This window comes from Camellia sinensis, chromosome 9, assembly GCF_055761805.1.
Source record: "Camellia sinensis isolate YWXY chromosome 9, ASM5576180v1, whole genome shotgun sequence".
NCBI lineage: Eukaryota > Viridiplantae > Streptophyta > Magnoliopsida > Ericales > Theaceae > Camellia > Camellia sinensis.
In genome coordinates, this window is record NC_138969.1 from 123,358,139 (window position 1) to 123,430,227 (window position 72,089).

The window sequence follows — 72,089 nt, forward strand, 5'->3', positions numbered from 1 at the left end:
TGTGAACTAGTCTAAAGTCTTTGCTTTCTTTTGTTTTGGATTGGACAACTTTTTGTATGATGGAGTAGGGCTAAATCCCCTTTTGATTATTTTTATTGATGACGCAAGTTGACATCATAATATACATATATAAAATTTTAAAATTTTTCTGTCTCATAGAAGTCTGCACAGCTCTATGGACTATTATATTTTTATATTTGCTTTCGCTAGCCTCTTAATTTTGCTAATCAATTTCTGAGGCCTTCGGTAATCTTAGGATTATTGGCCTATTATGATAATAAACCAATAGGTGTGGGTTTGGGTTGTAAAAGAGTGGTATCGGAGCATGAATTATATTGCAAACACGAGTCCATGAACTATAGGATGTGGTAGAAAAGAATTAGGGACATTACATTAGCATGTGTGAGTGTGTGTATAATTATATGATAGATCCGAAATAATATGAATTGAAATGAAACTGAACACTATGAAATGAAATTGAACATTGTGACACCTGTAAAATAACTATTTGGTTATGTTTATTATTGCTCTGTGTACCTATAGTAAATGGAAAGAACAAGAAGTGATGATATGACTGAGTTTTGATGCCCGAATGGAAAGAATGTTAAAAGCTTTAACTGAGTCCATGAGACAACAACAGAGACAATAACTATCTCTTCTGCCTTCTCTAGTGCAAGTGGAACCAGTAAACCATGACATTATTGGGTTGACTCAGAAGTTGAACAAGATGAAACCTCCGACCTTTTTGGGTGGTATTGAGCCACTGAAAGCTGAAACGTGGATGCTAGAAATTGAAAAATTATTTGAAGTGTTTCCATATTCTGAATCTCAGAAGGTTTTGCTGGCAACCTAGACTCTAAAGGAGGAATCTAGGCATTGGTGGATGTTAATCTGAGATAATAATGGGGCTATGACATGGAATCAATTCAAAGAGATTTTTTATGAAAAATGTTTCTTTCAATGCTTTAGAGATTTTAAGGTCTCCGAATTTGAACGGTTGAAACAAGGCAACATGTTAGTAGCAAAGTATGAAGCCAAATTTACTGAATTAGCTCGGTTTGCTCCACATATGGTAGACACGGACTACAAAAAGGCCAAGAAATTCGAAAGAGGCCTTAATCTGGATGTGTTTGATCGAGTTGGTGTCTTAAAACTAACCAAGTATATGGATGTCTTGGATAGAGCTCTTATGACTAAGACCAATGTAGCAGCCATGAAACAAACTAAAGCTCCAACAAATAAATGGAGAGGTAAAAGAACTGGGTTTAATTTCAGAAATGGGTGGTCACTCTCAAAGAAGCAAAATACAGGATCGTCGAGTAGTTCAAGTCAAAGTAGTAGAACTGCACCTACTTGCTTTGAATATGGAAGGAAACACAAGGGCATTTACTACTGGTCAACAGGTGCTTGCTTTCGATGTGGCAAGGCTGGCCACATGATAAAAGACTATTCTCTCCTGTCCCAAAATCCCAACCATCCCGCGGCAAGTTTGGCAGGGTTTGCCACCAAGAACGAATGTGAGAACTAATGTTGGAAAGGAAAATTTGAGGCAGGGTAGAGTTTTTTCACTTGTGCCTGGGGACATCTAGAATACTAAATCAGTGGTGTCAGGTATTATCCCTATCTATACTCAGAATGCTTATGTCTTAATAGATTATGCATCTACTCACTCATTTGTGTCGCCTGTTTTCTCCCGAAAATTGACTAAACCTCTAGAGCCTATGAAATATCTATTGTCTGTATCTACACAATCTGGGGGTTCTATGTTATGTTCATATATATATATATATATATATCATGCATGTGATGCTATGATTGGAGAAGTACTTCTATATGTTGATTTGCTGCCGTTGGATATAGATCATTTTGATTGCATATTGGGTATGGATTGGTTGACAAAGTACCATGCGGCCATTGATTGTGTTTCTAAGTCTGTGATGTTTCGACCACTGGAGTTACCTAAATTTGTATTTGCCGGGAATGGTGTAGTTCCTCCCCCGTATTTGATCTTTGCTATGAAAGCAAACAAACTGCTTAAGAAGGGATATAGGAGTTATTTGTGTTGTGTTTTGACTGTACCAACTGATAATGTTAATGTGGAACCTATCCCTATAGTCAAAGAATTTCTTGACATGTTTCCTATTGAATTACCTGGAGATTTGACAGATAGGGAAATTGAATTTACTATTAAAGTAGTACTTTGAACACAACCGATTTCTAAGACCCCAAACAGAATGTCAACCTCTGAATTGAAAGTATTGAAAATTCAACTTCACAAAATGTTAGACAAGAAGTTTATCCGACCGAGTACTTCACCTTGGAGTGCTCCAGTTTTATTTGTTAAAAAAAAATACGAAACTTTGAGGTTGTGTATAGACTATCGGGAATTGAATAAAGTGACCATGAAAAACAAATACCCACTAACCCGAATAGATGATTTGTTTGACCAACTTCATGGAGCCCAAGTATTTTCAAAGATAGATCTTAGATTCGGGTACCACTAATTAAAAGTTAAAGCAGAGGACATTGAGAAACAACCTTTCGAACTAGATATGGACACTATGAGTTTTTGGTAATGCAGTTTGGGGTAACTAATGCACCCGCCGCCTTCATGGACCTAATGAATAGGGTTTTCAAACAATTTCTTGATGAGTTTGTTGTTGTGTTTATTGATGATATTTTGATTTACTCTTAAAGCATGGAAGAACATGAAAATCATTTGAGAATTGTGCTACAGACTTTGAGAGAAACGAAATTGTATGCAAAACTATCTAAATGTGAATTATGGCTTAACATTGTGACTTTTTTGGGACATGTGATCAACAAAGATGGCATATCTATTGACCTGTAGAAAATTGAGGCCATTGTAAATTGGCCAAGACCAACTACAGTGATAGAAGTTAGAATTTTTTTGGGGCTTGTTGGTTATTACTGCAGATTTGTGAAAGATTTCTCAAAACTTGCCTTGCCACTCACTCAGTTGACCCAGAAAGGTACACTATTTGACTGGAATCATCAAAGAGAATCAGCTTTTCATGAATTGAAAACCAGATTAGTGACTATACTAATTCTAACTTGCCCACCGATTTAGATGGGTTTCAAATTTACAGTGATGCTTCTTACAAAGGCTTCGGGTATGTATTAATGCAAAATGGATGGGTAATTGCTTATGTTTCTTGACAACTCCGACCACATGAGAAAAATTATCTGACCCATGACCTGGAACTTGTAGTCGTGGTGTTTGCTTTGACAATCTGGCATTATTATCTATATGGTTCAAGCTGTGAAACGTACATAGACCACAAAAGTTTAAAAAAAAAATTCACCTAAAAAGAACTGAGCATGAGACAAAGAAGGTGGCTAGAACTGATAAAAGATTATGACCTGCAAATTTTATATCATCCGGGAAAGGCAAATACTATACCAGATGCTTTGAGCAGGAAATCTATGGGCAATTTGGAATGTTTGCTCACTAGATAGAAAGAACTATTGTATGATTTGGAAAGAAATGAAATTAAAATCATTTTACGTGAACAGAGTGGAATCTTAGCTGCTATTTCTGCCCAACCAGCAATCATTGAAGAGGTGAAAAAAAATGGCTAGAAGACGAAATCCTGAAAAAGGTTGTTGATGAGATTGAATCAAAACCGAGGCCGGGATTTTTATTTGAAAACAATGTATTGAAATTTCAAGGTAGACTTTGTGTACCAGATTGTTCAGAACTGAGAAAGCGTGTTATAATAGATGCCCACAATTCCAAATTTGCTATGCATCCAGAAATACAAAGATGTACAAAGATTTGAAACAAAATTTCTGGTAGCTTGGAATAAAGAAAAGCATTGTTGATTTTGTAGCCGAGTTTGTGTACAACAACAGTTATAATTCGAGTATCGGTATGGCTTTTTATGGAGCTCTTTATGGAAGAAAATGCCGATCACTAATTTGTTGGGCCGAAGTAAGTGATAGGCCACTATTGGGACCCGAACTTGTGCAAGAAATGATTGAGAAAGTGAAACTGATTCAGCAATGATCGAAAACTGCACAGAGTCATCGGAAAAGTTATGCCGGTGTAATCAGAAAAGCTATAGAATATGAAGTGGGTGATAACGTGTTCATTAAAGTGACTCCAGTGAAGGGTCATACACCGTTTGAAGTCAAGGGTAAGTTGTCACCGCTGTACATTGTTCCGTATGAAATCATTGAAAAAATCAATCAGGTGACGTATCAAGTAGCCTTATCTCCAGTTATGGAAAATATGCATAATTTCTTTCATGTTTCGATGCTTAGGGACTATTTGCAGGATCCGTTACATGTAATTGAGCCGATACATGTACTTTTGAAAGATGACTTCATTTATGAAGAACGACCAATACAGGTTGTGAATCACTGAATCAAATGATTAAGAAATAAAGAAATCCCATTGGTAAAAGTTGATTGGCAACAACATGGAGGGACATATGCAACTTAGGAAACTGAGGAAGATATGATGAGAAGATATCCAAACTTGTTTCCATTAGACCCCATATTTGTCCAAAATGAAGGTACTTAAAGTTTGGAGGACCAAACCTTTAAGGGGGGAAGACTGTAATAACCCCGACTCGTAATTAGCTCCTAATCTATGATTAAGAATGTTAATTAAGTTTTAAGCATGAGATTATGGATTAATGGTGCATTTTGTATGTGTTTTGCATTACTATCTGTTAGTCGTCTGTAGGAAAATCTATGTAGAAATCTGCTTTGTTCTGTTAATTAAAGGCCATATCGGCATCCGAACATGAAATTGACTACGTCAATGTGTTAATTTGAATTTTTAGAATATTATAGAATTCGGCTCGGAATCAAATAATTAGAATAAATTAATTAGTTAGTTGAATTACCTTAGCTTTGATCACAATTAATTAGCCTAAGATAATTGAGCCTATATAAGGCCAATATACCTTCAAGAACACAATCCTATCACCATTTTCAGCTCAAAAATGTGTAGAAGAAGGGAGAGTGAGGGAGAGAGTTCAATTCAAGAGAGAAATATGGAGATTGACGGGAAAGATCAAGGAATTTGCCACATAGAGTTCAATTGAGGAGATTAGGCAAGAATTTAACTCATAAACTATATATTTAAGACATCAAATGTAAGAAATTCAAGTGAAGTAAGAGACTAGCATGAGAAATAAGTTAACAATGAAGAATTTGAGATTATCATAAGCTTGCATCGATAATTCATGAAGTTTGAGTTTCAATTCCACCTCATATCTCACAAGCATGGAGTTATTTGTGTTAAATTTTGAGAAATCAACATGATTTTGGGCAAAACATCTTATTTGTTCATGATTCAAAGAGTTTGAACTCAAAACATTGCATGCATGTGTTATACATTAAGTCTGAGGTTTGGTTTTGAAGAATTGTCTTGCTTTTGGGCCTTGATTTTGTGAATTGGTTTTCATGTCATGTTTTATTACAAGTTTTCAAGTATTTCTTCAAGTTTTTGGCCTAAATAAACAAGATTGAAGATCTGAAAATTGAGTTTTCAACCTTAAAGAGCAATCTGGAAATTCCAGAATTCGGACAGTTCATTTGAGCGATGGAAGTGTCGCTCGAGCGTATAGTTCAAGCTCTCAGTAGTTTTGCAGACAATTGCACGATGGCTCAAGCGACCGATTTTGTGCTCGAGCGAGCATCCGTTTTCTCAGTACTTGGCTTGAGCGACTGTTGAGCATGAAAATCGAGCATCTAATACTTTTGCAAACTTTGCAGACCGCTAAAGAGAACAAAGTTACGCTTGAGTGAATTTCCCTATTCTCTGAAATTTTACAAGTGTTTTCAAAATGCATAATTGCATCCTCATTCCATGTTAGGCGCTCCTAAGTCATGGTTTAGGCCATATTATGAGGATATGAATTAAGAACACTAAAAAGGAAATGAAATAAGTTAAGTGTTTTCGGAGTGTTTGTTTCAATATGTATTTGTCATGTGTTTGTGTGTAGGTCACATGCCATTATCTGACTGATCTGTCTAAGTTATCTATTTAGCTTTTGGAGTTATCTGTGAGTAATAACTCTGTAAAGTTATGTTTGACCATAAGTATTTTAGGAATGAAATGATATGATAAGCTCTGTTTTCTGAAATAATATTTTTTGTATAGATGAATGATTGTCCTATTTCTGAAATGAATCGTGGCATTCTTAGCATCATGTGATATGTTATATGTTACCTGGTGCCAGGGTTTCAAGTGGGTTCCATTCATGGAACTGGTTATGCATAATCCACTATATGATTTGTAAGTGGGTCTTTAGACCATCTCATATGTATTAGGGTCTTTATGACCATCTCATGTGTATATGGGTCTTTATGACCAAGCTGATCTGTTAACGCTAATGAATGTACTACATATGATTGTTTGCAAGTCTGAATAAGTATATGAATCTGTTTCTAATCTGATCTAATCTGAATTCTGATTTATGAATCTGTTATGGACATCATTCATAAAACATTTACTCTGTTGTTATTCACTGGACTTCAGCTCATTATTTATATTATGTATGTAGGTGACCAGGCACGCGACCAAGCTTGAGACTTCTGGTCTGGATCAGTTCTGTCAGCTAGCCACTGTGCCTTACGAGGAGGTTCTCGATAAATGGTTGTGGTCAAATTTGTGAACCAGTCTGAAGTCTTTGATTTCTTTTGTTTTGGTTTGGACAACTTTTTGTATGATGTAGCAGGGCTAAATCCCCTATTGATTATTTGTACTGATGACGCAAGTTGACATCATAATATATATATATAAAGTTTTGAAATTTGTTTGTCTCATATTAGCCTGCACAGCTCTATGGACTATTATATTTTTGATATTTGCTTCCGTTAGCCCCTTAATTTTCTAATTAGTTTCTATGGCCTTTGGTAATCTTAGGATTACTGGCTGGTTATGAGACTAAACCCATAGAGACGGGTTTGGGTCGTGACAACTTATTAAAATGATGAGAGAGAGAGAGAGAGAGAGAGAGAGAGAGAGAGAGAATGCCTCAATCAGATGATGAACTCCTATATATATATATATGCTTGCATTCTTCTCTGATCGGAGAAAACAAAAATAAAAAAATTATGTGAGCAAGCTAAGTAGGAAGAAAAAGATTAAAAGATCAAGGAAGTTTATAATTTTTCCTACCATTTCATCACCCCATTTCAATCCTACTATTAAGTAAGAAAACCCTCTCAACCCTTTCATTTTTTATTTTTTTTGGTTGAAATTTTCAAATTTGTGTTCATATGATTGTAGATAGAATTTTATTTATAATTGTATGTAAATTTTGTAATTTGTATGTCAAATATTTAAAGGTTAGTAGTAGCCTTAAAATCATGGTGAAATTTTGGAATTAAACTTGCATGTGTAGTTTGTGCCATTGAAGAGATGATTAAAGATTTATTTGATTTGGTTATATGACTCTTAAATCTGCAAGAAACTTGTTCGAATTGTTAGACAAATTTTATACTCAAAATTTTGAGATGATGTCTTCTAGAAAATTGTTAAGAATGATGTCTACTTAATTCAGAAATTTTTGTAACAATTATTCTAGTGTTGTACAAATTTGTATAAAATTTTAATTAAATCTAAAACTGTAGACAGATTTTACTACATGTTTGAAAAATCATTAAAAATCATATATTAAACCAAATCTTTTAATTTATAAATAAAAAATGAAGTTTAAGAAGTCTAACTTCATAATAAATTTTTAGATTATGGAATTGATTATAAATTTAAGTGTGGAATTATTTTAAGAAAATGTGACGAATCTGTGTCATGGAATTTCTTGAAATTTTACAGAATTATTTATAATTTATTTTTGGGAATTTATTTCTGGAAAATGACCATAACATGTTGCTGAATATTCCATGTAATTCCATGAATTTTAGAATTGTATAAATAATTTATTTATAATTTTAATTACGAAAAGGGCAGATTAAGAAAGAACAAAGAGTATTACTTCAATTATTTATTAGGACTAAAAATAAATATTGTGCTAGTCTAATTAATTAAATCATGTAAATTAGTAGTCCATGCATGTGTGTGGTTGTGGTTTACTTTTAAGTATCTAAAATTATCATTTCATACCATGGTTTAATTTACTGTTTATTATAATTTTGTACATTGATTGATTATTGTATACCATATGTGTAATATTTTCTGTTGAGAATTTTAATGAAATGGTATAACACTTATAGTGATTGAAATTTGTAATTATATGTGATTAGTATAAAAACTAACTAAAATGATTAATGGCATGTACCAAATTAACGATTGAGGGTTAATACCGATAGTTCAAGATGAGCCCTGATTTTTGATAATCTTTACATAATTGTGTCGTGAAACCCTAAGATAACACGAGACTTATTTGAACCCTTATCGGTATTTGGTTTTAGGATAAGGGTGGATGTGCGAGTGATACGCAGGGAGATTACGTACTCCTGGCAGACCATTCCCTTAGGGTAGACAACGGATGCCACGGCTTAGGTATATAACTCTGGGTATGGACATCCTTGGTAGTTGCAGTTAATAACACTTGAAGATTTGACCAATGACGGGTTTTTAAATTAACCGTGGCCTTGACTTAGTAGTTTATAAGAAAATCTTTTTGGTGAAATTTTGAGTGTCGCATAAATTATTAAAATTATTTTAATGGTTATTATATTGTTATTCTATTAATTTAGTTATTTTCTCTTAATTGTCATGATTATTAATCTGATTATTTTCTCTTAAAAATAATGGTAGATTTGTTATGTTTTTTTACTGTATTACAAAACTCATAGCATATGTTTTGTTACTCTGGCGTTTTATGTCAGATTTTGACGAGGAAGAAGTGGAAGTTCAAATTAGAGTCGCTGCTAATAAAGAGCCTTGGCTATTTTGAAGCCATGATTTTAGCAAAATAAAAGTTTACTATTTTATGTTTTAATGATTAAGGATGTTATAATGTTGCTTAATGTTGTATTTGGACTTTAAATTTTTTATTTTATTTTATTTAAATTTAGTGTTAAACTTTTGGTTGTGTGAGAATTGAAATTTTCCTATTAACATGTTAAATTTTCAATTTAATAAGTTATTTTGTTATTTAATTTCTTATGATGTTCCAAAAAAAAAAAAAAAAAATCTTTTAGAGTGTCACAATCGGGTTTTATCTCGAGTCGCTATAATTGATTAAATGTGAAAATTTTATGCATGTTGTTGAAACTTGATGTGGGTTTTATTTAGATATATATATATATATATATATTTGTTAGAAGCGAAATAAGGTAATATCTGGCTTATAGAATCAATTAATTAATGGATTTTCAGACTGATTTCTTAAAACATAGATACGTTTGAATTCAACTTGACATAGAATGAGGATTTAAGGGAGGAACTGATAAAAGAGATGATGTAGGAGGAATGCTTTGCTTTCAGTTTACAGAGGCCTTTGAAAAATAAATCTTATCACTAGTTAGAGGGAGAGTGAGAGAGAAATAATGATTGAGAAACAAGGAGAAACAGTGTTGGAGAGATGTCAAGAGTCAAGTTGAAAATTGGAGACAGACATTTTCTTTCCATCAAATTTACGTGGCAACACAGAAACGTGGCATAGGCTGAATGGAGACAGCATTGCAACCGTAGCGGACCGCAACTTTCACAACTACAGCAAAAATGCTCCCTCGATAGATGCATTCGGAAATGTTCAGCTTGTTTGTTTTTATTTTTCAGAAAATGCTTTTCAAAAAATTCTACATTTTTATTTTCTGTATTTTTTTATTTTTATTGAATTTTTTTAATATTTTAAATATTTTTTTTACTTTTTAGAGACACCTAACATAAATACACCTAAAAAGTAAAAAAATTGCAAAAAAAATCTTTTAAAAATTCACTAAATACCAAAAATACAAGAATTCAGTACATTTTTTATATTTTTATGTATTTATTAATTTTTTAAAATATTTTTTATAAATTTTTTATTTTTTAAATATATCTAACTAAGGTGCAACTAAAAAAAGTAAAAAAAAATGTTTAAAATTTAAAAAATATTCACTAAAAACGAAAGAATACGAAAACAAAAAACTCAATTTTCAAAAAACTTAATCCAGAAAACTCAAACCAAACACATTGGTTGTTACCCACGGGTTAAAACTTGAGACCCTCCAACAATCTCTTGAAACTGTTGGAAGGGGCATGGTAATTGGTGATCGAAGAATATGAAGGACATAATGAATGGTGATTTGTAAGGGAGTATGGCTAATTGTTACTTTAGGACTATTGTATAATTTTCCTTGTTAGAAGTATTAAACAAGTAAATAAGTAATTTTCTTATTTTAATAAGGGCATTTGTGAAGAATGAAAATGTGCAAAACACTCATAATTCTTCCACCAAGGATCCTCTAGAGTATTTTTTTCCTAAAGTTTCCTAGAGTGGTGCATTGTGTGGTTGAGATTTAATGTTAAAAAATTGATGTGACTTGTCATTAAATCTCAACCACATAATGCACCACTCTAGGAAACTTTAGGAAAAAAATACTCTAGAGGATCCTTGCTCTAATTCTTCAGCTTTTTTTTCAGTAGTGGTAGATAGATTCCAAAAAAAATAAATAAATAACATATAGATTTTTTTTTTTTTAAAAAAAGAAAAAAAAAAAAGCAAAACAAAAAATCAACAGATAAAGTTCAAAACAATTGAACAGATAATTTTTTTTTTTAACATATAGTCAAAAAAATTTAAATAGATAGATTAAAAGATAAAATTAGAAATAAAATATCCTATAAAATAATAAAAAAGAGTTTTGAGCAAACTATTTCACAAAAAATGGACCTCTTATTAACGATCTAATGCCTTAGACAATTATTAGATTGGACTTTTTAATAATTATTTTTTTTTCTTTTTTTTTTTTCAAAGTAGGGAACTTTTTACTTTTCTAGTTTTGAAAATGGAGTGCCTCAAGTCCTTCATTAGACTAGACAGTCCAGTCCGATCTAATGGGTCAGTTTTTGGGTCTCACTTTGATAACTCAAATCATTTATATTTTAGAATTCCTCAAGTATATTATTCCTGTAAAAAATCAAATTGGTTGAATAATGAAAATTGTGCGTTTGGATCAATTTTGTATGAACTGTTTATTTTCTTACTATTTATTTTTTGATACAAAATTAATCTGAATACGTAATTTTTATTATCCAATTGCCTTTAATTTTTTCAAAAATAATATGTTTAACAGATTTTAAAATATAAATAATTCAATTATCGAAACGGATCTCGAAAATAAATCCAGAAACCCAATAATACCTCTCTAGTTTGATTGGAGACTGGAGGGCCAATTAGTTTTCTAGGCTCTGCTCCAAAAAAATAAAAAAAAAAAATAATAATAATCCTAGGCTTTATCCCGAAAACAATACATTCATTTTTGGCACGCACGCCTAGGCTAACTGAACCATTTTTCTGAATTTAACCTGATTCCATTAATGAATATGTAGGCAACTTTTATGCCCGATCAAACTTTTATTTTCTTTTAAAATTACAAAATGGTTTTAAGCTTTAACATTTAACAATAATATTTGGCCTGAACTCATGGCGTTATGGCAATTTAGTAAGATTATGGGACATAAATTCTGAGATCTCAAGTTTAACATTTTTCAGAATCAATTTCTAAGGATTTGATGCAGTTCTTAGGATAAGTGCTGGACGGACTATATCTAGGAGTTGGCTATGTGGTTGAATCCTAGCAGCTATACTCTCTCACTTAAACGGTGTATGTGCTGTGGAGTCAATGCACACACCTAAGGTTTGTTTCTCTTCCTACTCTAATTAAACTGACATTAAGTAGTTGATTCCAAAGTCACCCGAGGTTTACCCCTCGTCCTACTCCAGTTAAATTGACATTAGCTAGTTCATTCTGAAATTGGTGGAGGATAAGTTTAGGGAGTTTATTCATTAACCAAAATAGTATTTGGGCTGCTTGTGGACTTAAAATTGGAAAACATGATAATACTCATAATTAATTTTTGAACATCGTTAACTCACGTAATAGTATTTGGATTGCTTTTAGACTTAAATTGGAAAACATGATAATATTCATAACTAATTTTCAATTTTTGTGGGAACATATTTCATGAATGGCAGCACGTGGCCAATGTGACGCTAACGTGTCAGCCGAGGTACCACATGATTTGGTCATGAGCCGAGATGATCTCAGCTAGGCCTAGGTTATCTATAGAGACATCAAAATCCGAGATGAACGGATAAGAGATAGGAGTCCTAGAATTGGGGAGGACCTCAGTCTGGATAAAGATAAAGCTCTTATGGAGTTTATCTCTATCTAGTTGAGGGTCCAAGATGAGTATTCAGCCAAAGTCTATTAAAGCTAGGCTTCTACAGGGATTAGGTTAGTGTTGGCTATAAAAATAAGGCAGTCTCGTGAGTCTAAGGTATGCTTTTTATGCTCTATCTAGTGAGTTAAGCCCTATTGGCTATCTTTGGGAGATAATTACTGACTTGATCATCGGAGTGCCCATGGGTGGGCAAACCACTGTCGGATTCTTATCTTTCTGTAACAGGTTGTTCGGGCTTAATCTATTATGTTGGTGCTCTCCTACTGAGTTTCCTTGTTTGGCTGTGTGGTCAAAAATCAACACTCACAATTTAACGCCGTCTGTGGGAACGTAAGGAGAATAAATGGCCAACGACGAGTAGAAAGAGAAGATTGGGGACGACATCCCTAGTGGGAGCGGTAAGCACGTTGATTCTAACATGGAGGAGAAGAATTGTAATGAAGAACCTTGGGATCAGAATCCCAAGGAAAAGGACGTCGGTCGAGAGGGAAACCCACCAAAGAAAGCAAGCTGAGACGAGTACTATAACGAAAGGGACCTCCAAGTATGGAAAGATAGATGCTTGAGGAGGGACGGCAAGATGAAGAGAATGGAAAATAAATTGGCAGACCTATAATCGGTTGTCAACTTCATGAACCTTGGGATCAGAATCCCAATGTCATATAACCACCATTTCCACTAAAAGACATGTCGATTCCAGCGGCGAAAAGCGACACCCAGAAAGGGGGTAGAAAACAGTCCCAGCAGTCCCTTAGCATAACAAAATGAAGGAACACTCACATCGGCCTTCCTGGGACACCGGGCGAGCAAAATAAATGAAATGAGAGTCTTAGAGGACTCCTCGTACCAAAGGAACGTATATCAAGGAACATCAGCATGTTCAAGGGAAGGAACTTTGTTTTGATACAGTGAATTAAGAGAAGTCCAAGAGGACTCACAACGACGCCGAGAGCAGTGCACCAAAAAGGCTGAAATCCGTTGACAGCTGAGCTCTTGGTCGGACTAAGGAGGATTTAAAGGATTACCTCCAGAGGAAGCGGCAAAATGCCGAGGTCACATCCCCGGTCAAGCCGAGGACACCATTCTCAGTGGAGTTGGACAAGTTCGAGGCTTCAAAAAGGTTCCACATGCCGAGATTCCAGATATATGACGGTAAGTCCGATCCAAACTTTTACGTTGGCTTATATTTGAATTCAATGACACTATATATCGGGAACGAACCATTGCTCTGCAAGGTGTTTCCCTTGTCATTTAGGGGAATTGCATCAGATTGGTTTCACAAGTTGCCATAAGGAGCTGTGAAGAGTTGGGAAGGCCTGGCCGAGATGTTTGTAGCCAAGTTTGTTACAAACAAATTGCAACCATTGATGGTAGACTCTCTAATGGCTTTAAAAATTGGCGAGGGTGAAAGCCTCAGGGCTTATGCTAAAAGTTATTACGAAGTATTCAACTGAATACCAGGATGCAACCAGGAGTTAGCAGTCGTGTCTTTTAAGAACGGTCTGGAGGATGACTGCATGCTGCGAAAGTCACTGGCAAAAATACTGCCAAAGAGTATGGAGGAGCTCATGGCAAGGATAGAGAAATATGCCAGAGCAGAGGAGGATACACCGGGAGCAAAGGCACCAAAGCATGCAAAGAGAAACGGCTCGCTGAAACGAGGTCAAGGTAATACTGGATTTAATAGACAAGAAACAAGACTAAGAGCTGCACAGACAGTCACCACTGTGTTCCGGATCCCGGTTTATAAAGTTCTAGAGAAGATCAGGAACCAGCCGTATTACAGAGCACAGGAGAGGATCCTTAGCGAATTTATGGGGAGAAGTTTGGAAAAGCACTGTGCATACCACAATGAAGATGGACACTTGACACAGGGTTGTAGAGCCCTAAAAGTGCATTTGGAAGATCTGGTAAGACAAGGTCACTTAAGGGACCTAGTAGATGAGGCCAGAACGAGGGAAGAGTAAGCAAGGCTGCCCTAGGCACCGGCAACACCACCTTTACCAACACCACAACCGCAAGTAAACGGACCTCGAGTAATCAATGTGATTCACTCAAGGGTCAATGAGAACGAGGTACATGGGGAAACTCAGAGCATGAAGCACTTACAGAATGTGTATCAGGTCCAGCAAAAGAGGCCTAGGACAAACGAGTGTCAGGGACCAATAATGTCCTTTACTGAAGCGGATCTAGACATGGTGCAGTATTCACACAACGATGCTCTGGTAGTAACCCTCAAGATTGGAGAATGCCAGGTAAGACGCATTCTGATTAACCAAGGCAGCTCTTATGACATCATGTATGTCAGATGTTACAAGGAGCTCGGCCTTCACCAAGATGATTAGAAACAGTCCAACAGCCTAATGGTCGAGTTCAATGGAACACCGACATGGCCCCTGGGAGCAATAAATTTAGAGGTATAGACAGGCACCAAAAAGGTAAGTACAGAATTCACAGTAATTAACACCCCTTCTCCTTACAATGTTATCTTGGAAAGGCCATGGTTGCACGCAATGAAGGCTGTTCCCTCAACACTGCACCAGCTAGGGCTGTGCAAAATACCGCCCAATCCACTAAAATCGCACCGATCCGCATCAATCCGCACCGCTCTAACCGCTAACCGCGGCTTAAACTTTAAAATTTATAATCCGCCAACCAAACCGCTCCGCTCCGCTATAGTTAATACGTATATATTTTTTAACTTCCAATGAAATATCAATGTAAAAATGAGTGTGAGAGAGATTTAAGATATGAAATTTATTACAAATTAGTTGTTATATCTATGAAACATATTATGTAAAATTACTTTGTGTTATATATCTAAAAAATATTATACAAATTAGTGTTATATATTATGCAAATGTATGATAATTAGTTAGAATATTCTTCAATCCGCCGATCTATAAAAAACCGCCCAAACTGCAATTTGTCAATCCGCTAACCCACTAACCCGCCATTCGATTTGTAATTTTACTCTCAAACCGCCTGAACCGCACCGCGCACACCCCTAGCACCAGCTGTTACGGTTCCCAACGGAGCATGGAATTGAGGAGGTCAGAGGGGATCAGGTGCAGGCAAAGAATTGCTCCATGGCAGCGATAAAACTCGCCTGCAACGTGCGAGAAGTAGAAACAATAAAGATTGAGGACAAGGACATGGAGGTCCTCGAGGGCGTCGGCAAAGAGCCGGCTGACAAAAGTAAGGAAGCCTTGAAGAAAATTCTGGTCCAGCAAGAGGATGAAGATCGCTTCTTCCTTCTTGGCTCAGGCTTGGCCGAGGAGGAGGAAAGGGAGTTAGAAACATTCTTGCGAGCAAACATAGAGGTGTTTGCCTGGATGCCCTACGAGATACCTGGCATTGATCTCGAGGTCACATGCCATAGAGTAAACGTAGACAGGTCAGCTAAACCTGTCATTCAGCGAGCAAGAAGGCTGACGTTGGTTCATGTAGAGGCAGTAGATGAGAAAGTGGACAAATTGTTGGAGGCTAGAGCCATCCGGGAGGTAAACTACCCAACTTGGTTATCAAACACAATTGTTGTGAAAAATAAGAATGAAAAGTAGAGGGTCTGCGTGAACTTTACCAGTCTGAATAAGGCTTGTCCTAAAGACATGTTTCCACTTCCCAAGATTGATAATTAGTGGATGCCACTTTGGGACATGGAAGGATAAGCTTCCTAGATGCTTACAGGGGGTGCCATCATATAAGCTTCCTAGATGCTTACAGAGGGTACCACCAAGTGAGAAGACTCCATTTATCACCCCAAAAGGGTTATATTGCTATAGAGTGATGCCTTTAGGATTGAAAAATACAGAAGCAATCTACCAGAGGTTGGTGACCAAGATGTTCAGACATCTGATCGACAAAACAATGGAAGTATACATTGATGACATGGTTGTGAAGACCAAAGAACCTGAGAATCACCTGGCCAACTTGAAGGCAGTGTTCGATATTCTTAGAACATATTGGCTCTGACTCAATGCTTCGAAATGTGCTTTTGAAGTTGGGTCTAGTAAGTTCCTGGGGTATTTGGTTACTAGAAGAGGCATTGAAGCAAGCCCAGATCAAATCAAGGCCATCTTTGACTTGAAGAGCCCGACATCGGCAAAACAAGTACAGATGCTGATAGGAAAGGCCGTAGACCTGAATAAGTTTATAAGCAGAAGTTCAGATAAGTGTAAACCATTTTTCAATTTATTGAAAAAGGCCACAGACTTTCTGTGGACAGAGGAGTGCGAAGTCGCTTTGGCCGACTTCAAAAAATACCAAACTACAGCTCCAGTTCTCTCAAATCCAGTACCTAGAGAGGAACTGTTCTTATACTTGGCGGTTTCGGAGCATGCAGTGAGTGTAGTGGTAATCAGAGAAGAGAAGAGAGAACAAAGGGCAGTATACTATGTGAGTAAAACCCTAGCAGGCACAGAGACCAAGTACTTGCCCTGGACAAATTGACCCTGGCCTTAGTGATGGCTTCCAAAAAACTAAATCATTACTTCCAAGTCCACAAAATTGTGGTGTTGATTGAGCACCCCTTGAAATCCTTGCTGCAATAAGGAGATCTGATAGGCAGGGTAGCCAGATGGGCAGTAGTGTTGGGCCAATATGACTTAGAGTTTATACCCAGAACGACAATCAAAGGCCAAGTTCTAGCAGACTTTGTAGCCGAGTTCACACCTGGTGCCATCCCACGTCGGGCTCCGGTAAGCCGCGACTTAGGGTGTCCAGGGGAACAAGAGAAGACCGCCGAAGAAGCGACCCAACTGCGAATAAAAAATCCCACAGCAGAACAGAAGAAAGAAGAAAAACCCAAGCCCTACAATATTTACATCGGCAACTCCTTCCGCCTGTTTGTTGACGGCAGTTCAAACCATCAATGAGTGGGGGCAGGAGTGGTGTTGGTATCACCAGGTGGGCGAATGTTGGAACAGTCTATCTATTTAGGGTTCAAAGCCTCAAACAATGAAGTGGAATATGAGGCACTAATCGCAGGGTTGAAGTTAGCAGCAGCAATGGAAGTCGTCGAGGTGGTAGTCTTCTGTGACTCCCAACTTATTGTGAACCAGGCAACAGGCGAATATGCAGCCCGAGATGAAAGAATAATATCCTATCTCAAAGAAGTTGTTAGACTACTAGCCTTGTTTCAGGATTGCCGACTACAGCAGGTTAGCCGAGATGACAATAGCCATGCCTATGCCTTGGCTAACCTGGCTAGTGCAATGAAATCAGGGGAGGCAAGGACAATAATGGTCGATTATTTGTTAGACCCAAGTGTGGAACCACTAATCACAGAGTATGAAGCAATGTGTGTGGAGATGGGTCCAAGTTGGATGGATGCAATAGTGATATTTCTTAGAGACGACAAGCTACCAAATGATCGCAAAGAGGTGCATAAAACCAGACTAAAGTCGACAAGGTTTAGCTTAATAGCAGAAGGACATCTCCACAGAAGGTCTTTTACTAGTCCCCTTTTGAGATGTGTACATCCCTCCCAAGTTGAAGACTTCTTGTATGAAATACATGAAGGGGTATGTGGTAGCCATGCTGAGGGAAAATCACTTGCTCATAGGGCCATTACTCAGGGGTACTGGTGGCCCTACATGTAGAAAAATGCTGAAACCTACATTAGAAAGTGTAAGAAATGCCAGAGGTTTGCACTTTTGATACATCAACCAGTAGCAGATTTGAACCCAGTATCTAACCCTTGGCCATTTGTCCAATGGGACATGGATCTTGTTGGACAACTGTCCTAAGCAACTGGGCAAAGGAAGTTTCTACTAGTAGCAACTGATTACTTCACAAAATGGGTAAAAGCTGAACCCCTTGCAATGATTCGAGATATTGATGTGAAGAACTTCATATGGAAGAACATCATCACCAGGTTTGGGATTCCATAGGCAATAATAGCAGACAATGACACTCAGTTTGACAGTAAGTTAATCAAAAGCTTCTGTGCAAAGTACAAAATCAAGAACTATTACTCTACTCTAAGTTTCCCTACAAGTAATGGTCAAGCAGAAGCATCTAATAAGACTATCTTGGATGGTATCAAAAAGAGGCTGGAAACAGCAAAGGGAAGATAAGTGGAGGGGTTGCCCAATGTACTTTGGGCATATCTTACTATGCCTAGAAGATCAACTAGGGAGTCTCCATTTGCCATGGCTTATGGCACTAAAGCAGTTATCCTACTGGAAGTCGGCATTCCAGAGATCAAAACCCAGGGAGTGGAAAATGGTACTAATGAGGCATTTCTAGCCCGAGATCTAGACCTACGAGAGGAGAAAAGAGAAAGAGCAGCAATCCGGCTGGAGTCATACCAACAACAACTTGCTAGGGCTTACAACAAGAAGGTTAACCCAAGAAAGTTCAAAGTTGGGGACCTTGTGCCGATGAAAGTGGTCAACAACAAGAAGGATCCTAAGGAGGGCAAACTAGGCCCAAATTGGGTGGGGCCTTATAGAATCATCTCGGTCGCCGGCAACGGGGCATATCGGCTTGAGGACAGTGATGGCAAAGAGTTGCCAAGACCCTGGAACACTTGCAGCGTGAATTTTCTCTATCATTAGATGTTTGTTTTTTCGAAGTTTATGTCATAATTTTATTAGCCGAGGTAATAATAAAATTTTAGTTTGATGAATTTGAAATTTGTGTGAAAGGACTGATCAGTCCCATGGCAATGTTTTTGAATGAAACATGACGAATAACTTAGACTTATTATATGGCAGAGTTGAATTATACTTGCATATAATAGAGTTGAACTAAGTTGGCAATGTTTCTGAATGAAACATGACGAATAGATTAGACTTATTATATGACAGAGTTGAATTATACTTGTATATAATAGAGTTGAACTAAGTTGGCGATGTTTCTGAATGAAACATGGCGAATAGCTTAAACTTATTATATGGCAGAGTTGAATTATACTTGCATATAATAGAGTTGAACTAAGTTGAAGATATGTTTGAATGAAACATAACGAATAAGTTAGACTCATTATGTGGCAGAGTTGAATTATACTTGCATATAATGGAGTTGAACTAAGTTGAGATTAACCTGGACTTGCCATATCAGCAGAGTCAAACTCAGAAGAGAACTAAGTTCATTAATAGAGAAACCAAGGTTGAAACACCTCGGGAAATCTTTGTTTAAAACTGACTTCGGCAAAAGACCATTGACACACGCTTAATGTGAACTTAAGCGAAACTTAGGTTCATATTAGGGGGCAGAGAGTTGAAGAATGATGAATAAACTTAAAAGTTTAAAGTGCTTGGGGCTTGTTGAAATTTTATAGAAAAATTTACAAGCTAGAATTGGCTTAACACTTGTTGAAATTTCCGGAAAATTTACAGGTTGAAGTTAGCCGAGGTAATATTGCAAAAAGTATCCGAGATACATATTACCTGAGGTAACCAACTAGGTTGTCCAAGCTTGGAAAGGTTGAAGTCTTGAAAGAAGATAGCATATGAAAGTAAAAAAAAGCAATACTGAATAACACTTTTAAAATACTTTGGTATTTTTAAAGTGTTAGCCGAGGTATGTCAATGGTTGGCCGAGGAAAACATTTAAGGTTTATATCTGAGGTATTATATCCCGAAGTTATTATGTAATTAAGGCATATAAAAATATTCTAAGTATGAAAGCAGTAAACTTGCATAGAAGAGAAGAAGGCATACATTCAACACTTGGAAGAAAAAATAAGACTTGCATTGAGAAATGAAACTTGTTCAAATACAAAAAGGCACTTCGGCCTGGCATAAGAGATTACTTGTTCATCTATGAAGACAAAAGAAGGCACATCGGCCAAATAGAAACTTAAAATTGTTCAAGCAGAATGAAGGTACAACTTAAGGAAGAAAGAGTGCACAATAAAAAAACAATATCCTAAGCACTAGGATTGGTCTGAGATTGCTCAACCTCGGCTGTTGGAGTTGTATTAGTCTCGGTTGGCCTCAATGCATTCTTCTCTGCCACTATCTCGGCATCTATTTCAAGCAAAGTCTGATCCAAACTCTTTTCATCACATTGGACCTCGGCCTCAAAAGTGGATGGTTTGGGAGAGACTCCCTTGGAAGCCAAGTCATCCTCCTTATCTTGAGTCAAGTCTAGGACTTTCTCATTTAGGGTGGGGGACTTGGCATCAGTGCCAGCGTCCTCCTCCTCTTTATCAGCATCACCATCCTCGGCATCATCCTCGACAGCTTCTTCGCTAGAGTCCTTGGGCTCTGGAAAGAAAGGCACTTGAAGTTGATTGATGTCTTGGAGTTCAGAGTTCATTGGGACAGATAAATTGTTGAGCGTTGCCGTCTAACCAAGGTAAAAACCTTGGTTGCATGCTAGGTTGACTTGCTCTTTGTATTGGTCACGGATGGCGGCCTGCATCTCTTCGTAAGCCTTTTCATCGACCACCTTGACCTCGACCTCGTTTGAGTCAAGGGCCTCTTGAAGCTTAGCCTCTAAATCAGCTACCTTGGCCTTGGCAGCCTTAAGATCGGTTATGGCGACCTTGGCTTCAGCATCAGCCATTTTTGTTTTTTCCTCGGCTAAGTTCTGAGCAGCCTTGCAAGCTTTGGCTTGATCTAGCAGAGCATGATTGTTGGCTTCGACATGATTGAGAGAGGAAAGGAGCTTGGTAGCTTCTTTAGTCTTCTTTGCTAACTCATCCTTGTCGTCTCGATCTTAACTGCGTACGAATGCGCATGCTGGATAGCCTACAAAAAGTAACACATATTAGTAAAATTTGACTAAGTGTAGAAAGTCTGTAAAAGAGTAAATAAAGAGGATTACCAAGACTGAGTGTTGTATCATGAGGTCAAAGTTTTTATACACATGGACGTCGGCCATGTGATTCATGTCCTCGAGAAGGAGAACGACCGTTGACAAGGCGGTACCGACCTCCACGTCCTTGATTGCGCTATCACCGGCCATCAAGGGTCTGTCCCCTACTATGACCTCGTGCGCCCAGGTCATGTTGCAGGGAAAGCTGCTGCCTTCGGGATGGTCGGACCTCAACTTTTTGGCCAGTGGGGCGTCGGGCGATGGGGCCTTGGTTGGCCTTTTGTTGGCAAAATGAGTGCTCTTTTCAGCCTCAACCAGTTTGGAGATTGGTACAGTGTCCTCAGAATCAATCTGAGTCACTGTAGTCTTGGCCTTAGCCTTCTTGACCCTCTTTGGCTTAGGCTTGGATTGAGAAGGAGAAGAGGAGGATTACAGAGTCACTGCCCCTGGGATGTTGGCTAGAAAGTCCTCAACAATTGCTGGTTTGCGGCCCATTTCGTCGGCAGGGGAAGCAATTGTTACTTTTGTGCTGAAGTGTATTGCTGGAAGGGCGGTTGGGGGATTAGTTGGGTCGTAAGTCGATGCCTTTGAATCTCGACGTTTGTGGCTGCGAGTTCTGCCGGCAAGAACAGAAATTGGAGCTCGGCGTCAGCGTTGGCATTACGATGGAGGAATTAGTTGAGGGGCTGAAGTAGATGGTTGCTCAACTAGGTTAGAGGTGGAGACCTGATCTGGCCTTGGAGATGAAGTTGTTGGTGGAGTTGTGGTAGAAGGAGGGGTCTTACTTTGGCGTGGAACGTCAGGCAAGGCCGACTTGTATATTGGTATGTAATTCAGTAGAAGAGGGACCTTGCGTTTCTGCACAGGGAGATCTAAAACCTTCTTTAGATCTCGCCTGGGAACGAATGATTGCCGAAATCCCTTCGCTAGCTGAGGAAGAACTGCAGAAAACAAAGAGCAAACATTAGCAAAGATGAATAAACTGGCAAGCCTTAACCAAAATGGAATTTCAGTACGAATGACTAAGTCTTACCATTACCCTCTTTAAAAACTGTTCGGCTCAGAAGATAGAGGTGGAGGTCGTCATCAGGTGAAAACTCCTAGTTGCCCAAGATGATGAAGTAATCATCTCCAGCACCCTTGTTAGAATCTGGGAGGTCGGCTATTAGTTTGAAGGCGGTGGATTTGGGCTTAAGGTAGTATATGTAGCATTTTTCAGACTTAAGGCCACACATGGTATAGCAGAATTGGATGTCGGCTAGAGTGATCCTAGCTTTTTCTTAGAATGCTAGTTCAATTATGACATTTATGACCCTATATGAGTTTATGGTGAGTTGCATAGGGTTAAGTTTGTAATAAGGGAGGATTTCACGAAAGAGAGTGTCAAGGGGAAACCGAAGTCCACATTCGATGAAGGCAACCAATGAGAAAGGCATGGTGTCCCCATCCGGCATAATGGAGTCCTCCTCCCCAGCTTGCCTAAGCTGGATGTCGGCTGGGATGGAAAACTCTATCCTAAAGTATTCAAGTTTTTCTGGGGTATCTACCCTCCACTTTAATATACCCATTATCTCGACTTAGAGTGTTTTGGGATGAATGTCAGAAATAAGGAAATGGTAGGGATTGATAACCTTGGCTAAAACCAAAACTGGAATTGAGGCAAAGGTTTTTGAAGATCTAGGGGGAATTTATTTCAATTTTCCTAAAGAATGTGATTTCTACCAAATCCCAAACCTAAGTCTATACGGAAACAAGAATTAAGGGCAAGAATCTGGAAACAAGGCAAAGAAAAATAGGAAAAAAAACATGATTCAGAGTCAAGAAATCATTATTTTTTCAAAGAAACACTGAGTAGGTATGTGTGGATATGCAAAGGGCAAGAACAGTGGCAAAAATCATTAAAGCTTCAAACCTATGAGCATTATGTACGTATGTGCGAGAATCATGAACCGTATGAATAGACACAAGGACATATTGAATAGCATGAATCACAGGAAAATACGAGATTCAAAATACAACAGGGATTCAAGAACAAAAACTGATTTGCAATGGCGACAAATAGCATATAAACATATAATAGATTCAAAACATATCAAAGGAATAATGAAAGACTGAAAATGGAGGAAATCAGTGGCTTATTAAGGAAACAAACGCCGGGATGAGTATCGCCGGAGTCAGACGACGTGAATGGTGGCAAACAGATGATGAAAAGGTTGGTGGAGGAGGTAATCGGAGCAGTTGCAGAGCTTGAAAGCTTGAATAATGGCGGTTTGGGAGAGAGGCGTTAGAGAGAGAAAGTTTCAAGGCAAAATGAATACTCAAAAGTGAAGAGACCGAGAGAGAGGAAGAAGTTTTTTCAAAATTGTGAAAAGGTGGCAAACCATAATGATTTTCCTTGGACGACATGTCTGTCAGGCGGCGTACGCAGAAGTGACGCGATCTGATGGCGCGTATCAAGTACGAATCAATACGAGAAGGACGCGTGGCAGAAACGATTGAGAAAACTGTGCGTGACAGCTCATGCACAGACAAAACTCTTGGAGTTCGTGATTTAATGGGGCAACAACCTCGGCAAGAGAAATGATCTCACTTAAAGAACTTGGTTCTTGGTTCTTGATCCCTGATAAAAATGGACAATAGAATCCTGGGGTACGCGAAGCCGACGTAGTAAATGAACCAGTGATTTAGGTTCCATCACCTCAGGTTGCCGAGGTAATAGAACCTAGGGACAGTTGTGGGGGCATATTTTGTGAATGACAGCACATGGCCAAGGTGACGCCGACGTGTCAGTCGAGGTACCACGTGGTTTGTTTATGCACCGAGATGATCTCGGCTAGGCCGAGGTTATCTGTGGAGATATTAGAATCCGAGATGAATGGAAAAGGGATAGGAGTCCTAGAATTGGGGAGGACCTCAGTCTGGATAAATATAAAACTCTTAGGGATTTTTTCTCTATCTAGTTGAGGGTCCAAGACGAGCATTGAGCCAAAGTCCATTAAAGCTGGGCTTCTACAGGGATCAGGTTAGTGCTGGCTAGAAAAGGAAGGCATCCTATTGGGTCTAAGGTATGCTTTTTACGTTCTGTCTAGTGAGTTAAGCACTATTGGCTATCTTTAAGAGATAATTACTGACTTGATCGTCGGAGTGTCCCCTGGTGGGTGAACCACCGCCGGATTCTTATCTTTCTATAACAGGTTGTTTGGGCTTAATCTATTCTGCCGGTGCTCTCCTGCTGAGTTTCCCTATTTGGTTGTGTGGTCAAAAATTAGCACCCACAATTTTCATTAGACTCACCAATAGTATTTAGATTGCTTTTGAACAAAAAACAGTAAAACATGACAATATTCGTATCAATGTTAATTGGATCGGTCTCTGAATCTTTGGGCTTGATCTATTGCACTTGGAAAACTAGTAACATTATCTCTTGATCTTTTAATAGAGTTGTTTGTTCTTAGTTCTGCTTTCGGTCATAGGAATGATTATAAGTCTTTCAAAATTAGAGATATTTGTAAACTTTCAATTAAATTTAATTTTAATATGACTTCACAAAGCAAGAAAATTTGCATTTGAAGTGTTAGTTACAAAACTAGGAGACTGATATCCATAAACATCTTAAGTTTTAAAAGTTGTAAACAATTTTTGAGTTGTGCAAGTGTTTGTGAAAACAAGAAAGCCAACAATTTATACTTTTGTTCATAGATTGATTCAATTTGTTTTAACTTTGTTTGTTTCTACAATAGCAACAAAATGCGTATTTTCGGCACTAAAAGTTCTCAGACACTAAATTGTGCAATAGTGAATTTTTTTTGTCCATTAACATTGCCCCCCTTGAGGTTAGAATCCTGTGTTTGTCCCTGACCTACCCCATGTCCGACTCATTAATGGGAATGGAGTGAAGGACTCAAGCTGATGAGATACAAATGTATGATTTTATAGTTGAAGTTAAGTGACATTTAAGTGAGAATTAAGTAACTAAACAATATTGTTAACACTAAAACAATTGTTCATGGTACATAGCAATTGAATGATATATTTCCACTTATGAATTTGCATATGATTGGGGCCTCTACAAAAGCTCCTAAATTCTTCAGAATGCCACAAATTCATTAATGGAAACATGTACTAACTGTGTGTGCTATTTGACACATTACAACTTTAAATATTAATGTAAAAAAAAAAAACAAAGAATACAAATGTAACGAAATGAGCTTGTCAATTGGAACCACTGCGTCCTACGCTCTTGAGGAAAGAGCCACTCTTGGTAAGTTCACGTAAGGGCTTGTCGGTGAACCTGATGAGATTGTACACCCAAGCACCTGCTATAGCCCCAGATGTTGGTGCAAGTATGTATATCCATATACCCTTGTACTTGTTTGACACAATTGCTGGCCCCAAACTTCTTGCTGGATTCATTGAAGCTCCTGATATTTGCCTGTAACGAATAAAAACCAACGTTTCTAAGTGTTGCAGTGCTCAAAATGTGTACTCTCAGGCTGTGTTTGTTTGCCAGGATTAGGGGAGGATTGGAGTCTGGACTAAAAAATGTCGACTCTGTGTTCAACTTTATCCCCTATTCCATTTTGATGTTGTTGGCCAAATGGGGAAATAGTTGTTCGGCTGGATTATTAATCCCTATTCTCGAAGATAACTAGTATAGTCATCCCTCCAAATTATATTACTTGTTTCATTCAACGGTCAAAAATAAGTCTTCAAATCTAATTTAATGTTAATCACACTCTAATAAAACATTATATACAATAATCCTATGGTATACGAACCTATTCAAAGTTCATGGTATACAAAAAGTGGTTTTTTTTTTCAGTTAATCGAAGGTACAATCCAATTTTTTGTAATAGCAATATTACGTGACGAGAAAGAATACTCAAAAAATTATTCAAAATTTGAGTTGTGTGAGTAGATTCATGGTAGGTATGGCATACAACACATCAAGGATCAATCTACATCATAAACTAATTTTTGAGGTAGACATCGTGAGCAATGATTGAGACCCTTACAAAAACTATACTCCCACAACTCTCACATCATCCTATGAGAGAGAGAGAGGAAAAAAAAAACTCAAAAACACACATGGACCAATTACACACATTTGGGTGTCATAAAGGGTCCCCAAATTAGAGGTCCCAAGCTTTTTCCTAGACATCATAGTAAAAATTTTCGATTCGAATATCAGATGCCCAAATAAAAATACTCAAAAATTTATCCAGAATTTGAATTGTGTTGATCAAATTCATTGTTGATAGGACTCACAACACATTAAATTTTAATTTCTACCATACACTCACTTTTTGAGTAAATTTCATGGTAAATTTAAAGTTTATATATTTGCTTTCAGTGCTGCTACAGACCCCCACTGGGGGTCGACCCCCAGTGACGTGGCGGGCCTTCATTGGCCAGTTTTCTGTTTTTTTTTTTTTTTTTTCTTTCTCCCAATCCCGCAGTGCCACGTGGCACTGGGGGTCGGTGGGGGTCACATTTGCTGGGGGTCCGGCGCATTTCTGATTTGCTTTTTGCTTTCTTCTTCTTCTTCCTTTTTTGGTTCTGCAAAAGGAGTTGACTCCACAACAATGGGCCCATTATAGAACCTAAAATCTCTCACAAAATTTGAACTGCACCTCTACTCAAACTAAAAATAAGTTGTTCTTTAAAAAAATAAAAATAAATGAAAAAAAGCATATGAATCGTACCATATTACCATTCCCCCTCATTTCCCAAATCCTAACCTGGCTAGCAAATGTGGCCTCAATGAAGCAACAAGTCACTGAGTTATTGCAACAATGTGTTTGAAGTTCTAAAATGGCATGAATTCAAGCACATAAAAAAATAATAATAATAAATAAATAATAGCAGGTATATAATGTGTTACCCTGCAAACATCACATTTAGCAAGACAGTAGCTCCAACGGCAAGCCCAGCAAGTTCTCCAATCTGAATTTACAAAAAAATAAAAAAGCAAAGAAAATTATTGGGTTGATGATGAATAAAAAAAGGATTTGAATCAATTACAAAGTGAAGGAGTAGAACTAACAGCTCGGTTATCGGTTGCAACGCCAGAGATGACAAACATGAGGTAGAATGTGATTATGAATTCTAACACGAAAGACTGTGCGTCAGAACCGGTGGGCATGGTTCCGGCAAACTGATCTTGGTCACCGTTGAAAAGTAATCTAAGGGTTCCACTTGCTAGAGTTGATCCCAGGACTTGAGCTATTATATAAGCTGGTACCTATAATACCGTCAAATTGAAAACAGAGTCACTTCATTTAGGAATAGACTATTTTAATAATTTTCAATACAACGGAAATTTAATAAATTGGTACTTATTTGAGAGTGCTTCACATGTAAAATGTTGTAATTCCAACAGTGTTTTCAACCTTAAAATCATTATGCCTCTGTTTAGTTTTTTTATTTTTATTATTTTCCTAATCACTACAAAGGTGACATAGGTTTTCACAAAACAATAATGATTTTGGAGAAGATATAAGATAAATATAATTCGTTCATATGATTATTAATATTAATTAACTTAAATTTTTATAAGTAATTTTTTGAATAAATCCTATAAAATGAATAGTTCGAATAAAAAGTATAAACTAATAATGGACCCTACTGAAAGGGACAACAATCCTTATTATGCCTGAACACACAACAAGCAACCCATTCAGAAGAAGACAAATTTGTCCAACCCAAAAAACCAATTTTCGTCAGCTTACTCAACCACTCACCAAATATAGTTCATATTTCCTAATCAAAATATGAAAAACTCAATCGACAACCACCATAAAATCTATACATTTACAATTTTTTAGTACTAAAACATTAGTATGAATAAACTAAAGTTCTCATTTATTTGGCAATTTAGAAATTTAAATTGCTTTTGTCAAATTATTGAAAATAAATTATAGATATTTATAAAAGCTAAAATAAAAACAAAAAAAAATTATAGAATTTGTAAAACTTAATAATTGACCCCAGTGAATTTTTTATTTTATATTTTATAACCAATAACACTTACTATGACCAAATTTAAGTAAATCTTTTTTTAAGCTATTTGATGTGTTATCAATATATTAATTTGCAACTAAATTACACTGATCTCAACTGAATTTGATGAAAATACAACTCTCATAAGTTTAACATAATTATAGTAGGCTCCCTTTAAGTTTTGATGTACATAACACTAAATCATATTTTCAGTAATAATTTGTTTGTGACTATAGGAATAAAAATAATAATTTTATCATTTAAATTTTTTTTTTTTTGGATAAATTACACTTACCTCTCCTAAAGTTTACCTTAATTACAGATACCTCACACAAACCTCCCGTATTTTTGAAAATAATAGCCATGTTATCCCTTCTGTTAACTTTGTTCCAAATGGTGTCAAAAGTAACATTAAATGACTAAAATATCCCCATTCCATCTTTCTCTCTCTATTAACCCAACTACTTCAACATTGTCTCATCTAACCCCCCAAATCCAACAAAAAGATGAATTAGTGACCTACTCTCCAAGACTATTGCCAATTTCTATCTCCAAGTGAGTTTATATTTAAATTTAAGGAATTATTACACATTCATAAAAAAAAGTTTATGTTTTTAATTATTAATAATAACAAATTTACCATTTTTATAATTATTTTTCAAAACCATTCCTGAAATAAAATTTTCCCTAAATTTAAAGTTAGCATAACTAAACTTTTATGTCCCACCGTGCAAGGCTAGTGAAAAAAGAAAAAGAAAAAAATCTCACAAGATGTAGGAATATAGTCAACGTAACTAAACTTTTAAATCCTAATTTATTTGGTTTCACTTTTCAGGATTCAGTTTCTAGAAAATTCAAATTTTTTGTTTTTGTATTTTTTTTATTTTCACTTATTGTTTTTTAATATTTTAAGTAATTTTTAGATACACTTAACATTAATACACTTAAAAAGATATTTGTGAAAAAAAAATCTTTAAAAATTCATGAAATACCAAAATACAAAAAAAAAAAAATACAAAAATCCAATATATTTTCGTATTATTTATTGATTTTTTAAAATATTTTTTTATAAATATTTTACTTTTTAAATACATCTAAGTAAGGTGCATTTAAAAAAAAATTGCTTAAAATTTTAAAAATATTCATTAAAAACAGAAAATATTAAAAATAAAAAATTAAAATTTCAGAAAATTGAATCTAGAAAATTGAAACCAAACATATTAGATTTTTTATTTTTATTTCTCTTTTTGTTTCCTATTAGAATTCTTATTTTTATTTCTCTTTTTGGTTTTTATTTTTTATTTAAATGTCAAAGTATTATACTATCATAACAAACCTTTCCCGTACAAAGCAATTCAAAGCATATATACACACTATGTGGGGAAAGTGAATCATTACACTTTATTAGTTTAATTTTCATAATCAATTTGAAAAAAAAAATAAATTGAAAAAGAAAAATTAATTTTCTGTAAAAAATTAAAATTAAAAAAAAATGCTCATCGTTTTCACATGATTTGTTTCTTTTTTGGGTGCAAAATTAATTTTTAAATAACTAACAATGCTGCTACAAGGCAATTCAAAACATATACATATATAAAAAAAATTAACTTGGTGTAAAATAATATTCATCATTGTCATGTTGTTTGGATGAAAAGTTTACAAATACTGAAAAATAGGAGGGAAATAGTTACAAGGGTATGTATTGTTTTATAAGGGGTGAAAAGAGTATTTTGGGCATTTCTGTATTCATCGTTGCTAATGTTCTCTTTTTGGTTACTTTTGTAATGTTCTTCTGACAAAAGGGGGAATCTGGCTATTATTTTTAAAAACAAGGAAGGTTTGTGTAATTTTTGAAATTACAGGGAAGATATATGTAATTAAGGTAAACCTCAAGGAAGGTAAGTGTAATTTATCTTTTTTTTATTCAACAGAAATTTAAGCAAACAAAAGTTTATGTATTGCTACTATCTTTTTTTTTTATTAAAATATATATTTTTCTAAATGTAGTATATGTTCGTCAAATTTGACGTAAACTCACTGATAATTTACCCTTATTGTTTATTTAATAGGTCTGACTCTGGAGAATTGACTAGTTGTTAGCTCAATACAAAACAGTGCACTCAAACACAATGGAGAGTTGGTTAGTGTTAGTTTACCAGTTTGCAAGGAAATAGGAAGTGGTAGGTTTACCTGTTTCCAGGGGAACCTCTTGCAAGTAGCAAAAGCAATGGTGACTGCAGGGTTAAAATGGGCACCAGAGATGTGCCCAACTGAATAAACCAGCACCATCACCGCCAGCCCCCACACTATACATATTCCGGGGAACGTCACCGCCTTGTCCTTGTCTAAATTCACCACCACCGCCGCACAACCCGCAAATATTAAGAAGTATGTCCCTAACACCTCCGCGACCAGCTGTAAATTCAACAAACACCACCATACTCAGAATGAGTCTAAACTTTATATAATTTTTTTTAGAGAAATTATAAATAAAAACTTCAAAGTTTTGTAACATAATAAATTTTTAATTTTTAATTTTATCAATTTAAACTCTAATATTTTGATTTGTTTACACGTAAACCATTTATTTATTTTCGTTTAGTAAAAATGGCAAAAAATGGTATCCTAGTCATTATATTTAATGTAGATGTACGCTTTTTTCTATTGAGTTTAATGACTTTTTTTTGGGGGAGGGGGGGTTCAATTTTACCCAACAAAAATAGGTAGATGGTATATACTGAAAAAAAAAATTAGGATTTAAATTGACAAAATTAAAAATTAAAAAAATTACTTTTTTATAAGACTCAAATCGTGAAGAAATTTTTTTTTTTGTAATTTTTCCAAATTTTTTTATACATTTTTTTAAAGGAGAAGGATCCACTCAAATCCAAAATCTAGACTAGTGGCCACTGTTTGGGATTTTGGAGCCCACCACGTTTTAATTATTCGAACCGTTAATTTTGTCGGGTATTTTGTGTATTTCATTCACAAAAATATTTGGTCAATTCAATAACTGTAATTTATTCAATTTATTGCGTTTATCACCAAAATAATATGTAGTTTATTTTTTAAAATACAATTATCTTCCATTTTTTAGTAAAAATCATAATAAATTAAACAAATTATAATTATTGAATAGACTATTTTTTTTGAATAAAATACATAAAATATTTAACAAAATAAATTATTTAAATTATCAAAAACGACACTCGTGATAAACCTGACGGGCTCAAACTAATGGGGATCTGGCTCCTTTTCTGTGCCAATAGTTACTTTCGTCAAAACTTATGAACTAATAATAAAATAAAAAAGGGAGGCCTTTAAAACAAATTATTTTCTGTGCTAATAGTTACTTTTGTCAAAACTTATGAACTAATAATAAAAAAGGGAAGCCCTTCCCTAGATTAGATCGTACTGTTAGATTTGTGAGATTTATTATTGATCTTGTTTCGATAATCCAAACCTTTTAATATGTAATGCTCGTTAAATATTTTATCTCTATAAAAAATCATATTGATCAGATATCAATTGCCATTGATCGGAACACATTTTTCAATTTTAAAAATAAGTTATTAACAAAAATATCTTCCAATCAATGGGTTATAGATATTCGATCAATGAGATTTTTTACAAGGATGAAATATTCAACAAGCTCTACACATTGAACGATTCAGATTATCGAAACGTGATCCATGATAAACCCCACAAATCTAACAATACGATCCAATTCACAAAGTGGTCGAGAGGGAACCCATTCCAATAAACAAAGAGTTGAACTTGCCTTCTATTCATGGATTCAAACTGGAGGTCAAGTTCAAGCAATGAATGCTTGCGTTGTCGACATTTTTTTATAAATTAATAGCTCGACTTTATTCATCTACTTAGAAATCAAATATTAGAATCAAGCAAAAATAAAAACCACCTAATATTTAATGGGTTATTGACTAGACAAAATCTAAAATTTGTGGTGGTGATAGCACAATTTGAGAGCTCGAACTGTTCCTTTCCATCTGGAAGCTATTTTCTAAAAAAGTGTCCCCTTTCAGTCTTTTCATAAACTTTTTGGATAATTAGAGATTTGGAAGGTTGGAGACTGAAAAATTTACTTTCTAATGAACTTAATGACTTCTAATGTTCATTTTCTTTTCATTGGTTTTTCTTAGAAACCAAACAGAAACAGGGGATTAGTTAAACGAGAAAGAGGAACAGAGAGAGAGAGGATCACCTTTTGCAGGAAAGGAATAGTGATAAAACTGCAGCAGCTGGAGTCTTCATTGGTTTTGGGGAAAGAGGTTGGGAGTTCGTGATTCATATCATCATCTTTTATATTCAAAGACATTCCATGGTTACCATTAGCTCCTGCAATCTCAGCCATCTCTGTTATCACAGCTCACAATTCAAAAGAGAGAGAAGAGAGAGAGGAGAAAGATCAGAAGGATTTCTTAGCGATGTTTATGAGTTCTCACCATGGAGAGAGAGAGAGAGAGAGGGTGGATTTGCTCTCCTATGTTTATGAGTTCTAAGCATGATACCTTTACATGTCTAATTTATAGCGACAGAGAGAGAGATTAAACTTTTTTCCAGATAAGGAATGTTATTTATCATCAATTTCATTTAATTACTTTATTTTTTTAAGAAAATAATATACCAATCTACTTTTTATATTATTTTTTAAATCCAGTGATATGTTAAAAAGATAATTAGTTGATATCAACCAATTATCTTTTTGACACGTCACTAGGTCTAATTTTTGGAACTAAATAACAATGTTTTTATTTTATTTTATTTATTTATTTATTTTTATGTGTATTGACATGTAAGAAATACATGACAATGTCACATCTAAAAAAAAAAAAATCAAGATAATGTTATGGTACACACTCTCAAAATTATACTATTTGTACTAATTAGGGTTGCAAATGAATAGCGTCGTTCGTGAACAGACTCGAACTCGGCTCGATAAGGGCTCATTCGAACTCGGTTCGTTAATTTTATTTTTTTATTTTTTTGCGTTCAGATCGAGTTCAAACTTGTTAAAATCTTTATAAATAAGCCCAAACATACTAAAATTTGGCTAATTAGCTGGTTCGTTTAACATTTATTATTTATATATTAAATAATATAAAATTATGTAAAACCAAACGGAGCCTTGGGCTCTCTAGCATTTTTCCTCTACACCTTGATTTACTTGATAATTGTAACTTGTAAGTAGTTATAGGCATTTAAAATTTAGGATTTTGTATGATGTGATCCTACTTTGGAGGGTCCTCATTATAATAGAAATAACGATTCCTCTCTATTGCTTCCTAAGCCTTTTCAAGAAAGAATAACTTTGTTTTCAAATAGATTTATAATATCACGTATCAATTAATGGTTACTAATTATAACAAACAGACAGGCATGCAGAGTAATTTATCTACATAATGTGCATGCAAACACCATTGCAGCATTTACATTCAAAAGCGAAGTTCTTTATATAAAAATCATTCATTTGAAGGAATTTTATCTTTCCATGAGTTATCTGTTGGATCTGAGATTGTTTTTTAAAACTTATAATAATGAAAAAAGAAACTTAGAGCAAAAACACACTTTTGTGTAAGCGGGCAAAAGCCAATACACTAATTATTTTCACCAAATTAAACCAAAATAAAAGGCAAACCTTCAAATACAATCAGAGCAACTCAAATGATAAAAGCTAAAATGGTTTTGCCACAGCCATTTTTAGCGTGGAACAGTATAAAAAAAAGTCATATGTTGATTGTTATCATTTCAATGGTGACTTGTCATTTTGGTCATTCCTATGTTTGGTGGCCTTAAAAAATTATAAAAAGTACTTTGCAAAAAAAATTATTATTCACCATAATAAGAAATGATCATTCCATAGAGAAACTTAAGGAATGATCATTTAATCTCATTCAATTTCCTTCCATTAGTAAATGAAATTATCATTTATTATTATAAAGGAATAACTATTCTATTAATTAAAAAATTTTAAGAAATGAACATTCATTACAAAAAAATTAAGATTTTAGAGACCAAAATTTAGGGATAAAATTATTTTTTACGGACCAAATATTGAAAAATACCTTTTAACTTGAAAAGGAGGAGCTCGAATGGCCCAAATGCATATTTATCAGACGACCGGCCGGACGTCCACCTGGACGACCGGATGAAACACTTTTCTACCGCGGTTGTCACCTTGTCGACCGCAGCTATCAACTTTCTCACCGGACGACCGGCAAAATGAATTTTGAGCCATTCGGGCCAAGCTCAAGTTTGAGCTACACAACAGTGCCTCCAAATATTTTTGTTGCGAAAAGTGTCGTCATTATATTTTTAGCAGCGAAAGTTAGACATTAGTGATGAATTATTATCATTTTGGGACCAAATTTTTTATCTTTAAAAATAAGTCATTTTGCGACCAAATTATTTTGTCTCTAAAAGTCTATTTATTAGTGATATTTTCAAAATTTTGTTACTAAAAGCCTTGTTTTTGACTTTTTGAGACAGCATTTTAGCGACTATCCTCACGACGATAGAAATTGGTCCCTAAATATCTTTTGTAACAAAATTTTCGCTTTTAAAAACTAAAAAATTTAGTCTCTAAAACTCTTATATATTGTAGTGTTATTTAATTTTATTCTATCTCACTCCGATAATAAATTAAAAAGAAAATTAAAGTGTTGGAGTCATATTGCAATTTAGTTCAACCAACAAGAATTATTACGTGGTATAAAACCACACATGTACTTTCAGGATTTTTTTTTTGTTTTTTTTCCAAAGGGTGTTGTTGCCGTTAGAAACGTTTTCTGCTTTGAAAAAAATGTTGGCGAATGGATGAATATTTATATATTGTTGTTAGAACCTGTTAAGTTTTTGTAATTAGTAGTCTTGTTTGATAAAATTCTCTTTAATTGTAATTTTATTCGCACTTTTGTTTTAATGAGATTGTGAGTGTTTAGATATGAATTCAGCCTGAATTATATCTATGTAAAGGAGTATGTGCTGACATTTCATATCTTGAGCATTTATTGTTTGCCACTTTGCTGACTACGTACGGGGATCAGATAGCGCCATCTGGAGGGTCCGAAGCAGCGCCCAAGCAGGGTCGAGGGGTAGCGCCCCCAAAGCCAAGAAGAAAGTCAAAGCGGTTTGACCACTCGAGTAGTCTTTTGTGCACTCGAGTGGTGAAATAGATCATCAAATATCTCTGTTTGCAAACTGAACTAGAAAATATGTTTCACCGCTTGAGCAGTTGACCTACATGTTTGCACCGACTTTTACTTACACTGCTCGAGAGGTAAAGTATGCACTCAAGCGGTTTTCGCGACTCTATTTAGTATAAAGTGTGTCGTTTACTGTTTTTAGGGTTTAACCCATCCAGATTCTCAAATATGAGTAAAATACAATGTGTTTTATGTTAGATGGTGGTTTGTACTAGTTTTCTTGATGTATAGAAGGTGATCAACTAATCAACGTACTATATATTGATAAACATCAAGGGTTGATTTTGTTTATTTATTCACAAAAAGATAGAGGTGTTCATCAGTGGATTCTGAAGAACTTGGGTCTTAAGTTTGGTAGATTCCGGAGTAATTCATTGTCGTGGACTCGATATCGGCGTTGTGGATTCAATGTTGGGAAAAACAATTCCGAGGTAAAGTGGGTGGTAGAAGAGACACATCGGGTTTGGTTCAATTCGGGCGTGAATTCGCTAAGTAATTGCGAGTACTCGTGTATAATTCCTTCTTGTGTTCGTAGTGGATTGTTTTGTAGTTTTGACTCTCGATTTTTTATCACAATTGGAGGTGTTCTAATTGTGATTTTTTTCACGTTAAATCATTGTGCCGATTTATTGTTGATTGTTTAATTGAGATTGATATTTACTAAAATTGAAATATAATCACAAATCAATACCTCTGCTGGCTTTTTGGCTTTTCGAAGGGTATTTTTGTAAATGTGAGCGTGCCAGCAAGGATCAATCAGTCCTTACAGAAATTGTGATTGCCAACCAATTACCAGACGATTGTGTTTTAGTTCTTTCAGCCTCAATGAAGAGGACTTTTACTGGTGGCTTGACTTAGGAGAAATTAAGAGAAATAACAATTAATATGAAGAACAATGGAAGTATTTCATAAAAATGAAAAACTTACAATAGTCCAAACTCAGCCTCGAAGAGGTTTACAGCAACAGTCCACTTGAATCTACTTGAGACTACTCCTATGAATTGAAGTGCAGTGCAAATATGTAAAGTGCAGGTATTGAAAGTACAGGAATGTAAAACTGGAAAGTAAAATATGAAATAAAGACTGGTATGTATGATCTGAGTTCCGTCCTTTTTCCTGGGGGTCTCTCTGCTATTTATACTTGTCAAAGATGACCTTCGAACTGCTCTTCGAACCGTCGAACTGCTCCTCCATGATCGCTGATCATGTTGCCTTAGAAGTAGCTCCATTATGCCACCATTTGCAGTTAGGCTTCCCTCCTGTATTTGAATTTGAATATGAGTAACCGTTGAAGCCACGTCACCTTGCGTTTCTTTACTGATCCAATGTTGCTCAGACCATGTGAGAACCAATTATCATCACCACGTGTACGATCAGGATTGGAGACTTAAATTATTTTCCAATAATACCCTTATTCTGCCACGTGTCGGATTGTAACTGGCTTTTACAAAATATATAGCTAACATTACCCCCCGCACTAATATACCCAATATTTGGTGATATTAGTGGACCAAGAAGCTTTTCCCGCGCTTTTGGATCGTGTATGGAATTCATCTCCAGGAAACATAACCGTCACCTATTTGATGATTATTTGCATTAATTCCCTTTTGATTCTGTTGGATATCCCAACACCTTAGTATTCAAACAGACCATGGCTAAACCAACTCCCCTTTCTACTGATCAAGCATACGAAGAGTCATTGGGTAATGCTGATCCCCCTCGAAAGAACCTCCACGCATTCATTAGCCACCTTTATCCACCTTCCTATATTCAGGTTATGGATGCCTTTGCAAATTATCATCCTTTGGACCACGAATATATTGCCCTTAAGACTTCGATTCGACAGACTACAGCCATAGATACAAGAAGTTCTTCCTCTGATTCTTCCTTGTATTTCGAACAAACTGTTTTCGATCCCTCGATTCAGCAATTTGCAGCCATGGATTTAGGAAAAAATTCTGCATGGAATGAGGCTACAACTTCTTCATCTCCTGGGGCCTCTGGCTGGACCAACTGGTCAACACCTGAGACTTATGATTTGAGGGAGCGAATCAATCACCATTTCGTTGAATTCACTGACCCTTTGGAATTTCCTTCCTACGCTCGAAGTTCAGTGGTCTATCCTTATGTGCCCATTGACCAACGACGTAGCTTGGAGGAGAACTTGCTTGTGGCTTGGTATACATCTTCTATACCTACGAAGATAATGCCTGCTATCCGGCGCTCAGAAGAAGCACAAGGGTACAACCCATCATTCTCAGCCAAGAAGGCGAAGATCTGCTCTTCTGACTGGCTTGCTTATATTAATGCCTTTGTTCCTTCCGCTCCCACGCCATCTCCTATAATGGAAGCATCCACACCTTCTTCTCCATCCTTTGAAGCTGAAGCATCTACATCTTCTTCTTCACTGTTTGAAGCAGAACCATCCACTCCGTCTCCTCCTCCTACTTTGTCCTGGACGGAGAAACTAAGGTTTGCCCTTCCAATGGACAAAGTTTTCCCACCTTACCAACCTCTGTCACCCCTTTCTCCAGCCGAGCGAAAGCAAGCTCAACTTTTGCTCGCGGCTTTCTCCCACCTGCCCTTCAATGTTCTTGAGGATGACATTCCTCTTAAGAACTTTCGATGGGCTTGTGATGTCCTGACTAGGGGTTATGTCCTCAACCCTCTTACCCAAGCAGAGCTTCATTTGTTTTTGGACCAACTTCCAGTGCTCCTTTATTGGCATCGGAATTCCATGGTCACCATGCAATCTTTAGACCATGCAGTCCTCTGTGCTTTTCACCACAACACTTTCTGCACCCCTCATGTCTATGGATGAGGTAGACATTTTCGAAGCCAAACTGGCTAGTTTCTCCGACACACCCTCTACCTCTCCATCATTTAATGCCGAAGCTGAGCCATTAGTCTTGGCTGACTCCTTGCTGGAAATTTTTGAGAGTTCTTCCTCTAGCAGCAAGCCTTCTGCACCTTTGATAGATATGGGCACATGCCTAGAACTGCTAATTTCTTTCTCAAGAATTCCCTTCGAGGCTCTGCAAAGGCCAATAATCAGAGATGGGTTCCTTCAATGTTGCAAAATCGCTGAGCAGTCCGGCATGAAAGTTTCAAGTTATCTATCTCAGGCAGCAGCTACTGTTGACTTCTACCTTAACATTTGTCATGCTGCTAAGGCTGCAGACGAGAAACTGGCTAAGGATCAGAGTTTTGTTTCTCGAGTGCATACTGAAGTATCAGATCTCAAGGAACAGCACTCTTCTGTTTCTCAATTTCGAATTCAGCTGCTGGAGAAGAAAACCCAACTTGAAGAGGAGCTAGCTGCAGTAAACCAGGCCTTGGTTCGAACCGATACCAAATTGCACATCACCAATCAAGAGTTGACTGATCGAAAAGGAGACATGGCTGCAGCTATCCAATTATTTCCGTTACTTAGCAATAGAAAGTCTACTGTACAAAAACAATTAAGACATTGTAATGATTTCTGGGCCAATCTGTGGCACAACGTATTTAATTCTTTATAAAAGAACAAATCTTGTGCATCATTCGAATAGCCTTGTGTTTTTGTATTATCCTATTCCTTGTGTTTCCCAAATGGTTGGAAAATAAGGTTTCAGATACCTGCCATTAATCTTTTTGGGATGTACATAACCATTTAAATTTCTTAAATGATATGCTCCAAAAGGCAAAACTCTATGAATTTGATATGGCCCTTCCCAGTTAGGTGACCATTTGCCAAACTTATGGCTTTTAATTCCTATTGGGAGTATTGTTTTCCATACCAAATCACCTTCATCAAAGCCAATGTGTTTAACTTTCTTGTTGTAATTCTTGGCTGCTTTCTTCTTCTGTAAAAGAATGCTATTCAAAGCCAGGATTCTGGCTTCATCTATGCCTTCTAACTCCAGGCACATGCTTTGATGGTATTGCTCGGGATCTAACTGATCTTGGCATTTTACCCTCAAAGATTTAATATTAATTTCCACAGGTAACACTGCATCATGCCCATATACTAAGGCATAAGGAGTAATTCCTGTGCTTGATCTTGGGGAAGTTCTGTAAGCCCACAAAACATCCAACAGAAGGTTATGCCAATCCCTAGGATTATCTTCCACAACCTTTTGTATACCTTTTTTCAAGGATTTATTGGATGATTCAGCTTGACCATTGGCTTGTGCATAATAAGGTGTGGAATTAACAAGACTAATTCCAAATTCTGCCACAAAAGATCTCACCATCTTCCCATCAAACACAGTCCCATTGTCTATAGTTATGGTTTGTGGGATGCCAAATCTATGGATCAAGTCTTTAATGAACCCAATGACCTCTGTTCGATCTACAGCCTTATATGGCTTGGCTTCAACCCACTTAGTGAAGTAATCAGTGGCCACCAGAATGAAACAATGATGTTTCGAAGAAGGTGGGTGTATTTTGCCAATCATATCCATGGCCCATCCTCTGAATGGCCAAGGCTTCACTACTGCATGTAAGTCAGTTATGGGCACATGCCTTATTGCGCCATGTTTTTGGCATGCCTGGCAACCTTTTGCATATTCGATGCAGTCCTTAAGAATGGTTGGCCAATAATAGGAATGCCTTCGAAGCAACCATCTCATCTTTACACTAGGCTGATGAGCGCCACAGATGCCTTCATGAACCTCAGCCATGGCTGTTAATGCTTCTTTTGGGCCCAAACACTCCAGCAATAAGCCATCTCCCCCTCTTTTGTAAAGAGCATTACCATATATCATATATTGCATGGACTGCAATTTGACCTTCCTGCTGGCCTTCGAAGATGGACCAGCTAAATATTGCATTATTGGATGCCTCCAATCTTGTTCTTGTAAGTCATTATGGCTGGCTTCCAAGACCATATTCCTTTTATTCAAAGGTTGTATTAATTTCTGGTATGTTGTCTGACTTATGTCCCTTTGAGAATTATCCTTTCTCTTGAAGTTCGAAGCCTTTTGAGCCACATCATTAGCTCTAATGTTCAAGAATCTTAGAACATGGGTTACATTTGCTATTTGAAACTGAGAAAGCAAATGTAATGCAGCAACATAATATGGCAAAATACTTATGCTTTGACACTTGAAAATCCCTTTCACTTGATTAACCACCAATTGAAAGTCTCCAAATATGTCAACTGCATGTACTTGTAGCCCAATAAGGATTTCTAATCCTACTATTAAAGCTTCATACTCAGCCTGATTATTAGAACAAGTGGCTTCATCTACTCTGAAACCATGTGTGGTTTCTACCCCTTGTGGAGATCTTATTACAACACCAATTCCAATTAAACCATTGGCTTTCGACCCATCAAACCACATCTGCCATGGCTCAACATTAGCCATACCAAGCTCCATTATCTCCTGGCTCTCTGTTTGAGATGGATGATCTGCCAAGAAATTGGCTAAAACCTGCCCTTTTACTGCCCTTTGAGGGACATATTCTAGATGAAATTCTGATAAGGCAAGTATCCACTTGCCAATTCTTCCCCACAACATTGGTCTAGATAACATATATTTAACCAAATCTGTGGTTGCAATTACCAAGACAGTTGTAGGCAAAAGATAATATCTTAATTTTATTGGAGCAAAATACAAAGCAAGACATAGCTTTTCAACAGCTGAATATTTACATTCACAAGAATTTAAAAACCTACTAAGGTAATAAATAGCTTGCTCCTTGCCTTCTTCGTTGTCTTGGGCTAAGAAAGCTCCCAATGAATCCTCTGCTGCAGCTATGTACAACTTCAAGGGCTTGTTCCCCTTTGGTGGCATCAGCACTGGAGGGTTAGCCAAGTAGGCTTTGATACCTTCGAAAGCAATTTGATGCTCTGTTGACCACACGAATTCTTCTTCAGCTTTCAGCCTTAACAAGGAAGAAAATACTTTAGTTTTTCCTGCAGTGTTAGAAATAAACCTTCGAAGAAAGTTAACCTGTCCAAGGAACTTCTGCAATTCTTTCTTACTTGATGGAGGCCTGGCTGCAATGATGGCTTTGGCTTTGTTCTGGTCAATCTGTATTCCTTTCTTGTGTACCACATAACCCAAGAAGTTTCCAGATGATACGCCAAAGGCACATTTAAGAGGGTTGAGCTTTAATTTGAACCTTCTCATTCTTTCAAAGGCTGCTTCTAAGTGAAACAGGTGCTCTTCCATGGATTGGGATTTAACCACAATGTCATCAATGTAACATTCTAAATACCCTCCAATGAGGTCATGAAAGATAGTGTTCATGGCTCTTTGATATGTAGCTCCAGCATTCTTTAGACCAAATGGCATTTTAACCCATTCAAAGGTGTCAATATTCCCAGGACATCTGAATGCTATCTTGTGGATATCTTCCTCTGCAATGCAGATTTGGTTATAGCCGGAATGCCCATCCATCATTGACAAGACTTGGTGACCCGCTGAACTGTCTACCAGCAAGTCCACTATAGGCATAGGGTACTCATCTTTGGGAGTTGCCAGATTTAAGTTTCTGAAATCGATACATACCCTCATTTTGCCATTCTTCTTGACTACAGGCACAATATTAGATAGCCACTCAACATACCTGGCTGTTCTAATAAAACCTGCCTTGAGGAGTCTAAGGATCTCTTCCTTAACCTTCTGAATTACTTCTGGACTCATCCTCCTTGGTTTCTGCTTGTAAGGCTTGAAATTAGGCTTCATGGGGAGCCTATGTTCCACTAATGACCTATCCAATCCTGGTAGTTCATTATAAGACCATGCAAAGCAATCTTTGTATTTCTTCAGAACAACCAATAGCTGGTTTCTATCCAGAGCATTCAAACAAGCACTTATATAAGTGGGCTGTTGTACAGAACCTTCCCCTAAATTTACTTCTTCTAAAGGGTCTTGTGCCTGAGGACTTACCAAAGCTTCTTCCTTGATTTCTTCAACCTTCGAAGTAGCCTTCTTGCTTTGTTCTGCTCCTAGGTTCTTTAGTTCAACATCCTTGCCCTTCTCCTCATAGACAAAATCTGTCCATAAGGCATCCTCCTCCTGTATCTCCTGGACTTTTGTCTCAATGTCCAATGCACAATATTTCCCAAGGGTCAAAATTCTGACCTGTTGCTGTTTCTGCTTGCAGCCGAGTATCATGGCCTCCCTTTCTTGCTCCTGTACTCTCTAGACTATAGCTTCTACATCCAATGTTGAGAATTTAATCAGAGCCAAGGATGTGGCTTCTTGCTTTTCACTTCTTTGCCTATAACCAGGCATCATTGTCATCCTTTAGAACGACCTCTTCATCAGCACTTTCTTGGACTAAGTGCTTCAAGTGTGTCACTTCCTCATCAGCCGTCACTTCGGCTGAACCGTCATCTTTCATCAGTATACTGAGCGGTGTCACTCCCTCAATATACAATTTAGCCTCCGCAAAGTCTGCACAGGCTATGAAGGATTGAGGATCTGCATCGATTTCCTCTGTCTCTCCATTGCCTAAAGCCATCATGATTTTCTGATGCAAAGAAGAAGGCACACATTTGTTAGTGTGGATCCAATCCCTTCCAAGTAAAGCATTATATTTAGCATTATATTTAGCATTACTGTCGATTACGAAGAATGCTGTCATGCAATCCCTGGTTCCCACACTTAAATTAATGGGTAGAATCCCCTGAGCCATTTGCTTATCTCCAGCAAAACCAGCGATGGTTGTGCTGGTTGGGATCAACCTGGGATTCCTTTTCCCTAGTTTCTTCAAAGAAGATTTTGGCAACAAGTTTACTGCTGCCCCATTGTCTATTAGGACTCAATTCAGTTGTATCCCATCGAAGAAAGCCTTGATGTACAAAGGCTTAACATGTTGTGTCATGGAATTCGAGGGATACTCGAATGGATACGATAGGTTGATGCTTACCACTTCCTCGCTCTCATATTCATCTTCCATCGGGGTAACCATTTCGAAATTATCTTGCACCATACTTGCTTGTGAGTCTTCACTAGAGATCTGAACTGGATCAGCTTCCTGCCCTTCTTGATTCTCATCTCCAGCTTGGAATTCCTGTGGTAGTATGTGTACCATGATCACTGATACTGGGGGAAACGAGCCAAACTGGATGGCTGGCTGTACCTGTTTCCCCTCTTGGTCACTTTGGTCGACTTCCTCAGAAACATCCTGCATGATGCATTCTGGTATTTCATTGCTAACTGATCTCTTCGAAGGATCTTTCTCAACTGGCTCTTTAGTCAGAAACGTTTGTTCAGCCATGAAGGCTTCGAACATCTCTTCTTCCATCATTTCTTTCTTTTGGCTTGTGCCAATCTCTTCTTCTGTCTCACTATCACTCTCCATCAGAGCCTTCTCCAATCCAGCTAAACTAGTCTTCTCTCTGGCTGTTAGTTCGGTATGAACCTTAGCCAATTGTTCTCGGCTGCAGACCACTTTGCTCTGTGGAACCGGCTTTGGAGCATGGTCTGACTTTGGGTTCTTCCTTCCTTCCGTTTTGACTGGTGAAGAATTTTCTCCACTTTCCTTCAGATCTTTCTGGTACTGGGTGTACCTGCGCTGAATTTTTCTCCTCTGTGATCTTGAGATGACTGGGACCATGTCTGGTTCCCTCGTCTTTGGGTGTTTAAGCAGCACCCAGTTATTTGGAGCCACCATAGGAGGCTTGATCATCCTGCCTTGGTTTACAACATCTCCATAAGCAAGCACTTCCCTAGGTTTGTTTTGCATTACAAACCAGTCCGGGACTCCAGGCACCCACGAACCTACTGATCCAGATGTGGAACTGTTTCTTTCTACCTTCGAAAACGCCTTCGAAACTGGCTGTGAAGGTAGATGCTTGTTCCTGACTTCATGTCTCGAGTCTGTTTCCGGCCTTTGATGAAAGTGGCCACTTTCAGTTCTGCGTGAGGTTGGTCTAGGAGGCCAATCCCTGGCTTTAATCCCGTAACTTGAACTCTTCCCCAATCTTCTTTCAGAATGGTTGCTTTCTACTCTGTAGTAGTTAGGTGGTCTAGACTCATACAAGGACCTCTTGCCTTTAGCATGCATTCTGTCCACTGCAGGTTCAACCATTGATGGTCGTTGCCTATCACTACCCGGATACGGCCTTTTGTTGTAAGCATTGGTTGGCTTAGAATGTCTTTGAACATCTCTGTAGTATTGCTTTCCATCAATTGGAAGCCCCCTCAACCATTTATGACTCAGTCTGCACCTGGGACACATCATCTACATTACAGCTGCTTCCAAGGAATTGTCATCTAGTGCTTCTTCTTCAGATTGCTCCTTCTGATGTGAGAAACCTTGTCCAATAGCTGGTGGGTTTCTAGTCTCCTTCTTAGCAGTTGTCTGGTTGGCAGTATGCATTTGCACGTTGACCTCTTCCAACTCCTGCAGAGATAGATTCTGGAAGTTTGGTACAACCACATTAGCTGTGCCTTCTCCAACTTCTAGAAACGGGTTACTATCAATCCCCATGATCTTTTCTGTTTTGGTTGGGAATTTCAGACTTCCTTTCCGAATCTGCTCCTGGATCCTGTCTCGAAAAACAATGTAGTTTTTAGTCGAGTGAGACCAAGAGTTATGCCATTTACAATATATTTTTCCTTTAAGTTCATCTGGAGATGGCAGTTTTACTCCCTTTGGTAACTTAAGAAAATTGGCTGCAAGCAGATGGTCAAAAATGTCATCTGCTTTTGCCAGATCGAAAGAATACTTTCTGTGGAAATCTTTCTTTTTAAACTGCTGGTCGATGGTGGTGTCTTTATGAATCAATGTTTCACAAATTACAGGTTCTTTGCCCACAATCTCTGCTGCATCGATTTCATAATTGGGATCTCTATAATATGTCTTATACGAGGCATTATTTCGATCTTGTTCTTCTTCTAATAATGCTTCATATCTCGACACCTTATAGGTTAATTCGACCAAATCCCTGAACTCAGTTGAATCAAACTTCTTTCGAAGCCTGAACTCTAAACCGTTTTGAGCCAATCTTACAAACTCTGGCTCTGGGAGAATGACTCTACATTTATTCCGAGCCCTTTTAAATCTGGCAATAAACTGAGTAGCCTTTTCCTCAGGCCTTTGACTCAATCTAGCCAAGTCTGCCATGGAAACTTCTGGCTCTGATTGGAAGAATTGGGCATGGAATGCCTCTTCCATCTGTTGCCAATTTTGAATGGACCCAGGTGTAAGGTTGATGTACCATACGAATGCTCCTCCAGTCAGAGAATTTGGAAATAATCTCAGTTTCATATAATCATGATTAGTGAATTCACCGCATTGAGCAGCAAATCTAGCAATATGTTCTACAGTTGACTGATTTCCAGTTCCATAAAATAGAGTAAAATCTGGTATTCTGAATCCTCTTGGGTATTCATGTACCCTATCTACCCATTCTGGGTATGGTTTTCTGTATATAAGAGTCTGAACCCCCCGAGCCATTGGTCCACATATCTCCCTAACAATATCAGCAATCTGGTCTCTAGGAACCAAATTTTGTGCTTGCTGAACCACTACTGGAGGGACAAACACAGGGTTTGGTGGGCAAACTTGTGCCTGTGGTCCTCTTGGTCCATAAGGTTGCATATTTGGGACTGGGTGCCCCTGTGGTGCAGGTTGCTGTTGGGGGTGTGGGTAACCCCTTTGAGCCTGTCCTGTGAAAGGACCTGCAAAAGGTGTTGGAACAGATGTTGTATCCCTTCCATTTGTGGGAAAACCTTCCAACCCCCCGGGTATGAATTCGAATAAAGGATTATTATACCCCCTAGTACCAGGTATGGCTTCGAACATGGGATTTGTAACCGTTCTTATGCCAGTTTCTTGTATTTGGCCAGGTCCACCAATTTGTGTGGCTTCATTGTTGAGTACTGAGACATTTTGGCCCGCTGCAGGCCTCGAAACAGGTTCATACCAAGACTGAGGTGATGGTCTTTCAAAGTTTTGGGTACTAGTTTGACCATTAGAATGTCCATTAACTTGCATAGGCTGTTTATCTCTAGCCAATCTTTGCTGAGAGACATTTAAAACCTCCTCCGTGTGTCTTGTGTTTGTTGGTTGGTGATTATTCATTCGATCCAAGAAGGATGTTGCCCATTTTTCCATTGTGTTCATTAGTTGTTGTCCCATAGCATCTACTAAGCCATCCCATGGATTTGTTGGCTGAGTAGATGGAATGGTGGATGGTCCAATTCCTTGGTTTCGTCCAATACTACGAGCATATGGTTCTTGTCCAGAAGTACTGGTCTGTTCGACCAAAGGTTCTGATAACATGAGAGTTTCCACAGGATGTGTTACCACATTATCCTCTGGATTAGGTATTTCTACCTCTCCTTCTACGCCTTCCTCTAAGCGTTCATTTTCTCCTTGTCGTCTTCGTCTAGCCATATTTTAATAGTCCCACTGGGCGTGCCAAAAATATATGTTGGTTTTTTGGCTTTTCGAAGGGTATTTTTGTAAATGTGAGCGTGCCAGCAAGGATCAATCAGTCCTTACAGAAATTGTGATTGCCAACCAATTACCAGACGATTGTGTTTTAGTTCTTTCAGCCTCAATGAAGAGGACTTTTACTGGTGGCTTGACTTAGGAGAAATTAAGAGAAATAACAATTAATATGAAGAACAATGGAAGTATTTCATAAAAATGAAAAACTTACAATAGTCCAAACTCAGCCTCGAAGAGGTTTACAGCAACAGTCCACTTGAATCTACTTGAGACTACTCCTATGAATTGAAGTGCAGTGCAAATATGTAAAGTGCAGGTATTGAAAGTACAGGAATGTAAAACTGGAAAGTAAAATATGAAATAAAGACTGGTATGTATGATCTGAGTTCCGTCCTTTTTCCTGGGGGTCTCTCTGCTATTTATACTTGTCAAAGATGACCTTCGAACTGCTCTTCGAACCGTCGAACTGCTCCTCCATGATCGCTGATCATGTTGCCTTAGAAGTAGCTCCATTATGCCACCATTTGCAGTTAGGCTTCCCTCCTGTATTTGAATTTGAATATGAGTAACCGTTGAAGCCACGTCACCTTGCGTTTCTTTACTGATCCAATGTTGCTCAGACCATGTGAGAACCAATTATCATCACCACGTGTACGATCAGGATTGGAGACTTAAATTATTTTCCAATAATACCCTTATTCTGCCACGTGTCGGATTGTAACTGGCTTTTACAAAATATATAGCTAACAACCTCGAAAGTTTTTAGATTTTTCATAACCGTTTCCTGCTTTTAAATTGAAAAAGGAAATTAGGGAATGGGAGCATATTTGAAAGAAAAGAAGTGGCTACCGAATTCAGTATTTCTCAGCAAAAGTGGCGTAAGTAATTGTATTACATTATTAAGGACATTTGCGAAAATTAAAAGAAGAAAAGAAGTTGCTGCCCAATGGATGGGTACTAAGTTGCTCGTATTTCTCAACAAAATGGGGCAAGTAATTGTATTGAATTAGAAAAATAATTGATATATTGAATTTGAGTTTGTCTGAATTATTTGAATTATGTAAGCCAGATGATAGCTTGGATGACCTGCATTACCTTTGTCAGTCACGGTTGTCGCCCTTGTCAATAGGGATGGAGCCAGAATTTTTACTCCAGAGGAGCCAAGGTATGAACAATCTTTTTCTTTTGTATATCAATTGTTATGTATTGTCTTTCAATTCAAGAATGAGAAACAACTAAGATATGATACTAAAAGAATAGATAAAAAATATTTTGTACATGATCAAAAGCGAAGTCATATATATTCAACTTAAACAAATAAATAAAAGAGAAATCATAAGTTAATTGATTTTTTCTACCAACTCAAATATCTATTAAACTAAAAGTCACTGCGTTTTTTTGTGGGTTCAAATTTCAAAAGTTTTCAATGGGTCTCATGAATCTCATTAATATTATATCATCATTATGAGTATGCCTCATCAAGTGATAAACAAAATGTGATAAAAGAAATATAATTAATGTATTATTGTTGTTAAATTATGCTTGTATTAAATAATTTTTTTTAAAAAATAGAGCTATGTTTTTTTTGGTGTTCCAATACTTGTGTACATAGAAGCTTGTTTTATTAAGAAATATGAAGTTTCCAATATTTATAAATTAAGGCCATGTCAACTATAATAACAAGAAAGTTTTGGGCAACATAGCATATTAGCATTGCTTACTTTGGACAACGGGGCCATGGCCCCTCACTGTCTCCTATTAATTCCGTCACTGCTTGTCAACTAGCATGTTAATCGATATCTGTCGGATAACCAATATCCTCCCGGATGACTGGTTGGACGACCTCCGGATAACTGGCCAGATGAATGACATGCAAAAATTGGGTAATTCGAATGAGTCCAAATTCGATAGAGTAGCATTGCTAATTGGATTATTACGGATATTTGTGAAAAGTTAAAAGGTCAAAAACAGTAGGAGTATTTTCAATTTTTTAAAGTAGAGAGATAGATTTTGCACTTTCCAGTGAAAGATAGAGATCTAGTTGGAATTTTGGAAATAGGGAGCTTATCTTATATAGATGTGACACATCTCTTAATGAAGCATAAATGTGTTTATTTAATTTAATTTTGTATTGATTTGTAGGAGTATAGTCATTCAGTCTCAATAGAAATACTAATTCATAACTTTTTAAAATTAAGGTTAGGTTTATTTTAAATTTAAATTTGAACTTGAGACAGGTACATGGGGCTCACCATAGATTCTGTTTCGATGATTTAAACATTTTATTTTATAAGATCTTCAGTGTATATTATGCATAGAAAAAAATAGATTGAACTGATAATTATAATATTTTCATTTATTGTATCTATCTCTGAAAAAATAGACAACAAAATATATTTTGAAAATAGACTATTCATTTTTCTTAAGACGCATAATAAAATGAAAAGGTTAAGATCATTAAATCGACTTATTTTTTTTCCTTGGAAGATGTACAATATTGTGGGGAAGTATTTTGCGAATGACACCACGTGGCCGAGGTGGTTCTGAAGATATCAACTAAAGTGCCACGTGGGTGAGTCACGTGACTGAGGTGGTTCCGAAGATGTCATCTAAAATGCCACATGGATGAGTCATAGTTAACGAGATGATCGCGGTATTGTTGAGGTTTGGTGCGGTAATACCGGGATTATGAGATATCTGGATAAAGGATAAAAGTCCTAGATAAGAGGAGGCTCTTAGTCTGGATAAGGATAAGGTTCTTGAGGAGTTTATCCCTATCCAGCCGAGAGTCTGAGATAAGCACTGAGTATCAGTCCAATGAAGTGAGACTTCTAGAGGATTAGGTCACTACTAGCTATAAAAGTAAGGCACCCATGTGGGTCTAAGGTATGCTTTAATTTATATATTGAGTACTTATTATCTTTGAGAGATTGATTGACTGACTTGATCGTCAGAGTGCCTCCGGGTGGACAAACCACCGTGATATTCTCATTTTCTTGTTGCCAGGTGGTTGGCTTAATCTATTCTGCCGTGTGCTCTCCAGCTGAGTTCCCTGTTCGGTTGTGTGGTCGAAAATCAACACCCATAATTTGACATCGTCTGTGGGAACTTAGTATAGAATAGATGGCTAACAACGGGCAAGAAGAGAGGATTGAAGATGATCTTTATAGTGAGAAGGAGGAACATATGAGTCCTATGAAGTGATTATTAAAGAAAGTTTTATTTGGAAAAACTTCAAAAGATTTGAAGTATGAAAACATGCAAGTTATAAAGGAAAGGCAGTAAGCATACAAAGGAAGCATTCAAACACTTAAACAGAAAAGGAATTGCATTGAAAGGGAAAGCTTGTTTCAATACATAAGAATGGCATATCGGCTCGAGAAAACAAAGATTGTTCAACAAACAAAGCAAAAGGAAAAGTTACAACTGAAAGAGGAAAAAGTACGATCATAGGAAAGAAAAAAAATTCCTAAGTACTAGACTCAGGGACAATGTTTCCATTCCTCTTGGCCTCGGCTTCCATTGCGACCTCGGCATCAATCTCCTAAAGAGTTTGATCCAGGCTCTTCTCTACAGTAGCGACCTCGACGTCGGAGGTGTCAACTTTCTTCGATGAGGTGCTTTTAGAGACCTCATTTCCCTCATCTTCAGTCAAGTCCAAGACTTGATCATTCAATGTCGGGGACTTGGCCCTAGTAGTGACCTCGGCCTCAATTTCTCTTTCGGCCTTAGACTCTCCCTCTTCGACCTCGGCTTCAGAATGGATAGGTGAAGAATGGAATGGCACTTCGAATTGACTGATGTCCTGAAGTGGAGAATCATTAGGGACCGACAGCTTTTTGAACGCAGCCATCCAGCCCAAGTAATAGCCTTTCTTGCATGCTAGGTTGACTCGGCTCTTATACTGATCACGCAAGTCGACATGCTCTTCCTTATAGGCCTTCTCGTCTGTGGCCTTGATCTCGGCCTCATTCGTTTCCAACGTCGACTTGAGCTTGGTCTAGGCCTCAGCAACTTTAGCCTCAGCCTTGGCATACTTCGCCTCGGCTGCCTTAGTCACATCCTTAGCTTCTTTTGTAGTGGCTTCGGCCATGTATTGAGCAGTCTTAGCAGCACTGGCCTTTTCCATCAAACTCCTAATGTGGGTCACAGCCTTGTTGAGTGAAGAAAAAAGACCTACAACCTTTTGCGTCTTTTTTGTGAGGTCCTTCTTCACCAACTCGGCCTTGACCGCATGAGAATGCACGTGCTGAATGGCCTGCAAGAAAAGAAATAAGTTAGAATTTTACGCTAAATGCGAAACATTGAATGAAGGTTGAATGAAAAAATAGAAGTGAAGAAACTTACCAAGACCGAGTGCCGCATCATCATAGCGAAGTTTTCGTATTGGTTAAAGTCGACCATCCGGTTCATGTCGGCCGGTAAGAGAATAGCCGTCGATAAAGCATCGTTGACTTCAAGGCTCTCGATAACATTATCACTTGCCTTTAGTGGTCGGTCTCCCACTAGGACCTCAAGGGCCCAGGTGTCCTCGGGGTGGAAACCGCTCTCACCCTCTTGATTTTTGGACCTTGGATTCTTCTTTAGGGGTGCATCAGTAGACTCAGCTTCGGCTAGCCTCTTGTCGGCATTAGCAAGTTTCGAAATGGGGATAGAATCATCTGGATCCTTCTCAGAATCAGAGGGGACAATGGTGACAATGGCCTTGGCCTTAACATTTTTTACTTTTTTTTTGGTTTTGGCTTCGGCTGGGATTGCAATGAGGGAGTAGACTGCAGTGTCACTATGTTGGGTAGACCAACTAACAAATCCTCAGCGATAGCTGGTTTGTGGCCCATCTCTTCGGCGGTGGCGGTGATGGTTACTCCGGTGCCAAGTTTAAAGACCGGAAGGGCAATTAGAGGATTAGTGGGATTGTGAGACGACGCCTCTAAACCTTGGCAGTTTTGACTTCGAGTTCGGCTAGCAGGAGCATTCAGAAGTCAACGGTGGCGTTGACGTTAAGATGACAGAATGAGTTGGGTTGTAGCAGAAGTGGATGGTTGCCCTATAAGATCAGACGTAGATGCTTGGTCTGGCCTTAAAGAAGAGGCAGCTGGTGGAGTTGAAGAAGATGGCGGTGCTCTACACCTTGGGACGTCAGAGAGAGGAAAGCGATACATCGACAAGTAGGTCAAGAGGATGGGGGCCTTGTGTTTTTCAATGGGTAGGTCCAAGAGCCTTTTGAGATCTCGGCTTGGGACGTAGGTTTGTCGGAATGATTTGCTCGGCTGAGAAAGGGCTGCAAAAACAAGAAGAAAATATCAAAATAGATAAAAGAGATAAGTGCATAGGTGGAACAAGAATGAGATTTTGACTTTACCCTTATCCTCTCTAAAAACTCCTCGGCATAGAGGGTAGAGATGAAGATCATCATCAGGCACGAATTCTCAATTGCCTGAGACAATGAGGTAGTCATCTCTAGTTCCTTTGTTGGAGTCTGGGAGGTCGGCAATCAATTTGTAGGCAATGGATCTGGGTTTAAGGTAATAGGTATAGCCACTGGTGGACTTAAGGCCACACATGGTATAATAGAACTAGATGTCGGCGAGAGTGATCCTAGCATGTTCTTAGTGGGACAAATTACTATGCCGTTGATAACCATAAATGTATTGATGGCTAATTGCATGGGATTGAGTTTGTAAAAGTGTAAAACTTATTGGAAAAGAATGTCGAGGGGGAATCTGATTCCGCCCTCGATGATGGACACTACTGGGAATGGCATGTAGGACTCCCCTGGCATGATAGAATCTTCTTTACTAACCAACCTAAGGTTGATATCGGTTGGAATGTTAAATTCTTGGCGGAAGAATTCTAACTTACTGGACAAGTCTACTCTCCACTTGAACATTTCCATGATCTTGGCTAGGGCAAATGGTGTATGGTTTACTATTGGAAAGAGAACTATGTGGGTAAAAAGACCTCGGCGAAACCCTAACGAGCACTAGGCCAAGGATTCTGGAGATCTAAAGAATGTTCTATTTCAATTTTTCCGTAAGAATGATTTCTAACAAGTCCCAAATCCTAAATCTTAGCAAGTTCAACAGAAATGGGCAAGAATCAGAGGCCAAAATCTAGAAAACATACCAAGAGAGCAAAGAAGAATATGATTCAAAATCCAAACAAAACAAAAACAAAAACACAGATGTGACAAGTGCAGTGTTATGTACTCGGGAATACATTCCAAGTATGAAGCAATAATTCAGGAACACAGAAGCAAACTCATAGCATTGATAGGTTTGAAATGCAAGTGAGCCAGCGGGCAAGAGCGAGAAAATGTGAACAAAGCATAGAGTATGAAAAGACAGGTTCAAGAACATGAATAAACAGGAACAAATCAAGGTAAAAAACGTGTAGAACAGAGGATTTTAATGAAGATACAGATTCAATAGCAACACAAATGGAGGCAAAGATATGTATAAAATACTTGAGAACAGTAAGAAATTGAAAGTGAAGAAAAAAAAATTGTTGACTTACAGAGCAAGGCCGAAGCAAAGGATGCTGGATTCGTGTTCGCCTGAGTCAGATGAGGATCTCGGTCGATACGAAACTATGGAAGACTCACCAAAAGGGTTGAACAGAGCAATTATAGAAGTTTGAAAGCACAACAATGGAGGTTTGAAAGAAATTTCATAGAGAGATAGTCTAAGAAGGGAGAGATTGAAATTGCAGAAGTGAAAAGACGAAGAGAGAAAGAGAGAGAGAGAGAGTTTTGTTAAAATGAGAAAGGGTGGAAAAACATGATATAATTACCTTGGATGACATGTTTGTCAGACGGCGTGACAGATTCGATGTGACTTAATGGCGCGTAATGGGTACGGACCAGTAAGGCGATGACATCTAGAGGAAACAGTTAGGGCAATGGCGCGTGACAAATCATGAGCAATAGAGATTCTTGGAATTCTTGAACTAGTGGGGTAATGACCTCAGATAGAGAAGTGATCTCGGTTGAGAAATGCGATCTCGGTTGGGACCTTGAAAGAACTTGGTTCTTGATTCTTGATAAAAGGGGCATTTGAGTCCTAGTTACTTGAAGCCGACGAGTCATGATCTCGGTCGGAGAAGTACATTTATAGGTTCTATCACCTCAGGTTGTCGAGGTAATAGAACCTAGGGGGCAGTTGTGGAAAAGTATTTTGCGAATGACACCATGTGGGCGAGGTGGTTCCAAAGATGCCAGCTAAAGTGCCACGTGGGTAAGTCATAGTTGCCAAGATGATCACGGTATTGTTGAGGTTCGGTGCGGTACTACTGGGATTATGAGATATCTGGATAGAGGACAAGAGTCCTAGATAAGATGAGGTTTATCTCATCTTTAAGTGTTTTTTGGGCATTTTTGTATAAAAATAAAGATGAGATAACAATGTGGAAGTGGCTTTATTTGGACACCATTAATTATCACTGTACAAATCACTTTCTAAGTTCACACCATATACCACTTGAGTTTTTTGTTTTATTTATTTATTTATTTATTCACAATTCACACTAATAGTTTTCAAATAATACTAAACTACCTTCAGCTTCTTGCATCACAAGCCCTGTAACGCCTAAAAAATATTGCAATAAGATCATCCCACAACAGATATTAAATAATAACAGATGTCTAAATATCATGTTCTCCCATTTATAAGGTTTCATCTTTTTACAAAAATGTAACACATACAGTAATACATTCATAAGTCCTAACACTGAATTTATAGCATGTGTCATAAGCAAAAGATATGAAATTAGAGTTAAATATATATAGCGATGCCCTTTTGGCTACAACTTTCCAAGACGATACTTAGTTATAACAAAAGTGAGTTTAAACTCAATACAAATAAAGCCCTAGGCTTGTACAAAATAAATACAACAATAACAAAAATAGAAACTCTTGGCTCCAAGTCTTCTCAAGCTATTACCTTGGCGGAGGCATGTCATCAACACTTGAAAATGGTTTCCATATAAGGTGAGCCAAAATCCAGTAAAGATACTCTATCACAGTGTATGAATCTTAACAGAGTTATAAGGTGAATACATATGCAATGCTTGTGCCAAAACTCTTTACATCTCTTTCCAAAATCATGCAATGCTAGGTTATATCATAATTCATGAATTCATTTACTCTACAATAAAAAACAGGGCGGTGGATACAACACTAGGAATCTCTAAGATGTGTCTGCAAGTAAGCTACAAGCATTACCAATTGTCATTTTGCTGGTACTAACCGGAAGGCTCAGCACCTATCCGCGCAGGTTTCAAGACTTTCACTAAGAACACACAAACCAACTTAATACCACAACTACACTCCTTACCCAGATTCACCAAGGTATTCACCATTTTTCTCAAAACAATAAACATTTTTAATTTATTAAATATGTTACAATGCTCAATGCAATGGATGAAAATTAGTTTCAATTCACCTAATTCTCATGCAATTTCTAAAACAATCATAGCTATCATTCACTGATAGCCCAAAACAAATATCTCTAAATAGATCATTAATTTTCAACACATATATACTTTCCAATATTTCCAATTATGAGTGATAATTCATATCCAACTCTACCACCACCACCATTATCATCATCAGCGTTCCAATTTCATAAGACCAACATCAATTTCATTTTCTTTGTACAAAATGAAATATTCACATTTTAGGGTAAAACCCCATTTTCTTTGCAAACCAATTCCAAGGATAAAAATACATCGTTTTACCACAACTCAACCACATTTACAATTCCACAACCATTTTCAAGGATTCATTTGAAAACTCTCTTTTAATTTAAACACCAAAACCCTAGAATTTTTATCAAAATCCCCAAATCCCATGGTTTCTTTAAAAGACAAATAACTAAGTTAAAAATCATATTAAAGTGAGGAGAAATTCCTACCTCAAAGACAAGGACCAAGAAAAACAAGAGTTGAAACTTGACGAAGTCGAAAATAAACTTTGTTTCTATCAAATGGAAGGTCTAGGTGAGCTCTACCTTTTTTCTCCAAATGACAAGGGTCGAGAAACCACTAGATCAAGGTGTATTTGAGGGTAAAAGACGAGTTCTAGAGAGTGTGTCTAGATTTAGGGTTTGGAGGTGTTTAGAGAGAGAGATATGACGAAAGTGACTTAAAATGTGGCTGTTACGAACTGATATACCCACAGCCTTTATCGAACACAGGAATGGTTGCTCGAGCGACCAGACACAAAAGTGAAACCGCTCGAGTGAACAAAGTGACGCTCGAGCGAAGAACACTACCTTCCCAGTACTTTTGTAGTCCTGCCAAAGTATTGAGAGTTCTAAAAGACCTTTTAAGTGCAAGAAGGACCGCTAGAGCTAAGATTGCTCAAGCGCAAGAAACATCGCTCGAGTGAAGAATGACATACTCCCAATAGTTTTGCAGACCTGTAAAAGTACTGGAAGTTCTCAAAGTTCGCTCGAGCGCAAGAAAGTTCCCTCAAGCTAACAAGCCAAAATCTGGGCAACACAATTTTGAAAAGACGAACTCCCAACTTGTTTCAAACACAACCAAGACACTCCAATAACCAAACTCAACAAGGAATAAAATGGAAGAAGACATGAACAACAATCATGACAAGAAAATCCGGATCCAAAATAATGAACAGGTCGGGTTTAAACCAGAATTGATATAAACCCTAACCCAAACGCTAACTGTCACCCGTCATTGTTGCCACCATAATCTCTATCGCCTATGTCTACCATCGTTGCTCATTGCCACTCTCAACTTTTGTCACTCATGTACCTACTTCTCTCTCTATCTCTATCTCTATCTCTCCCTCGCTCTCTCTCTCTTTTTCTCTTGTCATCAGAGTTGGTGTAAGCTAGGGCTGTGAGGTTATAAAGTGGTGGATTGTGAGGTTATGAGGGAGCGTTTGAAAGGGGATAATGACAGTGCGATGGGGTTGGAGAGAAGGTGGCTAAGGCAAAAGATTTCAAGGCAATGACAATGGCGATTGCTGGTGGTGGTGGTTGATTGTATTGAGAATATTAGGTTTATGTCTAAAATACTAAATTTCTTAAGGAAGATAATGGTAATTAAAATTAAAAAAAAAAAAAACAATAATGTGAACTGAGAAATTTAGTGGTTAAATAGAATATCGCCAATAATGGGCATTTAAAATTTTTTTGTTGTTTTTTGTTTATGAAAACATGTGAAACTAAAGACCAAAAATGAAAATGATGTGAGTTACCGTCAAAACCTTAATAACCAAAACAATAGGGGCTTAATTTAAGGATTTGTTGTTGTTGGCTAAATTCAAATCTCCTCATAACCTAACAATTAGTTTTTTTTTTTTTTTTTTTTTTTTTTTTGGGATAAGTTATAAACGTAAACAACACCAAAAACTCTATCACAAATGTTCAATATATATATATATATATATAAATAAAATACTAGTAATTCCATAAACTACATCAAACAATACCAATAAACAGATAACTTTTAAGCAACATGGGTTGAACCACATCAGCCTTCAACTAACGTACAATAAGTGGTTTTGGACTTGAAGGTTGCACCAAATTGATTAACTGACTATTTTCTAATAATTCTTAATTTCATCAAATTGCCATTTTATTAATCACTTCCTCTTTTTAAATTTTTCAAATCACCAGCCTTCGAAAATGAATGGGTTATCCATAATTAGTTGGGAAAATTCCATGGAAGGTAGTAGTTGATCAACTTTTATCACTCTCAAAATTAAGATAATACATTGTCTTTGGCTTCTTCCATAATCTAGATTTTTCAATGTTAACTGTATGTATAACCTAATAAAATCTTCTAAGCTGTTTTTAGTTTGACCATTGCCATAGAACCACAACTAAAACATTGACTCTATTTTTCATTTGATTACACATTAAATCATAATACAAATTTATATATTTGTACCAAATTAACATTTTTTTAGAAAAATATAAAAGCACACCTACAGGTTTAATGAAAAAAAAAATTAAAAAAAAAATTGCCATTTCAAAATTACAAAACAAAACTCTAATGTTTGAGGTTAAATCACAGCCGATCATAGACTAAAATAATTAAGGATGAAAATGGTTTGATATTAGCATTTCAAAACCAAGTTAAAAAAATGCTCTTATAATGGCCTTGGAAACTAAGGTTACATAGGTTTTAAAAAAAAATGGTTTGATATTAGCATTTCCAAACCAAATTCAAAAAATGCTCTATAGTAGCCTTGGAAACAAAGATTAAGCGTTGGTTTGGGAAGTGGGTTGGCTTTTTGATTTTTTGGCTTTTTTAGCCTGGGCTAAAAAGCTTGGTTTGGGAAGGGTTTTTTAGTTTTTTGACTTTTTGGCTTTTTTGGCTTTTTTTGTGAGAGAAGAGTGTAATGATTAGGGGTTGGATGTGATGTTTTGTTTTTTTGTGACTAAAATAGTCTATTTTGTCTTTTGTGGCTAAAATAGCTAAAAAAAACCCAAAACCTAAGTTGCCAAATAGAGACTAAATAGGCTAAAAGTCAAACATATAGTAGAAAAGCTGACTTTTTAGATTGTTTTTATTTTTATTTTAAAAAAATGTGTAAAAAAATAAAAAAATGATGTGACTTAAAAAAATTAAAAAGCCAAAAATTAATTTTTAACTAACTTCCAAAATAGGTTTGACTACATATAAACATCTTTGAAATTTAACATTAAAAAATGCTAATGTCAAATTATATATATTTTTTATTTCAAATCAAGTGTGTTTTGTAATTTTTTTAAACCGCATTTTTTTTTTAATCGCATCTTCATTAAACATTGAGGGACAATCTTATATTTTGTTTTTCGGTTTTTTTTAGGAGGGTGGGGGGAGGGGGTTTGTAAGGTGAACAAATGGCATTCAAACAATTGGCAATGGGAGCTAAACTAGTCAGGTTATTCAAACTTGACTCGTGTTTGATTTATTAAAAATTAATCAAAAAAATAATTATTATATAAATAAGTTAAGGTTAAAGTTAGAATTCATTAAATTTTTAAATCAAATTTAAATAATCTCAATAACTATGGATATATATATATATATATATATATAAAATCATACTATTCTAATTCAATTTGTGTTCAATAAAAATCTAGTAAAAATTGACTCATAATGTAATGAGGGCAAATTTCACTTTACACCCCTATGGTTTTGGCCATTTGCAGATTACTCTATGACGTTTGAAAATCACCATATAACCCCCTGTGGCTAATGGAGTAATGTGCACAGTTAGCTTTTCCATTTATTCTAATAGGCTGTGCAATACACGCGATCTGTAGTGCAGCTAAGCATGAATTGATGATGTTCCCTCACAATTAAAAGATCAAAATGCCCCTAGAGTTACAAATAAAAGCTTACCCAAGAGGATTGCTTTTTTTACTGCCTCATTGCTTTGTATGGTGAGTTCCAGGGAAGTCTACCCAGCAAAAATGTCATCTTTGAGCATTGGTGGTGAAGAAGGACAAATGTTAAGGTTCATGAATAAGAAATGTCATTGTGGCAAAAAAGCAGCCATTAGAATCGTAAAGTCCGAGAAGCCTTCAAAAGGTAGGTTGTACTATGTGTGTGAAAAGGCGGGTTTGGAGGGTTGTGATTTCTGGGTCTGGTGCAATCCAATTGGATATGCTCCCGCCTATGGAAGAGATGAAATTGATGATGAAAAGCCAAGAGTGGAGGAAGGTGTGCACTTTAATGGAAGACTGATGAAGCTGGAAATTAAGATAGAGGCACTGAACAAGATGATGAAGACATCTATGATGGTTTTGCTTGTGTGTTTCATTACCACCATGTTCATGTTCAATATGAAATGAATTTGTTAGGTGCATTATGTACTCGATGTATGTTTAAAAGAAATGAAATTATGTTTATGAAATTTGTGATTTTTGTATTTTTTTTTTTTTTGTATTTTTTTTACTGCAACATGACAATGTATTGAAAATTATTCCAACACAAACCCTGCTGAGTTTAATTGAAAAAAAATCAAAAAATTCTGAATATTTTTTATTGCATTCCAATGCAAAAAAATACAACCAACATTAAAATGATTCCAACGCAAACAAACTTACTGTATACTTCAAGCAATGGTAACCCTACTGAGTTGATTTGCAAAACAAAAGGCCTATAGTCTACTTTGAAAACCACACTTAAATACAAACACAGATTGACAATGCTACTCAATACCAATCCATTTACAGAAGTATGCTGCATTTGAAAACCACACTTAAATACAAACACAACACTTAAATACATCAACAATTTCCACAATAGTTTAACCAATTTTTCAAAAACCATAACTCTAAGTGTGTCTCTATCCTTCCTTAGCTTAAATACAAACACAATTGTTTCATTACAAAAACAAAAATAATAACACGTAACCCTATAGTCTACTTTGACCCAGTAGCCAGTTATTTGGCCTGTCTCCTTGCTTTAATTGTCTCTAGTATAGAAGTTATTGAAATAACATGTCCTCTGACATTAGCAGTCACTCCAATTCTTCCAATATTGACTGCAGATGCATTAATTGGTCATCTACCCCTCTTACTAACTGTGATTTCAAGTCCTTTGCCAAGACCACTTGATGCCTTTCCACCATGGGTTAGTAGTTTTGTGGGCTGTAACAACATTTTCAACTAACAAACTCAAAAGTTACAAAATAAAAAAGTTGGTTATATAAACAAGTGACTTACCTCAGTCTCCCTCAATTACTCCACAACTGTCTTCCTATTCCCAGTCTTAGGATCAACTTCTTCAATCTTCTTTATCCAATAATTAAATTCATGCACATTTCCAGTTGATTCAGCTTTCTAGAACAAGTCTTTCAACACATAACCACTGAATTTTGTCTTGAAGTTACTATACATATGTCTTAGACAATATCTATCATCTATAGTAGGGTATAACTCTGCAAATGTTTCAACCAACCCCTTATGTCTATTTGATATAAATGTCCGCCTCATCTCCTCAACACTCCCAATATCACATATAAATTCCTCAAGAAACCAAGCCCAAGAGGCTTTACATTCTATCTCAACTAAAGTCACTGCAATAGGATACATGTTAGCATTTCTATCTCTCCAAATAGCACTGAGTAGCTACCCTCCAAAAATCCCTTTTAAATGAAAACTATCTAGTCCTATTATTGGCCTACACCCTGCTAGAAATCCATCTTTTTATGCACCAAGTCTGAAATATAGGCTCTATCTTTTCACGATTAGTTGTTATTGAAGTGCGTGAGGTTGTATTTTGCCTAATAACTGTAGCTGCATAATCCCTAATCCTGTGATATTGCTCTACCAAATCCCTTACAATTATCTCCCTTGCCTTTCTCTTTGCTCTATATATTTGAAACATACTTGCATCCACCATAATCTCTCTTCTCACTTTTTTCTTGAAAGAGGCTATGTTGATAGAGGGGTCATCTCTCACCTTATCTACACTTCTTCCCCAAATACTTGGAGTTGGCTTGTTTGTTATTGTAATGCCTCTCACATGTGTGTTTTCCCTCTAGAGTTTTGATCTGAAAGGTTGTGGTTCCCCCTAATGGAGAGGCATGTATCCTCCAAGTACAGGTATGCCTACAAACAGCAGTGATCCTAGCACCCTCATTTCTGATGTACCTTATATCATAACCATTAACTTCCTCAAATACTCTCTGAAAACTTGGGGACTGGGAAATTTCATTCAAACTACAAGTTTGGGATCCTTCATCATCCTTTCTTTGTATCCATCATCCTTTGTCTCATCTAATGACCCTTTCAAACTAATCAATTCATCATCATCATCAAGATTTGAATACCAACCAACATCATCTAGTAGATTGACTTTAGGTGGTGGTCCTTCAGTTTTTCTATGTGAGGTTTCATAAAAAAATTCATCATTTGAACCCTCTAGGTCTTCATACAACCAACTTTGGTCATCATTTTCCTCTGCACTATCCTCAGAAGTTTCAGTATCACTATATTCTTCACTAACTATATAGTCCAAGTCCTCAGAATCATCACCATAAGTTCTCTCTTCATCGGCCAAAAAAGTCAGTCTCATTCTGTGCAATGTCACTCTCATCACCCTCATTACCTTCTACAGACTTAGTGTCAGTAGTATGTTGCAAACCCTCATTATGTTGTGTATCATTACCCTCATGCTCCCTTCCTATTTGACTCTCTTTGGCCTGATTCTAACTTGATTTCTCACTACCCTAACATTCCTTACCCACATCCTCACCCTCAGTTACTACACTATCCTCTAAATCACTCCCAATGTCATCAACTATGATGTCAATAGCAGACAAGTTTATATCAATAATGTCTGTGTCACTACCACCTATGGCATTACCACCTTGTTCTGTACCATTGGGATCTGACAACAGCTCACCATTGGATGACAAAACCATAATAGGATCTACACCCTTCTCTACATAAACTACTACATAATCCAAACCCTTATAAGCCTTAAGCATTTTCATCACATCAGCATCACTGCAAATTGTTTTCAAACCAACATCTAAACTATAACCAGGCCATGTATATAGTACATATCTATGTTTGCTCATTTTCCACCAACCAGGTCATAATAAAGGTCTCTTCACTCAAACATGGACATTTTGTCAAAGTCACAGTTAATTATTTCATTCACCCTACCACCCTCATAAACAACATGTGGATGAAAGACAAAATGGGCCCCATGGTGCATTTGAACAGTTATGAAATTGTCTGACATTTTCAGCATTCACTCCCAAAGTACAAAAGACTTTCATCAATACATTTTGGGACCACAATTCTAAACCCTAAACAAACAAATAGTCATGCATGCAACCAACATAAACTAAAATAATAAATAATTCCTAATCCTCAAACAGATTACACAAAACAGAAACAGAATATAAAAGCATAAAGTAATACAATAGAAATGCCTACACTATATGACAAGCATAAAGTAATAGAATTAAAAAACCAATTCTTTAGGCATAAAGTTAAAAGTTAATTAAAGAAGGAAACAAACAAAGTAATACATTGAGGATTAGGGATAAACTTCACCTTTTCAATGCATACCCCACACAAAACAACAATGACAACAAACAAACACATTAAAACACTGACATCATCCACTACAAATAAACAAACAACGATAGAGGACCACAGTATATGACGAACTTCATATATACAAAACCACCATAGCAACAGGATATGAAGAACTGCATCGAACACAATGTCAATGACAAAAAGTGAACCACTAATGGTATGAAAAAGGGAGGCACACAAACCCTAATATACAAAACATGCGGGACCACAGTATACAGCAAAAAAAAGAGTACATCAACTAACATTATATATATATATATATATATATATTAGCAAATCGAAGCGAATCAAATACAAAATAAAAAGAAATAATCGAAAAAATACCTTACAACTTATTCTTCGTAAACTTTTGGGTTTCGTTTGCTTCGTAAATCTCCAAATCAGTGACAATCGAACAATCGAAACCCTACTTTGTCAAATCTAAGCACTATTCCATTCGATTGAAACCCTAATTTGTTCAATCGTATAACCTAGTTCTCTCTACTTTCCTCTTCTCAAATGCACGATTGTTAGAAGTGAAAATGGTAAGCAAGGTTAGATATATATACGAGGGCAAATCGGTCTTTTTACATTTGTCATTAACGGTGTTAACTGTGCACATTATCCCATTAACCATAGAAGGATTATGTGGTGATATTTGAACGTCAAGAGAGTAATCCACATATGGGCAAAATCATGAGTAAAGTAAAATTTACCCATGTAATAAATCAAATTTAAAAACAATATAAAATTTGTTAAATTTTTAAATTCGTTAAATTTTTAAACTGAACTTTTACAGCTTACTGCTCGGTTTGATTTAATGATTTTTTTTTTTTTTTTTTGATCAGGTTTGATTTAATTGGCAGTGTTTGGCAACAATTTTTTTTTTTCACTAAAAGACAAAGGGCTCGTTTGGTTTGATTTTCTGAAAAAATTTTGGGAAATTTTCTCTACAAACAAGTTTTCAAAAATAATCAAACCAAACAAATTTTCCCAAAAAAATTTCTCAAAACTTGTAAACCAAACAAGTTTTCCAAACAAATCTCTCTCTCACACATATCAAATCAATCACTTTTTCCAAAACTCTATCTCAAAATAATTTTCCAAAACATCTTTTAAAAAAAACCAAACCAAACATGTTTTCGTACTTTTTATCTCTAAAACACATCTCTCAAACACAAACCAAACATACCCAAAGTTTTTTCAAAACCAAAAAAAACAAATCCAAACAAAATATCACATCAAACCCCATAATCATTTCACTTTTTCTCTCACAAACATCACATCCAACCATAAAAAAATCCAACTATCTTCTCAAACACAAAAAAAAAAATTCTCCAACAATATCGTACAATTAAAAAAATCTATATAAAAACTCACTTTTCAAACAACCGCAATGATTTCCAGCACCCAAAATACTCATTGGCCATGTATAAGAGTTGACAAGTGGCACTCCATCAACTTGACAAGTGTCACCCAAAAACACCTTTTTGATTTTGTTTGCATAGTGGTCAAAGGTCAGCCTTGATGGTCTGCCACGTGACCTTAAGGCATCAAGTGGCCCATAGTTGACAGAAAAATCCTATATTTTAAATAATTTATTAAATTTTTACCAAATCTCTTATATAAGTCTCAAATTCACACAAATCTACCTATATGTATGGATCTCAAATGAGATTTAGTAAAAAAAATTAAAAATTATTTAGGATCCTATGTTCTTGTGGGTTATATGCATTTATAGAATTTAAAATGGACCAATTTTTGAGATCAACTGGACCTCAACTTTTATATCATGTATGCTCACTTTAATTTGAAAATAAAATGAAAAATAAAATAAAAAATTCTGTGAAATATTTGAGTATTCACAGTTGTGTTTGGACCTAAAAAGGAGATCTCACCATTTTGTCATGGATTTCATAGCCATACCTTTAGAGTGGTTAAGTGTGATCTAACGTATCAGTGAAAGTAACCATTTATTGTTCCAAAAGCATATTTTGGGCTGAAAGGGTTCAGTTTTGAAGTTGATTTGAGAAACGAAGCAAGTCTTATGAAACAAGAGGATTCATATATATTTCTTAGGTGAGTTAGCTCACAAATTTTGCATTCCCACATTTGAGTTTATTCAATTTGATCTTCCGTTCTAGTGAATCAAACACAAGGTTGTTTAGTACAACTTATCTGAAATGTTTATACTTTTTTTTATTCTAGAAGTTTGTGTTGAAACTGTTAGATTTTGATATGACTTGTGCTTGCAGTTTATTAAATAAATTAAATTTAAATAAGTTACAAAAAGTTAATTATCCAAAAATTGAGGAAGAGGTTAGTTTATGTTTATTTATTTATTTATTTTTGGATACACCGAATGTAAGTTACTTTATGTTTGTAGAATTTAAAAAGGGTGACTTTTGAAATCAACTAGATCTCAACTTATATGTCATGTATGCTAACTTTAATTAGGAATAAAAAAAAATCCATTTAAGGAAATAATAAAATTATAAATATGATGGGTCCAATCCTTAGTTTTATTCTTAAATTGCTAACATTCCCCCAACTAAGTGATATTTTCATAGAGAAATAGAATAACCAAATTCATACTTAATTTGGGAATGTTATTCTTATTGAAATAGGTAATTAATAATCACTTTCATATACTAATCGGTTTCGAATATTGAAATCATAAGGATTTGGAATTGCATTTCTATTCCTTTGAAGATTTTTATCATCCAAACATACATAACTCATATAAAAGGTAACAAAAAAAACTAACAATTTTTCACACTCTCCACTAATGGTGTGTTTGGTTGGGGGATTTGGAGAGGGATTTGGAAAGGGGAATGGAAAAGGTAGGTGAAATGTGAATAAAACATACTTATATTTCACATAATTTCACATACCTTTTCCCTTTTCCTTTCCAAATCTCTTCCCAAATCTCCTAACCAAACACAGAATAAAGGAAAAGTGTAAATTATGGGTTTGGCGAGCAAATGCAGTACATAAATTCAAGTGGCATACATTCTAACCTCCCACCATTTACTAATAAATTGAGCAAAGATATTACTTTTAGGGCAAAAGTGAGCATAGCAGACTTTCTTATTTTGTATATGTGCATGTTATTATTGGACTATATTATATTACATGTTGAAGGTGTCTGTAAGTTTGAAATGTTGAATTCTACTATATCCTTTTGTTTTGTTGTATGGATCATACGTTTTGTTTTCACACGGGTTTCACAATTTGCTACTATATATAAGGATAAACATTGACCGCAGAGTATCGTTTGAAGATAAGGAAAGACTCCATACCCACACAAGTCTCCCATGATTCATGCTTCTTGGCATTTTAAATTTTAATTGTTGCTTTACTTTTCTAGAGGCAGCCAATGGACCCGTGGCATTTCTCTTTCTCATTAAAGTGTGCGCCTTGGAGTTTGACTTTTCTTTATAGTGTTTTTCTAGTTTTTAATTTTTTTATGAGACCAAAAAAAAAAAAAAAACTTCTTTAGTTAGATGAAAAAACATAAATAATTGCGATGTATAATTTTTTTCAATAAATATTTTAATGTTTTTGATTCGCGAAATTATATAGTACATATTCTTTCAAATGTGTGTCTCATATTCATCTTGTCACATATTTTTATAGTGTATATTATATATTTTTGCAATAAATATTATATGTTTTTTTATAAAAATTATAATAATTTATGATTCAAAAATAAAGTTACATATTTGTTGTGGTACTGTCACGTTTTTTGTGGTGTTGTTACAAATTTTATGTTTAGAAAATGTTTGAATAAAAAAATATGTAACACTACCATAAAATGTATAATTTCACTAAATCACAAATTGTCATAATTCCTACTAGAAAAATACGTAACGTTTATCACAAAAATATATAATAAGATGCATATTATACACATCTTTTAAGAGTATATACCATAACATAACCCAACCTAGGACTTTTTATTTATTTCTTTGGGGTGTGATTTTTTTTTTTTTTTGGACTTGTTAACGCCTGTTTTTTCTTTTTTTTTTTTTAATCGGCAAATGTTAATTGTTAGCTGTTAGATTAGTACCCATGGAAGAAAATCTCTCCATCATTGGCAAAGTACCAAAGTGTTTGCACTCCCTTAATTTAACCCTCTAAAGAGAATTGAACCCATGACTTCCTTGGAACTAAGGCCTAAGGAAGACATAGTGGCCAACTATGCTAGGCCTAGTTGGTTGACTTGTTAACGTTTGTTAGCCAACAAACAAGGGAATTTGGTCAAAATCTCCTCATAGTAAAACTTTAATACATTAAGTACAAACACAAAAAAATTTCTTAAAAAATCTAATATATACCACTATTATTAAAATATTCTTAGTGAGTAATTTAATATTTTAAATTTTAAAATGATATAAATTTTGACCTAAATGTCAGTTTTTTATAAAATTAATTTAGAATTCTCTTATCAAGATTTATCAAATAAGATTCAGGTTAACAATAAAATTCTTAAAAAATAAATAATTAATTACCGTCGAAACTAACGTAAATAGTAACATTTTATTTTATTTTATAGTAATTTCTTACTGAATATCGAAGTAACACTTTACTATTTTCTTGAATAGGGCATCAATAACAAAAAATAGAGTATCGACCAAAGGATACTCTACATGTCACGCCCCAAGCTCCGTGACAACGCCGCACACTCATTTAAGTGAGCATGCAAGGCTAAGAGTCCAACACATAACCAACAATGTAAAATACTCCAATTAAATCCTTAATTATCATAATGCTAAAATCCATAAAAATTGATTATTCTTATCGTATGAAATTATCCACCAAGTCCACTAATAAAATCCATTAACAAAACAATAATCCAAGTACTTAAATCATAGTCCTACTCTCGGCACTCCCACATGTAAAAATCTCGCGCAGCTCTACTCTTCAGAATCTGAAAAAAAATAAGAGTAAGCTAGATAGCCCAATAAATAACCAACCATCACTGCTAGCTGGATCAAGTATACAAAAATAAATAAATAAATCGATAACCAATAAATATAATTTTTTCTACGGTTCAATAAATGAACAATTATTTTGTAAGATGGTTTCATAGCTAAAAATAAACAATGTACAATACATTTTAAATGAAAAGCCAACAAGATAATTCAAAGTAATTCGTTGTTCAAATCGATGGTTCGATATTCAGATGGTTCAATGATTTGATTCACAAAACCCATGTCTTAATGACTACGGTCACTTAGCCCGTGACAAGGCCCAGAACCACACATAGGCCGGTGGTAAAGCCCCAAAAGAAACTAGTTTCTGTGCCAATAAATAACCCCCATTGGCTAGGGTCCAAATCATAGTCAGACTAGAGTGATGTTCAAAATTCAAACAATACACAACTTTTAAATAAAACATTCGATATTTTCAGAATAAACGTTTAGTACAATTTTCAGAATAGTTTCACCAAATATTCAAATAATTTTCATAATAATATTTGATGTTGTTTTATACTTGACCCATATTTTATTTTAAGAGAACATAAAGGCTATAAATAAATATTTATGATTTTAAACGATTCGATAGGAATAAAAATGAACCAACAGTGATAGAGGGTTACTTACCTCAAACAGCTAAAATAATATTTCCCAAGCTAATCTCAAATTATCAAGATCCACCTCAATCTCACAAACCTAATAAAATATTACACCGCATAAACAATTATTATGTGCACCCATCTATCTCTTCTTGTAACAACAATAAAATAAATTAACCCAATTGCCTATTAAGAACTCCCACAATTTAGCATCAAAACAAAGCCATCACGGTTTCGGAAATTCTCAACCCATATTATTCTATTGTTGTTTATATACACGTAAAAATTTGTAATTGCTTGTATGTAACAACCCTCATACTGTTTACTGATTAATGACTGATTGATTACCGATAACCACCGATTACTGCTAAACGGAACTGATAATGACTGATAACTGATTGATAATTGAACTGATTAAAAGTACTGAACTGACTGAATGAAATTGAAAACCGAATTGATTGAGTATATGTTAGTTAAACTGCATTCTATCTGTTTGACTGTATGATTATCTGTTCATGCTTATATGTTTAAACTGTAAATTGAAGGCCATATCGGCGGCCGAATTAGAAACCGATTGATGTTCCATGATCCTCAGAATTAATGTGATTTTATGGTATAATTATCTGAAAATTGATTAGGTATGATTAAATTAAGCTAATTAAAGAGTTGGACTTAATTACCGTTTTGCCCTTGAGTGGGCCACTATCTCACACATCTTTAAGCCTTGTATACACTCATACACTTGAGCCAAAGACAACATTTCCTCAGCCATTTCCCCTCTCATTGCCGACCATAGAGAGAGAAAAACTAGAGGAGTGGAGTTCATCTCAATTTTGCTTGTAAATTGCTTGGTAATTGAAGAAATTGTTGAAGTGATTGCATATTTGAGCTCCCTTCTTCAAATACAAGACTAAAGGTAGCTCCATTGTCTTCTTATTCATGTTTTGAGTGGATTCTTGCATGGTTCATGTTAATTTGTAGAGTTAAGCCATGTTTTGGTGCATACATGTTGAATTGAAGCTTGATTGTTGCATGCATGTACATATATTGAAGTTTTGAGATTGTAGTTCATAATTCCTCACATGCATGTTCATAATTTTGTAATGGTCCATGTTTTCAACTTGTTTTTGGATCAATTGGTTCCCTAGAGCATCAAATTGAAGCTTTAAAATGATTTAAAGATCATGCATGTCATGTTTGAGGATTGTCCTTGGAAGATGGTTTGAAATTGGGTTTGAATAAAACACCCTTGGGCTTTGATTTCTCAAATTGAGTTTTGAATCATGTTTAACTATGAGTTTACATGTGTTTTTTGGAAATTTAGCTCAAGAGGTCGAGTTTTGATGCTTTTGGACTTGGTTTTGAGCTTGGAGGTGCAATCTGGGTTTTTTCCAGATTTCGCACTTCCGCTCGAGCGGGGGAAGTGCCGCTCGAGCGTGGAATCCGAGCATCCAACATCTCTCTGCACTGTTTTACAGTCCGCTCGAGCGGAGGATTGGGCGCTCGAGCAGAGTCATGTCTCAAGCTCGAGCGGGCGTCGAGCGGGGATTTCACCCATCCAGTACTTTTACAGTACGCTCGAGCGGGAAAGTTTACGCTCGAGCGTGTACCTTTGTTTGCCTGTACGCTCGAGCGGGGAAACCTGCGCTCGAGCGGGACTCTGTTTTTCTGAAAATCCTGAAAATGTTTTCTAAGTGTATTTTTGCATCCTCATCCCATCCTAGGCATTCTTAGGCCTAGTTTAAGACATTTAGATGAGGATATCGTTGTAGAACACACCAAGGCAAATTAGGGATTAAGTTATGATATTTCCCAACTGTGTAGCTCAGTGTGTGTTCAACCTGTGAACTGTGTAGGGTTGGCAACTGGGGAGACACGCTCTAGCATACTGTAGCTCAGAACTCTGTGAGTAACAATTGTGTAAAGATATGTTCAACTGATATCTTTTGAATACTGAACTGAACTGTTTACTGAACTGGTATTATTTACTGAATGAATGTATGTCCTTTATTTCTGAACTGTACTGTGGCATCCTTAGTACTTACTGTTTACTGTTACTGTTACTGCGACAGAATTCTCTGTCGGTTCCCTCGTGGAACCACTACTGTTTACTGACTGATGGCCATCATTACTGTTCGGTCTTTCAAGACCTACTGCTACTGTTATGCTAATGGATGTACCACATATGACTGTTTACTGTACTGAACAACTGAAGTACTGATTGAATTGAACTGTTTTCATTACCGTAAGGACATTCATTCTGTTAGAATTTACCTACACCTACTCCTCACCTACTACCCAAACCCTCTCCTATATAATGAGCCACTCTGATTTGTAATATACAATATCAACACATCAATTAATAATACATATATTTTTTACATGGTATCAGAGCGATAGATTAGCTCTTGGTGAGCTTCACCTTCCGGCGGGCGGCAACCTTGCCTTCACCGCCCGCCGGACCCTAACCTGTTACATAATCAAATCTCAAACAGACCTGATTCACACCTCCTAAAACATCTCATTTCATTCATCTGTTTCGTACCCTGTTGGCCTTCTTCCTTACCTTGCCGATCGGCGCCACCGCGCTACTTGCCTTGCTGTCACCGCCGTTAGACTTTCCGGCGTTGGTTCTCTACTCGCCGGCCTACTCCTCTCCGTCGCCGCCCTCGCAGATAGCTCGGCGTTGCGCCGCGCCGCCTTCACCACCAACAACAACAACCACAATCACACTAGTAGTAGTAGTAACAATAGCGATACCCAGACACGGACCCTGGATATTCCTGTCACTTGCTACCAGATTGTTGGTGTTCGATATCAAGCAGAGAAGGTCCCACCTAAAACTCCTCTTCGTATCCCTTGGGCTTGGTTTGCCTGGTGCTCTTTGCCTTCTTCAAGAGGTTGGAGAGGAGAAACTTGTGCTAGATATTGGCCAATCAACACTCCAGCATCCAGATGCTAAGCCTTATATTCATGATTTGCTTCTGTCTATGGCTTTGGCAGAGTGAGCAATTGCAACAGTTAGTTTTGAGAAGAACAATATTTCCCACGGATTTGAAGCTCTCCTCTCTGCCTCCAATGTTTCTTTCTCCCCACCACTTCTCCAGAGCCACAAAATGATCTCAAAATCATCATGGACCTCACCATCTCTCTCTCTCTTGAGGAGAATAAAGAAGAAAAAAAAAAACAGACAGCACATGGGGGCATCCACTTTCTTTTCTTTTCTTTTTTTTATATCACCCACTCCATACCTATTATTTATTATTATTATTATTATTATTATTATTATTATTGTTGTTGTTTATTCTACTTTTTTGACAGGTTATTATTGAAACTACCAACCCATCATTCCACCGCCCACTCCATACCTATTTTTTATTATTATCATTATTATTATTATTATTCTTCTTCTTAAAAAAAAAAAAAAAAAAAAAAAATACCAAACACCATTGCAAACAATTTACAAATTTGCACCACCAATTATAGTTTATTCATCTCAGGGCACAACTCCGATCACACTTTTACACAAAAAAAAAAAAAAAAAAAAAAAAAAAAAAAACCACATCCACCGGCGGGATTTTTTCTTCTCTACTCTGCTGCAGGTCTCTTCTTTTTGCCTCCGTCCTGGGCGGTCCTTGACGGTGTTGCCTCCGTGTATCCCACGCCACCGAGCACATTTACCCCCTGCTCCTCCACTGCAGCATATGGCG

The 72,089-nt window shown here is 36.5% G+C and overlaps 2 protein-coding genes across 2 annotated transcripts; one reads left to right on the forward strand and one right to left on the reverse strand.

Moving 5' to 3' along the window:
• Nucleotides 1–1,811: 1,811 nt before the first annotated feature.
• Nucleotides 1,812–4,390, forward strand: LOC145799725 (uncharacterized). Its single transcript, XM_082889357.1, has 4 exons — nucleotides 1,812–2,192; nucleotides 3,052–3,159; nucleotides 3,821–3,955; nucleotides 4,046–4,390. The coding sequence occupies exons 1-4, from the start codon at nucleotides 1,812–1,814 to the stop codon at nucleotides 4,388–4,390; spliced, it is 969 nt and encodes a 322-aa protein (XP_082745483.1).
• Nucleotides 4,391–25,073: 20,683 nt separating this feature from the next.
• LOC114288827 (aquaporin NIP1-2) lies at nucleotides 25,074–32,681 on the reverse strand. The gene is made up of 5 exons (XM_028232417.2): nucleotides 32,337–32,681; nucleotides 30,302–30,526; nucleotides 27,156–27,353; nucleotides 26,994–27,055; nucleotides 25,074–25,541 (listed from the first exon to the last, which is right to left on the reverse strand). The coding sequence occupies exons 1-5, from the start codon at nucleotides 32,484–32,486 to the stop codon at nucleotides 25,322–25,324; spliced, it is 855 nt and encodes a 284-aa protein (XP_028088218.2). The 5' UTR covers nucleotides 32,487–32,681; the 3' UTR covers nucleotides 25,074–25,321.
• Between the last annotated feature and the right edge of the window lie 39,408 nt (nucleotides 32,682–72,089).

Excerpts from the sequence above, each read along its gene's own strand:
- LOC145799725 (XM_082889357.1), top strand. The coding sequence starts at position 1,812 with ATGATTGGAGAAGTACTTCTATATGTTGATTTGCTGCCGTTGGATATA. Across the intron at positions 2,193-3,051 it reads AAATTGAATTTACTATTAAA|ATTAGTGACTATACTAATTC; the intron begins GTAGTACTTTGA and ends ATTGAAAACCAG. Across the intron at positions 3,956-4,045 it reads CACTAATTTGTTGGGCCGAA|AGTCATCGGAAAAGTTATGC; the intron begins GTAAGTGATAGG and ends AAAACTGCACAG.
- LOC114288827 (XM_028232417.2), bottom strand. The coding sequence starts at position 32,486 with ATGGCTGAGATTGCAGGAGCTAATGGTAACCATGGAATGTCTTTGAAT. Across the intron at positions 30,527-32,336 it reads CTATTCCTTTCCTGCAAAAG|CTGGTCGCGGAGGTGTTAGG; the intron begins GTGATCCTCTCT and ends TTGAATTTACAG. Across the intron at positions 27,354-30,301 it reads AGAGGTTCCCCTGGAAACAG|GTACCAGCTTATATAATAGC; the intron begins GTAAACCTACCA and ends ACGGTATTATAG.